The 60,338-nt window shown below is 48.3% G+C and overlaps 3 protein-coding genes and 1 pseudogene across 3 annotated transcripts; 3 read left to right on the forward strand and 1 right to left on the reverse strand.

Moving 5' to 3' along the window:
• Positions 1–3,229: 3,229 nt before the first annotated feature.
• LOC145537542 (testis-specific Y-encoded protein 3-like) lies at positions 3,230–6,768 on the forward strand. Its single transcript, XM_081568243.1, has 6 exons — positions 3,230–3,924; positions 4,507–4,584; positions 4,738–4,849; positions 4,944–5,089; positions 5,209–5,295; positions 6,613–6,768. Exons 1-6 carry the CDS (start codon positions 3,409–3,411, stop codon positions 6,751–6,753), a joined length of 1,080 nt encoding a protein of 359 aa, XP_081424369.1. The 5' UTR covers positions 3,230–3,408; the 3' UTR covers positions 6,754–6,768.
• A 621-nt stretch (positions 6,769–7,389) lies between these two features.
• LOC145537543 (zinc finger imprinted 2-like) lies at positions 7,390–25,053 on the reverse strand. Its single transcript, XM_081568244.1, has 6 exons — positions 24,989–25,053; positions 22,209–22,423; positions 20,301–20,404; positions 19,643–19,690; positions 15,864–15,990; positions 7,390–9,716 (listed from the first exon to the last, which is right to left on the reverse strand). The coding sequence occupies exons 3-6, from the start codon at positions 20,331–20,333 to the stop codon at positions 9,700–9,702; spliced, it is 225 nt and encodes a 74-aa protein (XP_081424370.1). The 5' UTR covers positions 20,334–20,404; positions 22,209–22,423; positions 24,989–25,053; the 3' UTR covers positions 7,390–9,699.
• A 14,735-nt stretch (positions 25,054–39,788) lies between these two features.
• Positions 39,789–50,324, forward strand: LOC145537544 (uncharacterized). Its single transcript, XM_081568245.1, has 4 exons — positions 39,789–40,078; positions 41,705–41,815; positions 44,263–44,352; positions 49,312–50,324. The coding sequence occupies exons 1-4, from the start codon at positions 40,002–40,004 to the stop codon at positions 49,379–49,381; spliced, it is 348 nt and encodes a 115-aa protein (XP_081424371.1). The 5' UTR covers positions 39,789–40,001; the 3' UTR covers positions 49,382–50,324.
• A 6,882-nt stretch (positions 50,325–57,206) lies between these two features.
• Positions 57,207–59,350, forward strand: LOC145537540 (testis-specific Y-encoded protein 1-like; annotated as a pseudogene).
• The last annotated feature ends 988 nt before the right edge of the window (positions 59,351–60,338 follow it).

Consider the following 60,338-nt stretch of genomic DNA (forward strand, 5'->3'; position numbering starts at 1 on the left):
AAAAAGAGGTAAAAAATAAAAAGAAAGCTTAGAAAATATTTTAAGAGAGTGATAATAAAAACACAGCATATCAGAATTCATGAGATGCATGTCTAGAAGTGCTCATAAATTTAAATGCTTGTATGAAAAAAGAATAAAAGCCTAAGCCAATGGAAAAAAGAAAAAAAAAAAACACTCCCTCAAAGTGTTCAGCAAAGGCTACGTATAAGAAAGGTGAGGGAGGGGTGTGATTAGCTGTTGCAAACTTCTTGCTGTCAGATCGTGTGCTCTTGAAGCGAGGTGGTGGTCAGCTAACTGTGTTCCTGTAATCCTCGAGGGAAGCAAATATTATTCCCTATTCCCTGTTTCCCGAAAGGAAAGGTCCCAAGCTTGACTTTCACCCTCCACGGTCCTGGTTGGGAGGGGGAGGGGTCCCTGTGCAGGCCGGTTATCCTAGTTGTGGAGCATTCGTCTAGCACCCACTCTTGTTACTTCCAGCAGTGCTCAGTCCCAGCCGGAAGAGGCATTTCTCAGTTCTCTGTGCCTTCCTCTTACCAAGGCCCCCATACACTGCCCAGCCACCTTCAATGAGCGAGCCAGGTACCCAGCATGTAGCTGGCCCTCAGCCTCCTCAGTCCACCCAGATGGAAAGCTGGGTCCTGTAGACTGTGACCCATGGAGATTGCCACAACCATTCGGTCATGGAGGTGGGGATGGAACACGTTGGCCATTGCTTTGAAACCTGGGCCAGGCCAGTCAGTGGCTCCAGCAAGGGCTCTGGGACTCTACAAGACACAGCCTGTCCCCAAGCTCCACAGTTCATTCCCCAGCCCAAGGCCCGAGGGCCTAGAGGGCTCTGTGGGAAGGCTGTAATATATCTCTCACTACACTCTGCTGAGAGGCTTTTTGTTGGTGGTGTTGGGGTTTCTAACTGCACTAAAGGTCTTGGGCTGAGGCCTGCAGCTCAGTTTTCCATCCTGCCTCTATTACAGTATCTTCCTTGATGAGCTTATTTAACCTGTGACTAAAAGTTGATAACCTGGACCATCACGGGCCATTTCCAGTAGCCCGAGGACCACAGTCTACTCTGTTTCTATAATGCAGGGATTTCAACTTCACAATGTCATGTGATGAAAAAGGTTTCGTCTTCCTCTAACTGAAATATTTAACTTAGAATAATGTCCCCTTGGACATACATTGCAAATGAGGCTACCATTTATTTATTCACTGCTAGAATTATACTTGACATGAATATGATTGAAACAATTATTATTGGGCTATAGTCGCATTACAATGTTGCTTTAGTTTCTGCTGTACGTATGTCCAAGTGAATCCATTTTAGCTGTACATATATCCCGTCATTTTTGGATTTCCTTCACAGTTAGGTCACTACAGAGCCGAGTCGAGTCCCCTTGTACTTTCACTTTTCTCAAACTGTAACTTTTTCTTAAATTTTAACTGGGGGTTAATTACCATACAATATCGTGATGGCTTCTTCCATGGGTCAACATTAATAAGCCATAAGTATACAGACGTCCCGCCCATCCTGGAGCCTCTCCCATCCCTTCCTACGCTATTTTTCTGGGTTCTTCCAGAGCACTTGCTTTGCATGCCCTGCTTCGTGAAGATGAAAACCTGAAAGATGATTTTTCTGTATAAAATATGTAATTTTCTCTATCTCACACGTGAGAACATGGGGGCACATTTTTCTATGTGAAATAGGAGATATGTACTTCATGTTTGAAAATCTATTTGTATAAGTTTCTTCATCATATTTGGAATCTTGTCTGTTTTACCTATGGATATCTGTGCATTTTTCCTACATGAATGGGGAATTCTACATATTTCAGATATGAAAAGTTGAGCACATCCTTTCTTGCATCAGAACTCTGAAATTGTACACATTTCCTATGTGAAAATCTCAATGAAATTTTACTGACATGAAGCATGTAATTAAGATATGGGGAACCAACATGGAATTGGACTTCTCTCTATTTCATAAATGAAATTCTGGGCACCACTGTTTCTTCGTGAAATACTTCATTCCTTGTATTTCTCATATATAAAACAATGACTGTCCACCATGGAATATGGAGTTCTCTATATTACCTGCACCAAAATCTAGGCATTAATTCTCCTTCATGAAAGTTGGGCTTCTCTATATTTCACATCTGATGATCAGAACGAACATTTTCCTATGAGAAATAAGGAAATCTCTGCATTTCATGTGAACCACTGGTTCTTCAGTCTCTGAAACACCTGTTTGCATTTGTGTCCCTGTGCATCAAACGTGTGTGTGTACACGTGTGTGCTTGTGGCACCTGTTTGTGTGTGTGTGTGTGTGTGTGGCCTAAGATAGGTGCTCAGTGTGAAACACCAGACATCCTAGGAGGCAGAGTGTGAGTGTTGCATCTATCCAGGCACTTAACGTGAGTGTGCCCATGTTAGCTATGCAGCCGAGAGGAAGGGAGTAAGCAATGGTCAGGAGGAGCACTTTGGTCCCCTTGAAACACTTCCAGGAGGAGCTCTGCTGCTCTGGGAAGTGCATCCGCAGGAGCACATCCTTAGCCACCGGGGTGCCTGCTCTAAGCCGTGGGCCGGGGGAAAGGCCAAGAGCTGACAGACCGCAAGCCAGGGGCTCCAGGGTGGTTTGGCTTGGGGCTGCGTTGTGGGGCCCGAACAGCGAGCTGAGGAAAGTGCGCTGCTTCATCCTCTGAGGAGAGGATGACTGCATTCCTGACACTGCTCAAGCCTAAGGCACAAGTTTAGGGATGGACTCTGCAGGCGGTGAACTTCAGTGAGGTCAGCGGTAAGCCCGCCTCCCACACCCTGCCCGTGGCTTGCAGTTCAGATCTAAGGTGAGCACCTGTGTCCCTGAGGTACCCAGGAACCCCGTCTCACCTGTGTGGATCCCTGAGCACACGGAGTCGCCCGCTGCCCCAGAGGCAATTTCAAGCTTGAGGATGGTTGCAGCGTCAGGTTCAAGTTCCTTGCCTTCGCCTCCAGCTGGCCTGGCTCGCCCAGTCGCTGGGCTGGCACATGTGCACTGTTGGTCAGGCAAACGGCTTGCCTGGACCGGCGCACTGTGCGCTGAGCCAAGTTGGGCCCCTGGGTCACGTGCTGAGAGAGTGCCCAGAATTCCAAGGGGCGTGTCCCGTGAGCCAAGCCCTTTCGACTCCATTTGATTGGTTCTGTGATGAGGTCTAGAGGTCAGGGGGTAGAGTTCAGCCCCTTCCCGCCGCCATATTGTGCGTGCGTGGTGGCACACGTCTCTGCGCATGACTGTCTCCCTTTCCCTGCTCATTGGCTGTGGGCAAGTAGCCAGTTGGTTGTGCCACGTAGACTGCAGCCGGTGGGCGGGCTGTGCCGGCCGCCCGCTGTGCCCTCACGTGCAGCTTCTTCGCGGCTCTGGGCTACGGCCAGAACACCATGGAGAGTGAGACGGGGCCAGAGGAAGGCGGCAGCACCCCGGGATCCGGGGTCTTAGTTGTGAGTCCGGGTCTTCAGGAGGGAGGGACCCTGGGGCCTACCAGCCCGGTGGGGGCGGCAGAGGCGATGCAGGCCGCAGGCGAGGAGGCCGCACTCTTCTGGGTGGAGGCGGCGGAGGAAGGTGCGGCCCTGGAGGAGGGCGAGGTGGCGGGAATCGGGCAGGAGTTCCAGCTGCTGGCGTTAGACGTCATGGAGGAGGTGGAGCTGGTGGCCTACGAGGAGCAAGAGCAGGTGTCCTCGGAGAAGCAGGGCCAGGAATATATAAGCCCCGGAGCCCCGAGTGACCGGCCCGCACTGGAGGCGCTCAAGGCCCTGCAAGCCGAGCTGGAACCCGTGAATAAGCAAGCCCAAAGGGCCCACGCTCGCCTGAAACACAAGAACTGCCAGAGGCGGAAGCTGCATCTAGAGCACAGAAGTGCCATCATCCAGGGAATTTGTGGCTTCTGGGTCAAAGTTGTATCCTTGGTGTGGTGCTTGTGGATTTTTTTTTTTTTTAACCTGGGCTATTGCAGAAGCGGTTTACAGATCGTGGATATTGGTTACCGTTCTATGTATCTGTTCCTGATATTAGGTGGGCTGTCCTTGCTGTTCTGGTTAGCACAAATTGCTACTTGGGCTTTACTTGCAGAGGTCCCAATCAGAATTGTCATTAGCACCAGGGACTCCTCAGAGAAAAGGCTTGTCTGGGATCCAGGTCTTCTCTGAAAAGCTGAGTGAATTTGGGGGGGAGGTTGGGATGTGTAAATGCTCATGCTGCTTGTACCTCGGAGTGCTTGTTTTCCAGAAGTAAGCTAACTTTTAGGAGGCTGAGATGGAGCTTAGGGCCTTTCCTGTTAGGAACAGACCCTCTTATGGTAGTGCGTTCATAGGCACAGCCTTGGGGCTTGTCATGCCTTCATACAGTCTGCGTCAACAGAAATGTGACGAGTTAACTCGTAGCAAGTTGAAGTCAGGCAGTGCCATTCTACTCTTTAGGCTAGATTTGTCCTTCCAGCACTTTTTTCCTCTAGCATCTGGAGGCTCCTTGACCTACAGCAGTTTATGAACCATCCCCAGATGTCAGCTATGATGGCTGACCAAGATGAAGACATGCTTCACTTCATGACCAACTTGAAGGTCAGGCAGGGGACACTGATAATTGTGGAGGAATAGTGACTGGGGAGGGGAGAGGACATGATTTACCCCTGAAAACAGGAAAGGACAGCTCTTCTGTAAAGAGGTTTCACACCCACCCACCCCTACCCCACTCCCCACACTTTGTCCTGGCAGGTGGAGGAACTCAGGCATCCCACTCATCACTGCAAGATCACATTGTTCTTCCGGAAGAATAGGTATTTCCAGAATGAAGTGATTGTTAAGGAATATCTCATTAATGTCACCGGTAAGAGGCAGCTCCTTGGATGGGGGGGGCAGAAAAGTGTAGGTTGAATTGGAAAATGACTTAGGTCTTTCTCCCATACTCCCTTTTCCTGCAGGATACCGCGCATCTCATTCCACCCCAATTCACTGGAACCAGGGATTTGAACGTAAGGCATACAGCCGCAGGCACCACAACAGCAGCGTTAACTTCTTCAACTGGTTCTTTGACCACAATTTCACAGGATCTGACCAGATTGCTGAGGTAGGGTCCCACGTGGCCACTGGGCCAGAATTGGTGATGTATGTTGGAGTTCTTGGCGGTGCACGGGAGGGCTCAGGGTCTGGCCAGCCCTGTGCTGACCTTGCTCATTGCCCTGGCAGATCATCATAAAGGATCTGTGGCCCAATCCCGTGTGGTACTATATGAGGAGGAAGGCTCCCCCACGAGAGGTACTGGGAGGACGAGAGGTGAGGAGCCCAGGGGCTGGGCACTGGCATTAAATGTTTTCCAGAAACGTGGGTCATTTATTTCACTTGTGGAGAAAGTGAGACTCCGTGGAATGCAGAGTACCACCAGGGAATGAGGGAATCAGCAAGAGACAGCAGGAGTAGAGAACTGTAGTGAAAAATGGGTTCTAAGTAGAGAAGCTTGAGGTAGATGAAGTGGCCTGGTCAGGGCAAACTCACTCCAATTTATATCTGACTCAGCTGCACATCTCTGAACTGCCATTCCATGGCCAACAAGTGTACCCTCAGGCTTCTCTTAAGTTGGGGGCCACCTACTATTGAAGTCCCCTTTCCACAAAGGTCTGTGAGTCTCCTTTCTGCTAGGCTGTTCCCCACTGACCATCATTTGATTCCATTTTGACCATCGCACTTGTTTTTGTTTTCTTTTGCATCTTTTTCACCTGCCACCCTCATTCTGAGAATACTGACCACTGTGCAGGATTCTGGAGAATAGTCTTTTAACTTACTTATTTCAACTGGAGGATGATTACTTTACAAAACCATGGCGGTTTCCGCCATACATTGGCCAACACGAATCACCCGTATACACGTGTATACACGTGTCCCCCCAAATGCTGAACCCACCACCCACCGCCCTCCCCTACCCGTCTTTCTTGGTTGTCCCACAACATGACTTTGCCTTGCTTCATGCATCAAATTTGTGCTGGTCATCTATTTTGCCTAAGGTAATGTAAAGGTTTCAGGGCTATTTTCTCAAATTAACCCAGCCTCACGTTCTACCACTGAGCCCAAAGTCTGTTCTTTATATGTCTGTGTCTTATTTGCTGTCCTGCATGTTGGATGTTCAGTACCACCTACATGGTCCTAAACTCCGTATATTTGTGTTAACATGCAGTATTTGTTTTTTCTCTTTCTGACTTAACTTCACTCTGTATAATAGGCTCCATGTTCATTCCAACTCATAAGAATTGAGTTCGATGTATTCCTTTTTAGAGCTGAGTAACATCCCATTGTGTATATGTACCCCAACTTCCTTATCCCTTCATCTGCCGATGGACATACAGGTTGCTTCCATGTCCTAGCTCTTGTAAATAGTTCTACGGTGAAGACTGGGGTACGTGGTTTTTAGTATGTGCTTAGAGAGGAAATGTAAAAGTTCACAGACTCTCCCTCCTGGGAACTGACTTGAAAGATTAAAGCTGTCTTTAGTGTAGTTCAGAGAGGATAGGTTTACATATCTGTGTCTGTGTCTGTTTTGAAAGGACCCCCCCGATCTTGAGAAACTTATAAAGGAGTGCCCCCCTTTACCTAAAATAGGAAACCTATGAAGGTGCTTCACATGAAGATCAATGGCCAGCTAGTTCTCTCGGACAGGAAAGTAATGCAGAGCGGTCTGGTGGTGAAACGGATCGAGAGGGAGACACGAGTAAACCTGAAATAATTCTGAAGGATAAATAAAAAGCATCAACTGTATGTGTCTGTGCATTGTTTGGACAGGTCCTCAGGATAAATACTTCAGCTCCGTGTAGGATTCTCAGTTTACCGCATGGGAATTACCAGACCATGGAGAGTTGTAGAGGGGGTTAAGTCATATGTTGGGGTTGTGTCAGGGGACACAGTTCTTCCTGTGGGGTGGGGGTTGGGGAGGAAGCGGAGGGGCCATTAACTGTGGGTCTGTCAATTTTTCAAGGGAGATGTGGATGTTCATGGAAAGGGTCTGGTGAACAAGGGCCAGAGATCAAAATAGTGGGACGCAATTTTGTTGGAAGGTGGTGCCCCAGGTATCGTCCCTGTTGGATATCATCAGATACTTGAAGAGTACAGGACAAGGAAAAAACCTTAACATTCAGCTCACTATGAACCACATAGCCTCCTTGTGTGTATGACTGCACAGTTCAGCTTTGCTCAAAGTCAGCTTCCCAGAGCTAGGGTTCCAGGTAACATCTTAGGGGATGGGGGCGTAACGTATATGGAGGGGCTGTGGCCTAGGGAGAAAGTGAGGGGGTGGGAAGGCAGTAAGGATATTAGTTTCTGGCAAAAGTGACCAGGGGAAAAGATCAATTGCCAGGAAACAGAGAGACAAACAAAAACAGATCCCATCATATCTGTTTGAGCTCATGTGAACTCTGTTCTTTTTTTCCCAGGAACTCAGTTTAGGTACAAAGTCTGCAGGGGCAGAAGTCAGGGGAGTGGGGATGTTAAACAGGCAAGGTCCAGCCTACCCAGCCATGCGCTCTGTGTCCCATGATGGCTCGGTGGTTAATATCCCTTTTCTCAGGAAGGCTTAAGCTCTGTGCCCAAGGCTCTCTATCAGGCCTAGGTGTACAAATAACCGTTTTCTCATGAACCCTCTGGTAATAGTGTCCCTTCCTTGCTGAATGGCTCAGCACAGACTGTTTTCAACCACAAGGGACCTTCTTCTGGGGCTTTGTCGCTACTCTGTGGGCCAAGGGCCAATGGGAACACCTGGGGCATACGGAGCTCACCGAGGGACTGGTCAGCACTTAGGGTGGCCCTTTCCAAGTAGATGGCTGCTTTCCGGAATCACGTCCACCTCTGGATCGGGCAAAGGACAGACTGGCACAGAGGGAGTAGGGAGAGTTCAGCGTTTGTCCTCCCGTGTTGTCCTCTTGCCCCAGATACAATGGCTCCAACGTGGGCATGCCTGAGGGTGATGGATCTGTCCCACATGGAGTTCTCACTCCACAGCTTGTCTCCCTACAGCAGCATCTCTTTTGAGGGCAAAGGGTAAAGGATGAACGTCAACGTTCATGGGTTTATGGATGTCCCCTTCAAGGTGCACTGAACGAGATCTCCTGCTCAGGGCCAACTTTTGCATTTGAATATCTGCACCCTCGCTTTGCCCCTTCTGCAGAGGAGCATCTACAGTTCCAGAAGGCAAGGCTTGGCCTTCTCTGGGTGCTTTCTGTACAAGCAGCCCAGCAAACACCGGAAACATGTCTTCTTACTTTCTTATTCTGTAAACTTCAAAGAACCCTTGGGGCTCTGGCAGGCTGGTACCTGTCTTTCTCAGCGCCAGTTCAAAACAAAGCAAAGGAGAAATTACGCTGTAATAACTCTGCAGTGGGTGTGGGATGGCATATTGGTGCATGGTTTGGGGGACCTTAGACTGGCCTCATTCTAGGGGCTGCGTGGTATTTATCCACATTCAGAAGTTTTAGTAAGGCATTGCAAAGAACTTAAAGACAAGACAAGTTAAGGACAGGGTCCCCCAATGCCTAATACTTCCTGCCTTCAGTACCAGTGCTTCAGTACCAGGGATGGCTTTAGCTCTAACCTGTCCTGGAGTGAAGACTGCAGAGATAGTCATGGATCGGTTAGTGAAACTGAACTGTGTGTGGTTGACTTGATGGTCATTCTCTGGAAACTTGCCATGACTTGTGTCCCAGTGTCTTTCGGGCTTTCACTTGGGCCCTAAGGTCTAGGTGCTATTAGATTTGACTGCGCACTTGGACGTGTTGTGTAAGGTTTTCTTCCACTGAATATCAATGCGTGGGAAACTTGGCGGATTACTGATGATTTCAAGAGCATTCTGGCTCAATCACCCTGAGCTGCATTTGTTTCCTGTTCCCTGGATGTGTTCATGTTTTCCTCTGTTTAGAATGAAGATTGGGTGTCTCCGTTGTGTTTGCCCATGAAGGTGAGCTGATGTTTCTTCCTGTGGGTCTGCCTATGCCTCCTGTCTTCTTTGATGTGGCACCCATGCCTGTGCCATTATGCACAGCTCTGCTGCCGTAGCTGTGTCAGTTCTTGCATGGCCCTATTCAACATACATGAATTGTGTTGCTTGTATTCCCTTTTTTCTTTTAAATTTGTGTGTCTTTGTTAGACTGTGTGTGAATTTGACCCTTTCTTTCATTCCTGGATCAAATGCTTCCAACACCTTGAATAGTGACTTTTTAAAAGAGTTACGCGATATTTGTGAACAGCAAGAAATGCTTTATCGCAGGAATACTTAACAGTGACCCACGTTTGGAAACAACAATACCCACACACTTACAGAAATGCCCGTGGGGCAAGATTATCACTCGTTGAAGTGAGAATATTAATTAGGATCACAAAGGGCAAAGATGTTGCAGGAATGCATCTGTCAGAAAATTTTTCATCTGTCAGAAAAGATTTGGGGTTGACTTGTTAAGTGTTCTATAAACGCTGCTGCAGAAATGAAGGACGTTGACTTTTACCACTTCTTGCTTTGATCGTTAAACTGACATTACCCATGCAGTATTTCTTCATGATTTTAAGTGAAGCATCACCCAGGCAGTAGGAGTTGGGGCTTGCCTTTCTGCAAATAGGAAGTTGTTAAAGAATTCTTCTCCTCAGTGACCTTCTATAGCCCGGGGAAAGGGGGTGCATGATCAATTTCAAGTTCAAAGCCCCTTGCTATTTCTTTGTTGTTTCTGGAAGGAAAGCCCAGGGAATATTATCTTGCCAATGTGATTGGTGCTGTGAACTAGTCCGATGCGATGGGAGTAGAGAACACAGGCACACATCACTCAACCGTCCACAGTGAGGACTTCCAACCCTGCCAACCTCTTTGCATGTCAGTCCCCCTCATGAGCAAATCCCATTCACCTTCTAGGATGTATCATAGAAGTAGAAGAGGACGCTGAGTTGATCAACTAGTGAGTGGAAAAAAAAAAATAACTGGGCCAAAAAAAGAGGGGTGCTTACCAAAGTCCATTAGACTGGACAAGTAAACAAATAGTTGTGCATGTGTGAAGTTTCTTTTCAGGACTGTTTGTGTGTGGGGGTGTGTGTGCATGCACACACATATGTGCTGACACACATGTGTGTGTGAGCTGTCTGAACTGGTCTGGCTGGGGGATGGAAGAATGGACACTGAAAACGTGAAAGAGCTTGTGTAAGGTATAAAGATCACAGGGCAGCAGAAGCACTGACGCCATGGAAAAAAGCCCAGGGATCTCAGCGACAGAGCAAGCTGGAAGTGTAAACAGGCTTGTAAGTGTAAACATGGATCCCTGAGCAGAAAGGAGAGGCAGGAAAAAAGCACCTGGGGGCAGTCAGGGAGGATGCGAAGGAGCAGAGAAATAAGAGTGGGCCAGATCCCCAGGCACAGAAGAGGGGCTATGCACAGCCCCTAGGACACCCAGCCACAAAGGGTTTTCTGTCTCTCTCAAGTGCAGAACCATTCTATCCTCAACATGACCAGGCACATGAGCACAGCTTGCCCTTTTCTGTAAGGTTTGGGAGACTGATGGCACTGTAGCATAAGCACCTGCTACATCCAGTGTATGCCAGTTTGAAACATCACTCCTTAAAAGGGTGTCTTGGGTTGATCCTCTCGCCCTTCCCAGTCCCACAGGCCTGGGCTGATGGGGTAGGCTGGGGTGTGTTCTCACCTGGAGGCTGGATGAGAACAGAACCACTTTTACTTTTTTTTTTCCCCAGTGACTCGTAAGTTTTTAAACTTTATTTTAACGAAGTTGACCTTGCTAGGCTGCTGTTCTTAATAATAGATTATGATTATAGAGTATGATTCTGTGGAGAGATGTATAAGAAAACAAGAATGGGAGAGAGATTCTGTTTCTCTCTATAGAAAAGAGACGTGGTCTTTGTTTTCTGTAGATCACTTTACCACAGATAGTGAATGAAGCTGAGTAATATTTGGCCAGTATTCTGTGTATTCACTAGCTGAACTGTTAGCTGTAAATAAAACACAGGACACAAAAGAGTGTTGATGAAATGTGGCTCCTTCAGTCACCGTACATACAGTGTTTCACTGGGTCTCTTGGCTTTCCTGAGAAACAATTCATTCATGTTTTAAAGGATTGCCCTGGACGCTGAGGGTGTTTCTGTTCACTGGAACTAGGCAGTTCAGTATGGTTGAACACTTAGGGTCAATTATGTTGTTAAATGGACAATCTATGAAATAATCATCTTGGCTTTCAGTTTTACTCTAAAACACACTTACTAAATACACAATAATTTTGCAGAACCATCTGGCATTATCCAAGGTCATGTGGGTAATACCATGCATTTTCTACTCAGGATATAGTTGAATAGGAAAAAAAAAAGTAGTCAATGGCTATGCTGGATAATTTTAAATGTGATACAGTTTTTTGTTAGTTTTTTGAGGTATAGCTTATGTTCTTAATTCCTAACTGTATTCATTTTTATAAGGAGAGACATGATATACTGCAGACTACCTAGAAAGTAAATATTTAGAGATAAACTCCTGAGGTATTTTATTTCCCTTACAATTTATGTTCTGTGCTCATGGAAGAAGCTAGGGTGATGCAAGTAACAGGTAAAGGTATTAGTACCTAATGATTTGTCATCAGGTCAGATTTAAACATGTATAAAGCACATATTAGCTGGTGATTCTTACTTGTTTGCAAGAGAACGTTCACTCCGTATAAGTTTTATTTCTAAGAACTAACCATTACAGTTCCCATGAAATGTATGTCATCATTACATGACAACCCAGATTTTTAAGTAAATGATTTTGTCTTTGAGATTCAAATTACTGTTAAATGAAATAGACTTTCATTCCATAACTTCTAAGAACTGGCCAATATATTTAAAATTTTATAAATGCCTTTGTTTTATACTTTAGATGGAAGAGTTTTGAAGTATGTGAAATCATTTTTGAATTTTTAAACCTAAAAGCATACAAGAAGTAGTACTTTCTCCATATATTTTAAAATTCGGTATTTTTTAACTTTATTTTTAACAATTTTAGACTTACAAGAAAAAGCTATAAAAATAGTATTCATTTTTTAAAAACAAAGTCCTCAGACTAAACAATGCAGGACTCAGCCAAGTGAAGATCTTAGTTAATCCCTGTCCACAGAAGGGCAACACACAGAAGTAACACCAGAGTGGCAGAGGTAATTTGAGTATGTGTTCCACCCAGATTCTCCATAGTTCAAATCAGTGTTTTGTGTTTATAAAAAATAATTTTTCTAAGTTATAAAAAGAGCTTCCCTTGTTGAATAATGCCAGATTTTTCTAAATTTCACTTTCTTGAGAAGTCTACACTTTAAAGATGTATTTGTTTGATGCTGCTGCAGTAGAAAATGTAAGTTATTCACTGCTCCTGCTTTCTGATACATTCATAGATTTAATAGATAGATTTCCTTGCCTCCTTCATGGCTGTTCATGTTTCTGTGGAGGCCTGGTTAGGAAAATCTTTTTGTTTTTTTCATGGAAGTCTCAGATGGAGGGGACAAGCTGCACTCAGCACTTGAATTTTAACCATAGCTCTTCAGAAAGAGACTATATTTGGCAGATGCAGCTGCACTTGCTTGAATAGACAGTGCACGATTTAATGTTTTAACCAGTTGGGTACATAATCTCAGTCTCGCTCACAATAAGAAATTATTTGTCTTCCATTTTCTAAGAGGAGATAAGGATATTAACAAAGAAATCCTTACACCAAGTTCTTCAACAATTGCCAGAGCAGACTAAATGCATAAAATGAGGTTAGGCCATGAAGCATTTTTACATCTAAAACTAAATTCTCATCTCTAAACATTCCTATTAACATAGCAGATTTGAGTTGCAACCATCCTCCTAATAAAATTATGAAATCTTTAAAACTGGGAAGCATTTGTAGATAATGGGTCCTTTAAATATCCCTGAACTTTATTCTAAAGCTTTTCTTTTTTTCTGGTTCTTTTTTTTTTTAAATAAATTTATTTATTTTAGTTGGGGGCTAATTACTTTACAGTATTGTAGTAGTTTTTGCCATACATTGACATGAATCAGCCATGGGTTTCCATGTGTTCCCCATCCTGAACCCCCCTCCCACCTCCCTCCCCATCCCATCCCTCTGGGTCATCCCATTGCCCCAGCCCCGAGCATTTGTCTCATGCGTTGAACCTGGAATGGTGTTCTGTTTAACATATGATAATAGACATGTTTCAATGCTATTCTCCCAGAACGTCCCAACCTCACCTTCTCCCTCAGAGTCCATAAGACTGTTCTATGCATCTGTGTCTCTTATTCTGTCTCGCATATAGGGTTATCATTACCATCTTTCAAATTCCATATATATGCATTAGTATACTGTATTGGTGTTTTTCTTTCTGGCTTACTTCACTCTGTATAATGGGCTCCAGAAACTGGAGAACAGAATCACTTTGAAAGGGCCTCTGTACAATAAATGGGCAGACTTCAATTCCTCTGGCAATGGAGAGCCGTGGCCCTTGGCGGGATGCTGGCCTTAGCATCTCTGTATAAATCTCTCTCTACAGAGAGAATTCCATGTCTGTATCACATTTTGACATGAGGGCAAAAGTGTTCTACGTGAAGCATGGTACTCGGTATTTCACATCTGAATACACGCATGTAGATTTCCTGAATGAAATACGGAATTTTCTGCATTTCACTTGTGAATATCTCACCACAAACTTTCCAAATCAAGAATGGAATTCCCTATATTTTATAGTATGAAAATGTATGCACATATTAAACCATAATGTGACACACATGAGAAGCAAACTACTAAACGATGGAAAAGATAAAGTAATTAGCCCCCAACTAAAATAGATAAATTTAAAAAATAAATAAATAAAATAAAATAAAAAACAAAAACAAAAAACAAAACTCAATCTACCTAAAGAGACAAAAGACCTACATATAGAAAACTATAAAGCACTGATGAAAGAAATCAAACACACAAATAGATGGACAAATATACCGTGATCATGGATCAGAACAATCAATATAGTGAAAACGAGCACATTACCCTAAGGAAGCTATAGATTCAATGCAATTCCTATCAAGCTACCAGCGGTATTTTTCAGACAAGTAGAACAAATAATTTCACAATTTGGATGGAAATACAAAAATCCTCGAAGAGCCAATCTTGAGAAAGAAGAATGGAATAGGAGGAATCAACCTGCCTGACTTCAGGCTATACTACAAAGCAACAGTCATCAAGACAGTATGGGACTGGCACAGAGAGAGACACATAGATCCATGGAACAGAATAGCAATCCCAGAGATAAATCCATGCACTTATGGACAGAGAAAGAGGGGGGACTGGGTTTTGGCTGCAAGTTCCAGACCATGCTTGATAGAAAAGACCATCTAGGAGGACTGAACATTGACAAAGATGCCAGAGGCACCGACAAGAGAATGAGAAGGAAACCAGAGAAAGAGGGGGGACTGGGGTTTGGCTGCAACTTCCAGACCATGCTTGGTACATCACTGCGGTGTGGAGGAACTAATATAACTGTGGCCATAAAGGGATTCTATTGTCAGGTCAATCCGGGAGATACCGTACGATGCAAGTCAGCTTTCACTCTTGTAGGCCTCTTCAGATCCCTTAACCAGCATCTCAGATCTCAAAGAGGGGAGATGTAAGACGTAGCATTTCTCGAACTGATCTTGTTAGGCAACACTTTTTTTTTTTTTTCTGGTAAAGAACCCCTATTATAATTCTGTAGGACTATTGGGGAAACACTGGAGTACCCTGGTCAACACCTTCTCACTCAGAACAAAGCAAGAGAATTTCAACTCTTTTCTTGGCTCCCAATCTCTCGTTTTACCCATTCAATTCAACATTTACTAAATGCTGATTCTGAGCAAAGCGTTATCCACCTGGATGTTCATAAGTCTGTATAGAGACTCTAATCAGGCTATAAATGTACAAAAGGAGAGTTTGGGGAATTTCATCTGGGAACAGAAAAAGATCAGGCAGGGGAAGGCATTAGGGCTCAGCAAGCAGTCAAATGGGCGGCAGGCTTATTCTGAGCAGACACTGACTATGAAACTACACAGTCCTGGGGAGCAGCGATACAGGGTTCTACTAGGAATATCTATGAGAGATGAAGCTGGATGTGACTTTTGGGCCAGACTGGGACGGATTTAAATGTTTTGCTAGAAGTCTGGATTTTCTTTTGGGAGTGGTAAGAACCTGATGTGGGCTTTATAAAGTCAACTCCCTGAGGGCTGGAAAGAGCAGTGGTATCACACCAAGGTTTTCACTTGTCTCAGTGACAGAGGAAAGACCTCTGATTTCTAGCTGTCAGGGGAAAGGCACAAATGAATGCAGGGGCTTGAACATTAGAGGATAGGAAAACTGGCCTCCCTGGAGCTGAGCAGGAGAGGAAGAGATGAGCTTCAGAGAGGAGACAAAAGAAGTACTGAGTGAGCATGATGTGGCGTGGCCACACGAGCCCCTAAGGTGAAAGCACCTACCAGCCCTCTCCCTAAGCTGAGTGGGCTCTGAGGACCAGCTCCCAGCCCCTGCTCACTGAGCAGGGTTTTCTCCCCAAGATCCCATTCTCACTGGGACATGTCACTGTGCTCCCGTCTTCGTCCCTAGCATGTGACTCCTCCTCTTCCAGCTGTGAGATAATGTCAGGTTTAGGGTACCAGTTCCCTAAGAAGGAGACTTATAACTTGGGGATTCTGTCCTGTACCCTCAGGAACCCCCAGCCTGGTTTCTAAAGGCTCTGAGATAACAGGCAAGTGCAAATTTACACACAAGAAAAATAAAGCCTATTTCCAAAGATTCTGCCACTAGGGACATATGCCAGTGTCTGGAAACAATTTTGGTCATCACGGCTTACCGAGGGAGACCAGGTTCCTGTAATTTTCCAGCATCACCTCCCAGTAGAGCTTCCTCTGAGAAGCACTGAGGTAGGGTAATTCCTCTGGACTAAAGTCCAGAGTCACATCCTCGAAAGTCACCAATTCCTGAAATACCAGATATACTCCTAAATGATTGAAATCCGGAATTATCCCAAAGAGGGGGAAAGGTGCCTGATAAGAGGGGACTGACCATGAAGCACACATTCAGACAAGTAGAAAGACTCTAATCCAAAGGTTTCAGGGACCTACCAGGGTTTCTTTCCTTTAAGTCTTTCTCATTAAAATGTTTTCTTCTCTGCAATCACCCTCTTGTTTCTTTCAGTCTTCTAACTTTATAGAGGCTTTCGATGGCTAAGTCAAAGATCTCTCTTGGGAAACGTCACACTGCACTTGAAAATATGTGGGTTATTTTCCAACATCTTTTGGTGTAATTTCTAACATAATTCCACAGTGATAAGAGAACAGACTGTATATGATTTCAATACCTTCAGGCCATGACATTTTTGCACTTTTTGTCCCAGGATATGTTCCAGGGTCTCCTAGTTTATAGTCTATGGGAACTTGAACACAATTTGGCGTCTCTTGTTGTGTGAAAACTATATAAATCTGAAGTTATGTTCAACTGGTTCATACTGCTTTTCAGATCTACTATAGACTTCTACCTTTATTCATTCCATTAATTTTTTGAGTTTGATATTGAAAGTCCACCTAAAAATTGTAATTTATCTACTAAAAAATAATTCTAATTTATAGTAGAACTTCCCCTATAGCTCCCTCATATCTCAGCTGGTAAAGAATCTTGCTACAATGCAGGGGACTTGGGTTTGATTCCTGGGTCGGGAAGACCCCTGGAGAAGGAAATGGCAACCCACTCCAGTATACTTGCCTGGAGAATCCCATGGACAGAGGAACCGGGCAGGCTACAGTCCATGCAGTCACAAGAACTCGACATGACTTAGCGACTAAACCACCAACCACCACACAGTGGAACTATATGTGACTTTGTTGTGAACTCTCCAAGCCTCCTGTAAATGTGTTATCATAGTTTCATAATTTAAAACATAGAAAAGAAAGTGAAAAAATAAGTATATCTTTCTTTTGTCTTGAAGTCTGAGAGAAGTGGGAATATTTCTAAGACAGCTCCTGCTGCGAATTTCTAGAGATCTGTGGGAGGAGAAAGATCCTTTTAAGTTCCTTAATAAAGAGAGAAAAATGCAAATAAAAGCTGAGCAGTATACCCGAATCCCAGGAAAAAGAGACAGTTGGGTTTACGTTCTGGTTCTCTCTTACAAGCTCTGTGAGTGTGGATAGGTTAAGCCTCAGTGACTCATCCACAAAACACAAACAGCTCATAAATATGCAGAGATGGGCGATCTTACTATAATAAGAAAATGCATTTCAAAATGACAAAGTATGACTTTATACCCATTCAACTGACAAAAATTAAGACGTTGGACAATACCAAATACTGTCGAGAAGGGGGACTCCTGGTGGTGGTGGTGGTGTAGTTGCTCAGTCGTGCCTGACTCAAAATTTTGAGACCCATCCACTGTAGCCAAGCTCTTTTGTCCATGGGATTTCCAAGGCAAGAATACTACACAGCGGATTCCCATTTCTTTTCCAGGGGATCTTTCTGACCAAGGATTGAACCTCCATCTCCTGCACTGCAGGCAGATTCTTTACTGACTGAGCCACCAAGGAAAATCTTAGAATGTGGACTTTTGCTGCTGCTGCTGCTAAGTCGCTTCAGTCGTGTCCGACTCTGTGCGACCCCATAGACGGCAGCCCACCAGGCTCCGCCGTCCCTGGGATTCTCCAGGCAAGAATACTGGAGTGGGTTGCCATTTCCTTCTCCAGTGCATGAAAGGGAAAAGTGAAAGTGAAGTCGCTCAGTCGTGTCCGACTCTTAGCGACCCCATGGACTGTAGCCTATCAGGCTCCTCCATTCATGGGATTTTCCAGGCAAGAGTACTGGAGTGGGGTTCCATTGCCTTCTCCGGTGGACTTTTGAGACCTCTTAAAAGATGCTAAAAGTGAAATTGCTCAGTTGTGTGTGAGCTCAGTTGTGTGTGACTCTTTGTGATCCCGTGGACTGCAGCCTACCAAGCTCCCCCGTCCATAGAATTTGCCAGACAAGAGTACTGGAATGGGTCACCATTTCCTTCTCCAGGGGATCTTCTCGATCCAAGGATTGAACCCAGGTCTCCCGCGTTGCAGGCAGATGCTTCATCGTCTGAGCCACCAGGGAAATGTAAATTGGTAAACCACTTTTGGGTCCAGAAATATACCTATTCCTAGGTATATCTGCTCATGTGTACTGTCTTATAACCTCAAAAATCTAGGCAAGACCCAAACACTCATTTATGGTAGAAGAGATAAATGTATGATGATATTGGGGCTCCCCTGGTGGCTCAGATGGTAAAGAATCTGCCTGCAATGCAGGAGACCCAGGTTCAATCCCTCAGTCAAGAAGATCCCATGGTATAATGAATGGCAACCCATTCTAGTATTCTCGACTAGAGAATTCCATGGACATAGGAGACTGTCAGGCTACAGTCCCTGCGGTTGCAAAGAATCAGACACAACTGAGTCACTCAGTTCAGTTCACTTCAGATCACTCAGTCGTGTCCGACTCTGTGCGACCCCATGAACTGCAGCACACCAGGCCTCCCTGTCCATCACCAGCTCCCGGAGTTTACCCAAACTCATGTCCATGGAGTTGGTGGTGCCACTCAAACATCTCATCCTCTGTCGTCCCCTTCTCCTCCTGCCCTCAATCTTCCCCAGAAACAGGGTCTTTTCCAGTGTGTCAGCTCTTTGCATCAGGTGGCCAAAGGACTGGGGTTTCAGCCTCAACACCAGTCCTCCCAGTGAACACCCAGGACTGATGATCTTTAGGATGGACTGGATGGATCTCCCTGCAGTCCAAAGGACTCTCACGAGTCTTCTCCAACACCACAGTTCAAAAACATCCATTCTTCGGCACTTGGCTTTCTTTACAGTCAACTCTCACATCCATACATGACTACTGGAGAAACTATAGCCTTGACTAGATGGACCTTTGTTGACAAAGGAACATCTCTGCTTTTCAATACGCTGTCTAGGTTGGTCATAACCTTCCTTCCAAAGACTAAATGTATTTTAATTTCATGGCTGCAATCACCATCTGCCATGAATTGGGAGCCCCAAAGAATAAAGTCAGCCACTGTTTCCACTCTTTCCCCATCTATTTGCCATGACGTGATGGCACCAGATGCCATGATCACTGGGCGACTAACACACACATAATCACACCTCAGAAAAATCCAGTAATACAAACTAATTAATTACAATTACATGCAACATTCTTGGTAACAGAAAGCTGGATGTAAAAAGCAGGTATTGGAAGACTACCGAAGACCATGATACCCATTTTACTAATATACATCTTTTGTGTTTTCACGGAAACATTATGCAGATCAATGAACTAGAGAGCATGTACTGACTGCCCAGCTTTTATAGAGGGGTTTATTTGGCCCACATGTGTTCTTTATTCTTTCTTCAAAATTTGTTAGTTGCCAACACCAAAATATTAGTATAATTCATATTATTAGCTGGATTTTTTGACTTCTCTTTAAAAAATCAGAAGATCTAGAGATCTGGGTCCACATTCTCACATGGCGCCATCAGCTGAAGCTGAGTCATAGCTGCCCCTTAGATGGGGCAGATGCCCCCCAGTTTGTCACAATATACCCACTTACAAATTCTCTTTTATTACCTCAGTAGTCTCTGTGGGCATCTTCACTTGAGATCGTAGACACGGACACTGTAGGGACAGAGGGCTATTCTCAGGAACAGATCATCTAGAACAACGTTTCTCAACCCTTTTCCCCTTAGCTCTTCCTCAAGGAGCATTTTTAAACACTTTCTTTTCCTAATTGTCAAACGCCTTCACCCCATCTGTGAATTTTTTTCTAAAGGAAGTGCAGCACGTTAGCTTCTTCTAGGTTTCAAAACATGATTTAACAAGAACATGAAGGAGCAAATTTTTAAAAATTCACAACAGTTATTTCGTATATAAAAAGGAGCATAATAGTAGTACAAATCACATGAGGGTTGCTTTGACTAAGTCAAAAGTGGAGAGATAATGGAACAATAAACAATGAAAAGTTAATTCAAGAGATAGGAAAAGAGAGAAAATATTAAAGATGTCATATGTGGTGCTGGCAGTAAGTGAGAGAAAAAGCAGGAAAGCAAAAACAAAGAGTCAGAAGAAAACTCTGATACAGCAGCCAGGGTAAAAAAGGCTCAGTTAGGCAAAGTTTATATAAAGACTTTAAGGAAATGAGGAGGTTTAATTAGATAGAGGAGGTCTAGAAATCAGAAAGGGGAGCTCCTCACACTGCAGAACTAAGTCAGAAGAAAACGTGACTCACCTGAGATCTAACAAATGGCTTCCTGTCAGACATCTTTGTGTCCTTCTTTTGGTAGTGTTTTGTGTTTCTCTCTTCTGCAAGGACAGAGTTCTAAGCAGAGAAATCTAGAAGGGAGAAGGAATGACCACAGAGTTGAGTCCAGTCTGGCAGCACCCACAGACACAGAGAGCAGCCTGCCAACCCCTCACCTGCCATGGGCAGAAGCAGCACTTCCTATGACAAGAGAAAGACCAAAAAAATCATTTCTCAGCTCAGTGTGGCAATTCCAGAAAAGAGGTTTGGTTATCTCCCACCTCTAAATGCTTCCATGGATTTTCAGTGCCTTCCAAATAAAGCAAAAGTTCCCTCTTTATTTCTATCAATGGTCCTAGCTTCACCATCCATTTAGTCACCAGAGAACTTCAGTTTCTCAACTGTAACATGAAAATTACAATGATCTCTCTAATTCTATGGGCGCCTGTAAGGGTTAACCATTACATATGTGGAGCACAAAGCAGGTATTAAAAAAAAAAAAAAAAAGACGACAACTCTTATTACTACATCTTTTTCACTCAGGGATCTAGAAGAGAACCACCACCTTCCCTTAGGAAACCTGAAGTCCTTCCTTGTTTGTGGTCTCTTTCCAAGAGTAACTTTCACTATTCTATAGATTCTTTCTCATACCCTAGCAAGCTCTTTCCCTTCTCTTGAATTTCAGCTCCATCAAAGGCTGTGTCTTTGACCAAGTTTAAAAATTCTGTGGGACCATATGCCCTATGTCCACTGGAGGTGCTATTAACGGCCACAATTACTAAGATGACAGACTCTGGAGCCAGCCACGGAAGTCTAAATCCTGACTGCCAATTACTATTAATAACTGTGGACCACAGGCAAGTTGGGCTTCCCTGGTGGCTCAGACGTAATCCCTCAGGGAAAGAAATGACAACACACTCCGGTCTTTTTTGCATGGAGACTTCGACTGGCAAGGAGCCTGGCAGGCTACAGTCCATGGGGTAAAAAAGTCAGACACGACTGACGACTAACACGTTCACAGGTTAAGCTATTCAACCTCCCTGTGCCTCTGTCTTCTCATCTGTGGAAGGAGAGTAATACCTATCTGAAGTACTACTAAGAGAGGTAAAGCACTATTATAAAATATGTACAATGTAGTACATTTTAAGTGTCCAACATGTTTACTATTAGCATCTTCAAAATCCTTTTAATGAATGCAGGTGCACAAAACTGGACTGATCATAATCCTTGCTATATCACCATTCAGCCATACATGACACTCATGTTTATTTCAAATTTACTTCTTTATATTTTTCAATGTAATCAACCCATCCCACTGGTCCACATCCCCATCTTGTACCCTTGCCTTTCTCTCCTTGTCTATATACACACACACACACACACACACACACACACACACACACACACACACACACACACACACACACACACACACACACACAGCTTTGATTTAGTATCAGTTTCATTCAAAGGGCTATCAGGAGAGAATGGCTTTCTTCTATCACCAGTGAGATGCCCTTAGTTCCAATCAAGTAACTTTTAGTTTCTAAGAGACCAGTCAAATTTTGACAGAATTTAAATTTCAGTCCTCCTATCTCTCACACTGCATGCCCTCTTTTTTTTTTTTTTGACTGTGTGTTGTTTTGTGTTGACACTAAGGTTTAGGCTAAAAATGAAACGTGGAAGGGTGGGGAACAAAGCAGAGAGAGGGCATACTCTCCGAAAATAGCATGAAAAGCAAAAGCCAAATCTCAAGTTTCTTTCATTTCACATAGGATTAGGCAGATTAGACTGGAGATTATAAAATTCATTCATTCATTCATTGAACAAGTTTTTATTTAGCTCCCTCTTACATGCCAGGCATACAGCAAATGTTCAAAAAGTCCCTTCTCTCACCTTCCTCCTCACATGCTTGGATCAAGTCTGCCACCAGGTCACCTTCCTTGCTGCTCTTGGGCTGCTTTGAATCACCTATGTCTGAACCTCCCCTGGCAACGTGTTCAGAAACTGCTCCAGCACCAGCTGCTCCATCATCTGCTCCGTGGTGTGGCTCTTTGGCTGCAGCCACTGCCAGCAGAGCTCCTGGATTTGGCTCACAACTTGGTGAGGTCCTGTCACCGACAAGGATTGAAGATAGCTAAAGTTTTGATGAGAAACTCTTGGAGCCTCTGGGTTTCTCATGGGGGTGGTTTCTGTATTTTTTTCTTGATCACGTGGATGAACGTGCTGGGGATTCCTCGAGATATCCAAAACCTCTTTCACGTGGAGAATTTTTACAGCTAGACCCTTCAAAGGATGGGGATACTCTAAAAGGCAGGCTGCTTCAAAGCACACTGTTGTGGAAGATGGTGGGCTGAGTTTTATCAGATGAAGAAGAGAGTCAGAAACCTTAGGATCTGCAGAAATTACAGACTCACAAATGGCTTGCACAGTTTAACTCGATAATAGAGGTTATGTGAGTCAAAGGAAGTTAGCTCATTTCACACAAATGCCTAAATGAATATTCACACAGATTTGCACATCTACAGACTGGTTGTTGCCTCAGTCACACTGTCAGGTCTAGAAGATCCACAGACACAGGCTACAAAAATCTCAGAAAGGGCACTGAAGGGAAGAGACTTGAACCCCAAACCATAACGAACTGAACAAATTCATGAACCACCTAAGAAGATCCTTTAAAAAATGAGTTAATACAAAATGAGGAAAGATCATTACAATACATTCATCCTACAAAGGACTGCATCCCTATGCAAAACATATAAAGAAATCATACAAATCTGTAATAGAAAGACAGAGATCACTTAAATATTCAAATATATTTTCTTATATCTTTATTTAAACATTTTATCTCTTTACTTAGAAGTTAGTCTTGGATACCATAGGAGAAGACTAATTTTTTCTTAATACATTTCTGCCTACCATCATTTAAAATTTGCTATTACTTCCTTTTTTTGGGCGTATGATACCACCACTGAATTTCTATCACTATAGGCTGCAGTGTAAGATTCTGAGAAAGGAGTAGCAGAAATGACTGTGAAATCCTGGCAATCTGCTTCTCTACGCTAGCCAGGTCCCAAGCTAGAGCAGAGTCATAATCCCTTCTCCTCGCCCAGAGAGGGAAAAGTAGGCATAAAAGCAGCTAATGTTAAATAGTTGAAAAGAAAAAAAAAGCCAAAGAGTCCCTAAAACCATGAGTGGTGGTAGGTTCCTTGATTTCAGAGTAGGGAAGAAAGTTCAGAGAAATGGGAATAAGTGCTGGGAGAAGGGAGTGGAGGCCAACAGATCCCAGGTGAGCTGAGGCTGTCGGAGGAGGGAGCAGGGACTGAAGGGAGCCACCAAAAGAGAAGTGCTGAGGAATGGGGAAAGGAGGAAAGCAAGGCCAGGCAGAATGCAGAGCTGGACCAGAGGAGGAGGAGGGGGGCAAGGTAAAGAGGAAGAACCAGTCTGGGCTAGGAGAGGTGTCCAGGGAGTAGGCGCCCAGAGAGAAGGGGTGGGACTGAGGCAGAGGAGCAGAAAGGAGAGGCAGAACTAAGGAGAGGAAGGGGGCCAGGACTGAGCGAAAGGATATAGAGAGGAGAGGTGTGATGGAGGGAGGAGGTCTGAGGCAAGAGGGGCAGGAAGGAGGGACCAGGGCCAGGGCAGAAGTGGGGGACCGCAGGAAGGCTGAGGGAGGGTAAGGGCTGGGAGAGGAGAGGTGGGCCAGAGCCAGGGGGAAAACACAGAGGAAGGTGGGACAGGAGGTAAAGGGGGAGCTGAAGGAAGGAGCGCCTCTGACATAAAGGGGGTGGAGCTCGGAGAGAGGCAGGAGCAGGACAGAGGGGAGGGATAATGGCAGGGCCAAGGCTGAGGGCACTGTGTTGAGGGGAGAGGAGGGGTCCTAAGGAAAAAGGGGAGTTTGAATGTGGGGGAGGCTGGGGGGAGGGGCCAGGGGGTCTGGAGAGGAACGGGGGTCTTCAAAGGCGAAGAAGGGTGGTTCTGGTGGGGGAGAGCGAGAGTGGGGTCCTAGAAGAAGAGGGCTGAGGGGCATCGTCGAAGGGGAGGGTGGAGGTCCTCATGGAGGAAGGAAGCTGTTCTGAGGGGAAGGCAGGACGTCTCTGAGGGGGTAAACTGGGGGGATCCTCCAAACGGGGGGGGGGGACGGGAAGGGAAGGGAGGTCCTCAGAGGGGGAAGGAGGCTTTTCTAGGGCCGGAGTCCTTGAGGAGGCCAACAGGTGTGTCTGAAGAAGGCCCGTGGGGTCCTCAACGGAGAGGGCAGGGATCCGAGAGGAGGACGGAAAGGGTCCTCAGGGACCAAGGAACGCGATCTTGGGGGTGAGAGCGGAGAGGCCCTAAAAAGGGAGGGTCTGTGGGGTCCTGGGGCGGGGAGGAAGGTGCGACGCGGGAGGAGGAGGGCGGGTGGAAGGCCTTCCGGCCAGGGAAGCATTGGCAGGAATCCAGGGCGTGAGCAACAGGGAGGCCACCACGTCCTCTTCAGAGCAGACTTGGCCCGCGCGGCCTCCCGCACCCCTTCCCCTCAGGGCCGCTACTTCGCGCCTCCCTTTCCGTCGACTTCCCCGCGAAGAGGAGCCTCTGCTCCGGCGTCCCTGAGAGGACGCCCGCGCCTCCTTGCCCGCGAGCCGGGCCCTCACCCCCAGGGCCCCTCCCTCGCGTCCGGGCCCTGGCCGCCGCGCGCTCACCTCGCAGACGGACACCCTCGCCTGACCGAACCTCTGCACCTCGGTCTTGCAGCGCAAACCCGCCAGGCAGGCGCTACAAGCGGTCTGCGCATGCGCCCTGTGGGACGGCCGGTGCAGAAAGCGCCGCGCAGAAAACACAGGCCGCTTCTGGCCGGCTCCGCCGGGCGGGCCCGCGAGGACCACGCGGCCTAGAGAGGGCTGGGAGGGGCCGGAGGACTACTTCCTTTAGATGCTTTACGAGTTTTGGCAGTAGTTAGCACGTGGTTTAAAACGGTTTCAAAATAAACAGTATGCAGTGAAAAGCCTTCTCACTTTGTGTGTGCCACCGACCAAATTCTAATGCTATAAAACCACGGAACACTCAGGTGACCGGTGCAATTACTTGAATATGTATGAATAATTATACTGAATAAGTATGAAAGCGTGAACATGATTTCAGTGTCCTTCCACAGTGTCTTTATGTATATGTAAATAGAGATATGTGCGTATATACATGTGTGCATTATACACACATACATGTCGTTATCATTGATAAGTATTATAAATATCTACAGTATAAATTCGGTAGATATTTATCTGTAATAGATATAAATATTTTAAAATATAAAATATATTTTCTAAATAAGAAGTGTGACGATGTAAGACAACCTATAATGTGACGCAATGTGGTATATACTGTAGCTTAAAATGTGTAGCTAAGTAATATATATACTTCCTTGATAGTGATGTAAGGCTTCCCTGGAAGCTCAGTTGGTAAAGAATCCGCCTGCAGTGCCAGAGACGCGGGTTCGATTCCTGGGTCAGGAAGATCCACTGCAGGAGGGATAGGCTACCCACTCCAATGTTCTTGGGATTCCCTTGTGGCTCAGCTGGTAAAATACCCACCTGCAATGCAGGCAGACCTGGGTTCGATCCCTGGGTAGGCAAGCTCCCCTGGAGACAGGAACGGCTATCCACTCCAGTATTTGTACCTGGAGAATTTCATGGACTGTCGAGTCCATGGGGTCTCAAAGAGTCAGACAGGACTGATCAACTATAACACGTATATCATGATGACACACCGATTCATATTATATGTAACTATAAGTTTGTACAAATAGAGTAGAAATATTTTTAGTTTGCAAAAATACTCATAGTCTCATTGCCTACCTTTTTTATACAAAAGGTGGCAGACTGTACCCACTGTTCTATGCCTTCATTTTTTCCTATCTGAGAGACCTTTTCATATCAGTACAAAGACAATTTGTCTACTGTTTCTGAACAGCTATTTGAATTCTGTTGTACTGTTGTTGTGACTTGATTTATTTACCCCATTCCTGACTACTGGGTGGTTGAGTTGTTTTCAGCCCTTTGCTACCAGTATTCTGTGCAAAACTATGAACTTCAGCAGTTCTGCTGCTGTGTAAAACCTTCTGGGAAGAAAAACCCCTGCAGTGGAATTGTTGAGCCACAGTGCACATGTGTGTGTCATTTTGACAGAGATTTCTAAGCTGCCTTCCATAGACGCTTGCCTATCAGACCCCCACCAGCCTGTGTGAGCAAACCTGCATTCGCAGTGTTATAGGATGCTTTTTCAGGTTTTCCAAAACTAGGGTTGAGAAAGTTTTCAGGAGCAGGGTAGAATATGTTTTCCTGTGTTGAGGAGCCATTTGTATTTAACTAAAGAACATTTATCAGGGCCTCAAGATATGTAGGGAAAGTATAGTGAAAGGTGCAATAAGTATTTTAGGCATGGTGATGTGGATTATGATTATGATGACATAATGGTTAATATTCTTGACACTGGCCTTATACCTGTGACAAAAATTAACTCAAAGTGGATCAGACACCCAAATGCAACACCAAAACTAGAAAACTCCAGGAAGAGAACTTAAGAGGAAACCTATGACCTGAGATTAGGTGATGACATTTTAGGTATACACATGCATCTCACAAACCCCTGGTGTGGGCGAGTCCCCAGAAGGGCCCTTCTATGTATTGTATCTGAAAACCTGCAATTTGGAGGTCATTCAAGCTCCCTGAGCCGCAGTCTGTCCTTCTAGACTAAAAGGACAGCAAGTTACTAAATATAAGGATTATAACATGTAGAGGTGGATAATCTTTTCTTCTATGTGCTGAGGGTCACTGGGTGGGTCTGAAAATGAATCAACAAAGACAGATTAACTGGAGACAAGCTTACAACTTATTTTAATATGTTTTAAGTGACACAGGAGCCTTCCTAAGGAAATGAAGACCTAAAGAAACAGACCTGAGTATTTCAAACTAGGTTTGATGAGGTGTGGACACTCGTGGAAGAATATGATCGGTTAAGGAATAAGTGGTGAGTGTAATAAGCTGGCAGAAACTTAGCAAGGCCTGTGTGTTAGGCTTCCTCTTGGAAGTGTTCCTCACCCTTTGGAGATAAGAATGCTCCTTTCCTCCTGCTATAGGCAGGGTACCTCTCCCATGATGGGATTATGGCTTGTTTCATGGAAGAAGGGGGAAGGGGAAGAGAATGAACCTCTTCCTTCTGCTGTTTTCTCAAACTGCTTCACCTTCAGTATGCCAGGTGCCATATTTTGGGGTGAGGTATCCTGAACCCCGTTACATGTCAAATGATTAAAGTGGTGTCTGAGATCTATACAGGTAGTTTATATATGTTGGCTACAATTTTATTAGAAGACTCTTGAGAGTCTCTTAGACTGCAAGGAGATCAAAGCAGTCAATCCTAAAGGAAATCAACTCTGAATATTGATTGAAAGGACTGACATTGCACTGAAGCTCCAATACTTTGGCCACCTGATGTGAAGCGTGGACTCCTTGGGAAAGACCAGAGGCTGGGAAAGACTGAAGGCAAGTGAAGAAGGAGGCGGCAGAGGATGAGATGTTTGGATGGCATCACTGACTCAATGGACTTGGGTTTGAGCTAACTTCGGGAGATGGCGAAGTTGAGGGAAGCCTGGCGTGCTGCAGTCCGTGGGATAGCAAAGAAGTGGACATGACTTGATGACGAACAACCACAGCAACCTAAAAGGTAAGAAATAACAGTGGTTGAGGGAGGAATGGAGATAAGGGGGAAGCAACAAGGGTTTTCCCAACAGGGATCGCTGATTCCAGATTAGAAGTCAGTGAGGAGTTAACACAGCTTGGGGTCCAGAGGAAAAGTAGGTCAACAACCCAACTTGGAATGTCTCAGGGAGTCATGCACTAAATGTCAGCCTTGATGCAACACTCTCTGTTGTGTACATTTCCGTTTAATTAAAGAAGCAGACATTTTTCTCAAAATCCACATGAAACATCCAGAGGTCAGGAGACTCCCACCTCTAAGTCACACACATACCTTAAGTGCACGTCAACTTCTTGGAAATTCATATATTGTTCTGGATCTGTTTTTCTCCCTTGTTCTTATTTTCTAGGCTGAAGGTAACTCACAAATATTTTCTTATGTGTGAGTGTCTTGTCTAGGGTGCCTGCCAGGGGAACGACACGAAGTCAAGTGTGAAAAAGCTGTATGTTCAACTTATGGTTGCTGAGGGGAAGGATGCAGGGAAGGGATGGTTAGGGGGTGTGGGACAGACACGTACACCCGGCTGTATTTAAAATGGAGAACCAACAAGGACCTGCTGTAGAGCACAGGGAACTCTGCTCAGTGTTCAGTGGCAGCCTGGATGTGAGGGGAGTTTGGGGGAGAATGGATACATGTGTATCTGTGGCTGAGTCCCTTTGCTGTCCGTCTGAAACTATCACAGCATTGTTAATTGGCTGTACTGCAATATACAATAAAAAGTTAAAAACTTCCAGTTGGATTTATTAGCAGCACCTCTTAAGAGACCATAAGTAGGAGGTTACATTGTCTTAAAAGGTTTTCTAACTCCTTATGTTAAAATCAGAGCAGCAAGAGTAGATAAAGGGATTATATATTCATACATATTTAAGATGTCACAATATGTAATCATATAAAAGCAATTTATGCACATTTGAATCTTGATTTTTATTTGCTGAAAGAAAATATTATTAAGACAAAAAGGAAAATCATCCCCCTGAACATGGTATTACCCCTGTGGTTCTTACTCCCATGCAAATATTTTACTCAGTCATCATACGTTTATACAACTTAAAAAAAATACTTTTTATTTTGTATTGAGGTATAGACAGTTAACAATGTTGTGATAGTTTCAGGTAAACAGCAAAGGGACTCAGCCGTATGTATATCTTTATCCATTCTCCCCCAAATTCCCTTCCCATCCAGCCTGCCACGTAACATTGAGCAAAGTTTCCTGTGGTATACAGTAGGACTTTGTTGGTTATCCGTAAGTTTATCCATAAGAACAAACCATAAGTTTGTTCTGTGAGAGTCTTTCTGTGTTGTAACTTCATTTATATAATTTATTTTTAGGTTCCACATATGAGGGATGCCATATGAAATTTCTCCTTCTCTGTCTGATTTACTTCACTCGTTATGACAATCTCTAGGTCCATCCATGTTTTTTAAGCCACATTAAAAAAAAAAAAAAAAAAAAAACGCCAACCCGGTTCACACCAAAATTCCAGGCCTTCCTACCTGGAACTTCCGCCTAGGTCCTTTGCCTAGAAAAAAGGATCATCTCTCTCTTCAGTGGACCATCACTTAATATAAGGAGATCCAGATATTGCAGGAGGAGAAGGAGGTGACAGCGGATGAGGGGTTGAATGTCATCATCGACTGAACAGATATGAGATTGAGCAAACTCTGGGAGATAGTGAAGGACAGGGAAGCCTGGCGTGCTGCAGTCCATGGGGTCGCAAAGAGTCAGACACGACTTAACGACTGAACGACAGATACAAGGGAAAACTCACAGAGTCACCTGAGGGTGCTGTGATGGCGAAGGGGCTCAAAGGGCCCGTGCTTGGTACTGAGCGCTGGTCCAAAGTAGACTCCAGGTGAACTCAGGTGTCCTTTTCGGATATCCTGCTGTGTATCCAAGCAGCACCAATGAAAATAATAGTAGTTTATAATAAGACAGAATGTGGTCCACTGGAGAAAGGCATGGCAAACCACTAAAGCATTCTTGCCTTGAGAACCCCATGAACAGTATGAAAAGGCAAAAAGATAGGACACTGAAAGATGAACTCCCCAGGTCAGTAAGTGCGCAATATGGTACTGGAGACCAGTGGAGAAATAACTCCAGAATGAATGATAGGATGGAGCCAAAGCAAAAACGATACCCAGCTGTGGATGTGACTGGTGATAGACGCAAAGTCCAATGCTGTAAAGAGCAATATTGCATAGGAACCTGGAATGGTAGGTCCATGAATCAAGGCAAATTGGAAGTGGTCAAACAGGAGATGGCAAGAGTGAACGTTGACATTCTAGGAATCAGCGAACTAAGATGGACTGGAATGGGTGAATTTAACTCAGATGACCATTATATCTACTAGTGTGGGCAAGAATCCCTTAGAAGAAATGGAATAGCCATCATGGTCAACAAAAGAGTCTGAAAGGCAGTACTTGGATGCAGTCTCAAAAACTATAGAATGATCTCTGTTCGTATCCAAGAAAAACCACTCAATATCAAAGTAATCCAAGTCTATACCCCGACCAGTAATACCAAAGAAGGTGAAGTTGAACAATTCTATGAAGACCAACAAGACCTTCTAGAACAAACACCCAAAAAAGATGTCCTTTTCATTATAGGGGACTGGAATGCAAAAGTAGGAAGTCAAGAAACACCTGGCATAACAGGCAAATTTGGCTGTGGAAAACAGAATGAAGAAGGACAAAGGATAATAGAGTTTTGCCATGAGAACGCACTGGTCATAGCAAACACCCTCATCCAACAACACAGGAGAAGACTCTGCACGTGGACGTCACCAGATGATCAACACCGAAATCAGATTGATTATATTCTTTGCAGCCAAAGGTGGAGAAGCTCTGTACAGTCAGCAAAAACAAGACCGGGAGCAGACTGTGGCTCACGTCATGAACTGCTTATTGCCAAATTCAGACTTAAATTGAAGAAAGTAGGGAAAACCACTAGTCCATTCAGGTATGACCTAGATCAAATCCCTTATGAGTATACAGTAGAAGTGACAAATAGATTTAAGGGACTAGATCTGATAGACACAGTGCCTGATGAACTATGGACAGAGGTTCGTGACATTGTACAGGAGACAGGGATCAAGACCATCCCCATGCAAAAGAAATGCTAAAAAGCAAAATGGCTGTCTGAGGAAGCCTAACAGATAGCTGGGAAGAGAAGAGAAGTGAAAAGCAAAGGAGAAAAGGAAAGGTATTCCCATCTGAATGCAGAGTTCCAAAGAATAGCAAGGAGAGATAAGAAAGCCTCCTCAGTGAACAATGCAAAGAAATAGAGGAAAACAACAGATTGGAAAGACCAGAGATCTCTCCAAGAAAATTAGAGATACCAAAGGAACACTTCATGCAAAGATAGGCTCGATAAAGACAGAAAAGTTATGGACCTAACAGAAGCAGAAGGTATTAAGAAGAGATGGCAAGAATACACAGAAGAACTGTACAAAACAGATCTTCACGACCCAGGTAATCATGATGGTGTGATCACTCACCTAGAGCCAGACATCCTGGAATGTGAAGTCAAGTGAGTCTTAGAAAGCATCACGACGAACAAAGCCAGTGGAGGTGATGGAATTCCAGTGGAGCTATTTCAAATCCTGAAAGATGATGCTGTGAACGTGCTGCACTCGATATGCCAGTGAATCTGGAAACCTCAGCAGTGGTCACAGGACTGGAAAAGATCAGTTTTCGTTCCAATTCCAAAGAAAGGCAATGCCAACAATGATCAACCTACCACACAATTGCACTCATCTCACATGCTAGTAAAGTAATGCTCAAAATTCTCCAAGCCAGGCTTCAGCAATAGGTGAACCGTGAACTTCCAGATGTTGAAGGTGGTGTTAGAAAAGGCAGAGGAACCAGAGATCAAATTGCCAACATCTGCTGGATCATCGAAAAAACAAGAGAGTACCAAAAAACATCTGTTTCTGCTTTATTGAGTATGCCAAAGCCTTTGACTGTGTGGATCACAATAAACTGTGGAAAATTCTGAAAGAGATGGGAATATCAGACCATCTGACCTGTCTCTTGAAAAACCTGTATGCAGGTCAGGAAGCAACACTTAGGACTGGACATGGAGCAACAGGCTGCTTCCAAATAGGAAAAGGAGTATGTCAAGGCTGTATATTGTCACCCTGCTCATTTAACTTCCATGCAGAGTCTATCATGAGAAATGTTGGGCTGGAAGAAACACAAGCTGGAATCAAGTTTGCCAGGAGAAATATCAGTCACCTCAGATATGCAGATGGCACCACCCTTATGGCAGAAAGTGAAGAAGAACTAACGAGCCTCTTGATGAAAGTGAAAGAGGAGAGTGAAAAAGGTGGCCTAAAGCTCAACATTCAGAAAAGTAAGATCATGGCATCTGGTCCCATTACGTCATGGGAAATAGATGGAGAAACAATGGAAACAGTGTCAGACTTCATTTTTTTGGGCTCCAAGATCACCACTGATGGTGATTGCAGCCATGAAATTAAAAGACGCTTACTGCTTGGAAGAAAGGTTATGGCCAACCTAGATAGCATTTTTAAAAGAAGAGACATTACTTTGCCAACAAAAGTCCATCTAATCAAGGCTATGGTTTTTCCAGTGGTCATGTATGGATGTGAGAGTTGGACGGTGAAGAAAGCTGAGCACCGCAGACTTGATGCTTTTGAACTGTGGTGTTGGAGAAGACTCTTGAGAGTCCCTTTGGCTGCAAGGAGATCCAATCAATCCATCCTAAAGGAGATCAATCCTGATTGTTCACTGGAAGGACTGATGTTGAAGCTGAAACTCCAATACTTTGGCCAGCTCATGCGAAGGGTTGACTCATTGGAAAAGACCCTAATGCTGGGTAGCATTGGGGCCAGGAGGAGAAGGGGATGACAGAGGATGAGATGGTTGGATATCATCACTGACTCAATGGACATGGGTTTGGGTAGACTCCGGAAGTTGGTGATGGACAGAGAGGCCTGGCGTGCTGCAATTCACAGGATCGCAAAGAGTTGGACATGCCTGAGTGACTGAACTGAACTGATAATAAGAAGAGAGAAGAGTTGTGTTTACTTATGATAGAAAAAATTCTTGATTTCTATAAGCCAAACATGGCCAACCTGAAAGTCATCTTCCCAGATTATTCTGAGAAGCTGCTCCAAGTTTTCAGCACGGTTTTATATATTGTCAGAACAAAGGCTGTCAGAAGGCTGAGTACTGAGGAATTGATATTTTGAACTGTGTTGCTGGAGAAAACTCATGAGAGTCCCTTGGACCGCAAGAAGATCAAACTAGTCAATCCTAAAGGAAATCAACCCTCAGTTCATTGGAATGAATGAAGCTGAAACTCCAATACTTTTGCCACCTGATGTGAACAACTGACTCTCTGGAAAAGACCCTAATGCTGGGAAAGATGGAAGGTGGGAGGAGAAGGGGTTGACAGAGGAAGAGATGGTTGGATGGCATCACCAACTCGATGGACGTGAGTTTAGGCAAACTCGGGAAGATGGTGGACAGAGAAGCCTAGTGTGCTGTGGTCCATGATGTCACAGTGAGTCAGACATAACTCAGCCACTGCAAAACAACAGAACAAAAACATTAAACGAGTCAGGGGGGTTATATTTCTTCAGTGTTAAAAGAGAGACCAGCACATACATATCGAGTCAGTGTGGACCAGGCACCTGGGAAGGGAGTCTTCCTATCAAAGAAGAACAAACACTGGTGACCCAGAAGGAGGGTCCTTAATCTTTATTTTTAACATGGACACTATTTCTGGTCAAGGTGCCCTTTTCCTAAATAATTGAAGTAGATGTACAATGCATATAAGGGAGACCAAAAAGATTGTATTTTAGTTAGTTCGAGTTTGCTCAGACTCATGTCCATTGAGTCGGTGATGCCATGCAACCATCTCATCCTCTGTTTTCCCCTTCTCCTCCTGCCCTTAATCTTTCCCAGCATCAGGGTCTTTTCCAGCGAGTCAGTTCTTCGCATCAGGTGGCCAAAGTATTGGAGCATCGGCTTCAGCATCAGTCCTTCTAATGAATATTCAGGGTTGATTTCCTTTAGGAGGGACTGGTTTGGTCTCCTTGCTGTTCAGGGGACTCTCAGGAGTCGTCTTCAGCACCATGTATGAGACCTCAGCAAATTGTTTAACCTCTGTGTCTCATTTTTCTATCTGTGAAAGGGGGAATGATAAAATGGGTCCTGCCTCCTGGGGTGGTTGGGAGAATTAAGTGTCTCATATACAAAAGCACTCACTCAGGTTGGTATCTGACTCTCAGGAAGCAATATTTATTTATTTTTTGAAGATTTTTTTAAATGTGGACCATTTTTATTGCATTTTTTTCAATATTGGTTCTGTTTTATGGGGTTTATTTGGTCACAAGGCATGTGGGATTTTATCTCCCCGACCAGGCCTCAAACCTGCACCCCCTACATTGGAAGGGGAATTCTTAGGAAAGAACATCTAAATCCTTGTTGTCACTCTGCTGATGCAGTATCAGGGATTCAAGACTGAGGGGTCAAAGCGGCCAGCTTGGTGCTTCTGTTGCATGGGAGTCGGATCCGTCTTTGCTGTGGGGGTGGTCCTGTGCACTGCAGGAGGTTGACCAACATCCCCTGTCTCTACCCAAAAATGTCCGCAGTTGGTGCCACAGATCCCTTTTAGGGGGGCATGGCCATCCTTGTCTGAATAACCACTGTTCTACGTGAGATCCCCGTGAGTGGAGGCATGTCAGCCAGAGCTGTGAGACGGCAGGATGGAAATACTGCGGGCAGTGCTCGTGGAGATGCAGTTCCTAAAATCTCATCCTACCCCCGAAGCGATGCTTCCATGCCACTCAGCAGCCAAGCTGACGTCTCGCGTTGGCCGAGGCTCAAACCCAGGGTGTCTGCTCCCCTCCACTGCTTCAGATTATGATGCTTCTTAAGTTATGTATTTGCTTTTGGCTGCACGGGGTCTTCGTTGCTGCAAAAGGGCCTTCTTGAGTTGCAGCGAATGGGGGCTATCCTGGGGTTGCGATATGTGGCGTTCTCATGGCAGCGGCTTCTCTGTTGCATAGCATGGGCTCCAGGGTCCACAGGCTTCAGTAGTTAGAGCACACGGGCTCAGCAGTCGTGGCTGGCGCACGGGCTCAGCTGCCCTGCAGCATGTGGAATCTTCCCAGACCAGGGATCGAACCTGGGCCCCCGTCATTGGCAGGTGGATTCTTCACCACTGGACCCCCAGGGAAGTCCCCAGTCGTGATGTTTGCAGTATTGTTATTTATATTCATGAAGAGTCCATCCCACACAGTTTTGAGAAACACAGACTCACCCATTTGGAGACAGCAGTAGAGACACAGGGTTTTACATACCAGGCACGGTTCTCACAGTTACACCTGTACTAACTTTACTTACTCCTCATGATGATTCTCAGAGAAGGCAATGGCACCCCACTCCAGTACTCTTGCCTGGAAAATCCCATGGATGGAGGAGCCTGGCCGGCTGCAATCCACAGGGTCTCGAAGAGTCGGGCTGGACTGAGGGACTTCACTTTCACTTTTCACTTTCATGCGTTGGAGAAGGGAACGGCAACCCGCTCCAGTGTTCTTGCATGGAGAATCCCAGGGACAGGGGATACTGGTAGGCTGTGGTCCATAAGTTGGACACGAGTGAGCGACTTAGCAGCAGCAGCAGGATGACAATTCTATGGTGGGTGAGGGGACATTGTTATTCCTACATGTTGCAGATAAAGAAACCAAAGCACAGAGAGGTTAAGCAACTTGCCTAACATCACACAGCTGGTACGTGGCTGGGCTAGGATTGAGCCTTGGAGGCGGGTATTTTACATGCACAGTGCCACTTCCTTTTCTTCTTCCCTCTGCTTGGTTAGGATCTTCCCAACCCAGGGAATGGACCCGAGTCTCTTGTCTTCCCGCGTTGGTGGGCAGGTTCTTTACCACCACCTGAGAAGCCCTTGATAGTTGAGTTAACTGCCAAGTCAAGAAGTTTAAATAACAACCTGGAATTTGGGTTCTCTTGAAAAGTATCAGAGAATCTGGCAGTGCTTGGTCCACCACCACCAGCTGGCAGAAGCTTGGAGCGGCCGCCTCATTGCAACAGATTCCGTTTCTCCAGAGCCCGCATCACTCCCTATTCTATCAATTGGCTGGATTCACTAATTCACTAATAATTCACTGGATGTCTTTGCCCAGCCTCTGCAGATATTAGATTTTCAGACTTCCAGCGAAGACAAATCACGCATGTGTGGTTTTGTATGTCTGTTTCTTTTTGTTTGTTTTTTTAAGTGCCTAGCCTTACTAATCTTTAATTCAGTCCTGTCTATGTTACAGAGGATGGCTGATTTCAGTTTCCTTCCTGTGTGTGTGTGTGGGCATGCTCAGCAGCCTCCGACTTTTTGAGACCTTGGGGACTGTAGCCACCAGGCTCCCCTGTCCAGGGGATTCTCCAGGTGAGAATACTGGAGTGGGTTGCCATTTCCTCCTCCAGGATTCTTCCCGACCCAGCGAACAAACCTGTATCTCCTGCACTGGCAGGCAGATGCTTTACCACTGGGCCACATGTGTAGCCCCAGGACAGGGGAGGGATCCAGAAAGTCAGCCTCACAGGCTGAAGTTCCCTCACAGGCCTCACATTTTCCTTGTGGCTTTTGGAAATAAAGAAGTTTTCACTTATTGAGATCCGGGGAAGCCATTCCGGCTCATGCATGGGTTAACCTGATACTACATCAGCAGAATGATAACAAGGATTTAAATATCGTTTCTTAAGACTGCCCCTTCCAATGCAGGGGTGCAGGTTCAATCACTGTTCGGGGAGATAAAATCCCACATGCCTTGTTCAAAAAAAAGAAAACATAAAAGAGAACCAATATTGTATAAAAATTTCAATAAAAAATTTTAAAAATACTGGGAAAGATTGAAAGTGGGAGGAGAACGGGATGACAGAGGATGAGATGGTTGGATGGCATCATCAACCTGATGGACATGACTTTGAGTCAACTCTGGGAGTTGGTGGTGGACTGGGAGGCCTGGTGTGCTACAGTCTGTGTGGTCGTGAACAGTTGGACACGAATGAGCAACTGGACTCAACTGAACGGATATATATGTGAGTTAACCTATAGTTTTGCAGGCAGATTCTTTGTTGTCTGAGACATGAGGGAAGCCTATATATACTGGCAAGCTGCAGTCCATAGGGTCACAAAGGGCAGACAACTACCGAAGCGGCAGCACATATATATATATAAGCGTTCATTTTTGTTTTTGTTTTAAAAAGTATAGTGGATTTACGATGTTGTATTAGTTTTGGGGGCACAGCAAAGTGATTCGGTTAGAAATAGGTAGGATTTTTCAGATTGGTTTTCATTACAGGATATTAGATAGAGCTCCCTGGGCTATGCAGCAGGACCTTATGTATTTTTGTATATAGCAGTTTGTATCTGCTAATCCCAAAGCCTAATTTATCCCTTCCCCAACCCCTTTCCCTTTTGGTAATTTTAAGTGTGTTTCCTATGTCTGCGAGTCTGTTTCTGTTTCCTAAGTCCATTTGTATGAGTTTCCATCTATAAGTTATATCATAAGGTAATTGTCTTTCTCTGCCTGACTTCTCTCAGTATGATAATCTCTAGGTCTATCCATGTTGCTGCAAATGGAATAATTTCATTCTTTTTGATGCCTTAGTGATACTCCATTGTGTATATGTACCACATCTTCTTTGTCCGTTCGTCTGCTGATGGACCCTGAGGTTTCTTCCATGTCTTGGCTGTTGTAAACAGTGCTGCTCTGAACATAGGGATGCGTGGAACTTTTCCAAGTAGAGTTTTCTTCAGAAACATGCCTGGGAGTGGGATTGCTGGCTCATACGATAGCTTTATTTTTAGTTTGTAAGGAACCTCCGCACTGTTCTCTAGAGTGACGGCACCAGTTTATATTCCCACCAACAGTGTGAGAGGTGTCATGAAACATCTTCGTACACACCCTCTGTTAGCTTAATACGCATTTCTACTGAGAATATACCCAAGAACAGGGTTGTTGGGGTTCGACATGCATATGTGCAGTTATGCCAGCCACCAATTTTCTCTTCTGAAGAGCAGCACCAATTCACACTTCCATAACAATGCACAAGAGTTCCAGGGGTTTCACCGCCTCACTGACTCTCCTGCTTTTCCTTTAATCAGTTGGAAGGATATGTGCTTGTACCCTTGGAGTCTGGTTTTTGAAGGCAAAACTTTTGAAATAAATTTCTCAAGATGAATAGATTATAAATATCCCCAAAATTGAAACTTCAAAAGTAGAAGGTAGAGAGAGAGAGGCTTTTTGTTTGTTTGTTTTAACGAATACACCTTGTTATGACTTGGGATTCTTGTGAAATGCATGTATTATCTTAAAGAGAAAACTCGCTCTATAATCTTCTAAACTGTTGAAGTGCTGAAGCTCATGGGTGATCATTTGACTTCTCAGAAACGAGTGGGTGCTTTCCTAAGTAACAGAGGGCTGGAAACTGGTGATAATCTTAAAGTCAGCCAGCACCAAAGAACTGTCATAAATATCTCATAAACGGTGAAGTCAACAATACCTGCATGCAAGGAAGAACTGGAAAAGATGCTGATTGAATCAACAACAGAAAAACCCTGGGGGAAGGGCACTGCAGGGGGAGGAAACAGCCAGTGCAAAGGCCCTGAATCAGGGTTTCTGTTGCTTGCCACCAAAGGAGTCTGATACAGAGGCTTGTTGTTGTTGTTTAACTGCTAAGTCCTGTTGGCACAGTCTCTGGAGTCAGCCTCCTTGGATTGGAATCCTGGCTTGGCTCCTTATGATCTGTGTGACCTGAAGCAAGCGACAGGAACTCTGTGCCTCTGTTCTCTTATCTCAGAAAGAGACAGAATAACAGAATTGGCCACGTGGTCGTGAGCATTAAGGGGATCAACATGTGTAAAGACACTGGGTTGGTGCCTACTGCATGGTCAATACCCAAGAAAACGTCCTCATTCTAATTATCTGCATAACAAAAAAAGAGGGGAGGAGATTCTGGTCCATGGAGGAGAACTACATCTTGGGGCTTTGAGAGTAGGCCACTGTGAGCAGCAGTGAGTGTGTGGGCGGGCGTGCCTTGGGGTTCACTGTGTATCTGAAGATGGCACAGGGCGGGCCCCCAGGGCCCAGACATCAGTGCCACCCCCCCACCCCCGGGCATCCAGGCCCTTGGGTCTCCGCGGCTCGGCAGTATAACACGGTTCTTGGTTCTTCCCCGTCAACCCCACCTGCCTCCTGGAAGACCTGGGCCCGGGCCGGGTCGAGGTCGGAGAGGGGAAGGGGCGCTGGGGGCGGGGGGCCCAGGTGGAACCCCCGCCAGGGAGACAATATTCCAGGGACGCTGGGCTCACACAGCAGGTATGAGAACAACATTTCCAACCCTCCAACCCTGGTAATAAAACCACAGCCAGCACTAGCACTTGCTCTCTGTTTTGGGCACTGTTGTAACCACCGATCCGATCTGAGTCCCTGTGGGCCGGGGCGGGGTCGGTGGTCTGGAGCCGCTCCTTCCGTGCTTTTGTCCAGGGTGCCCCAGGCGGGTTTTCCGGGAACCCATCGCCCACACCGTCCCCGCGGGACGCCAGGAAGTGGCGCGGGACAAGCCCGCCCCGACTCGGTGCCTCTGGGCAGCCCAGAGCCAAGTCGCTGCCGGGGCTCCGAAGGGTCTGCGCCATCCGGGCGAGTGTGCAGTGCGGGGCGGCGGGCGAAGGGCCGCGGGCTGGCGCTGCGGGGTCGCCGCGGGGAGGGCGGAGGCGGCCCGCCCGGAGGTGCGGGTGCGTTCCGGCGGCGGGGCGCGGGCGCGCGCGCCGAGGAGCCCCCCGAGGAGCCCGCGGCTCCCCGAGGGCGGCCGCAGTCCTCAGACCCTTCTGAGGCGCGAGGCGGGCGATTCGTGGTCCGAGGGCTCCTCGGGCCGCCGGGAAGAGAGCAGGCTGGAGGGCAGCGAGGAGGACTGGGCCGTATGGGTGAGGGCCTGGCTGGGCCTCCTCCCTGGGCAGGTGCAGGAGGAGCAGGCGCCCGGCCCGAAGACGCCAGGAGGTAGGAGCGCGGGTCTGCGGGCCGCGCGGCTCCCGTGGGGGACGAGGCGCTCTGGGGAGGCGGCAGGGCCGGGGCCTCCTTACGGGACGGCCGGAGGCAGCTCAGGAGGCTGACTCGGGGGAGCCTAGACGGGGGCCTGGGGGAGTAAGGAGGGGCGTGCAACCCCTCCGGAGCCTTTCGGGGGCACCAGAGCAAGCTGGCGAGAAGCGTGCTTGCCGGAGCGTTATGGAGCCTCGTGTGTCTCCGCGCCCGCGCCTGCGGCCGGCGGGTGCCTGGAGCGCGCCGGGGACGCGCATCTGAGGGGGGCGACCTCTGGGGGAGACCGGGCGTCGGCCCCCGGGTCCAGCCCTAGGCGATCCTGTGTCTGGAGGCCTATTCCGGCTTTGCAAACGTGTCTGCCAAGGCGTCTGTGTCTTTACGTCCCGGTGTCCAAAGTGTCTGTTTGAAAATAGGTGTTTCTGCAAGTCCGTACATGCGTGTGTCTGTGTGTGTATCTGCCCGGATTGTCTGCTCTTTCAAGCTCCACGAACCTAAACCTGAACGTTTGTGTGTGTGGATCTGTGAGCGGGTCTTAGCGTTTCCAAAAGGCCCGCGAGCTGAAGGGGTGACTCTGATTTTCCAGGAATGTCTGTGACTGCGGTGTGGGTGTGGGTATGTGTGTGTCTGTGTGCACGGCTGGGTGTCTCCGAGGGTGTCTGAGAGAGACACGCCAGGGTTTCTCTCTGCTTATCTGTGTGATTTGATTTCCTAGTAGGTTTCACTGTTTACCAAGCCTGTAAGTCCAAAGGAGTGATTGTGAGGTTTAAAAACACCATCTGGAGAGAGTGTAAAGGCGAGTGAACCTGTGGGCAGGGGTGGGGGTGGTCTGAGAGGGGAGGCCTCTGGGGGATGGGTCCCCAGGTGAGACTGGGGGTTGAGCCTGGGGTGTCAGACAGAGGTGGTCTGGGTGTCCCATAGAGTGTCCTTTCAGATTGAATTGTGCAAATATGTGTGTCCTGAGTGTGTGTGCCTGGAAGTGCCCAGTATTTGAAGCTGTGTGTATCTGCATGTCTGTGTGTGTGTGTGTGCGCGCACGCGTGCCTGAGCGTTCCTGAACCTCACAATGTGTTACTGCCCATTTGCGTGTGTTTCAGGATCTACAAGTGCAAAGTGTGTCTTTATTTGCACACGTGGGACTCTGGGGCCAGGGGTGTGGCTGGGAGTTGTTGAGAGTGTCCCCCTGTGAGTCCCGAGCAGGGGGTCAGCTCGCGGGAGGGAGTCACTGTGTGTCTGTAATCCTGCAGGACCCCCACCCCTGGGTCTCTGAAGCTTGAGCCTCTGTGCCTTTCCCAGGAAGGCCTGGCCCCACAGTGGGGGAGGGGCGCTGGGCGAGGGGCCAGGCACTGAGGTCCAGTAGGGACAGCTCATAGGAGGGACAGTGATGCTGGCAGGCTGGGGGTCTTCCTGGAGGAAGAGGCCCGGGACCCTCCCCACGAATAATGGAATTGCGGTGAACATTCCGACGCCTGTGCGGGTGTCAGAGACCCTGTTAACCTCTTGACTTAATATCTGGGGGTTGGGGCGGGGACGGGGGCCTTGTGTGACTGGGCTATCCAGCCGCATTCATTCTCTCGCGTTTGTCCACAGGCTCCGCGGGCATCCCCAGAGCCAGCCCTGTCCGGGCGTCAAGCAAAGGCACTGGGACCCATCCCGTCTACGCCCAGGGTGGAAGACCCAGGTCGCAATGATAGTCTCGAGGTCAGTTCCTTGGCCACGGTCCTGAAGGGTCTCCAACTTTCATGTTCAGGCAGGATGGTGCTGCGGGGTCTCCGCGGGGAGCGTGGGGTAGGGGCACCCGGGGAGGATGTGCGGGGGCCTCCTGGGGAGTGGGGTGCAGGGGCGGGACCTGGGGGCCACTGAGACCCAATGGGGAGGGCGGTGGCGCCCCTTGAGGAACCAGGCCTCCCTGAGGGCCATCTCACCTTCTGAGCCTCCCGGCCCCTCCCAAGTCTGAGTGTTTCTGGGGTCACCAGGAGGAGCCACGACTGCAGTGGTCAGAGGAGGCTGGGGTATCTGCAAGAGGGGATGGCGGTGACCACCCACAGGACAGCGGAGGGGGAGCTGGGTCCTGGTCCCCAGGTTTTAGGGAGCGCAAGGGACAGACCTGTGGACTTGTTAGTTTGGGGGAGGAGGCGGGACTTTGTGCAGGACACAGGAGAGATCAGGTGGGAATCACGGGTCCAGGCACAGCCCTGACCAAAGAGAAGATTGAGAAATTGTCTCTGGGGGGAGCCTGTTGGGACAAATAGGGACAGAGAAACTTCTGGAGGCATATGGAGGTCCTCGGAGGATGGCTGTGATGATGTGCTGCTAACTACAGCCGTCGGAAATGGGCTTGGCGACCTCCAGGGACTTTGGGGGTCGTGTCTGGTTTTGGGGGTCAGGGTGCCTCTCTGAGGGGCAGCCTCTGGGGCAGGGGCCAGGCCCGGGTGGGCCGGGGTCAGTGGGCGGGGACGGTGGGCACAGGGCAGCTTGTGTCAGAGGGGCGGCCTCCGGGGGAGGCGCCGGGGCTGGGGGGCCAGGCTCAGCCGGAGGGGACGGTGGGCACACAGCTCTTATGTCTTCCCCTCTGGGGCTGCAGGGCAGTGTGTCTGCCTGCGGCTCTCGGTTCTTTCCAATAAACTTCTGGGTGCACCTGGTGCCCCAGATGCTTGGAGCACGTCATGGAGAGCCAGAGTGCGTGAGAGGACCCGAGGGGGTCTCCCCGTTCCTGGGGGGTTGTCCCAGCTCTGAGGGTCCTGGAGGGCTGCCCCAGTTCTGAAGCCCACATGCCCTACTGACCAGCACCTTGTCCCTGTGCCTCAGCTGCTTGGTGACCCAGGGGCCTTTTCCCTCCCGCAGGGTTTCTCTCCCCCAGACAACCTGGCCCAGAACAAGGCCCTGGACTGATGAGGGAGAGATCAGAGGTCAGAGGTCAGGCTGGAGGGTCCCAGGGTTAGAGACAGTGATCCAGGGAAGGTGCGTGGGAGACGGTGGGGGGGAGGCCTCCTGACCCACCCCTGCCACCAACAGCGATAGAGTTGGATCCGACACGGGACTGCCTGAGTCTGGGTCAGACTGTGTTCTCAACACTTGACATGCATTTAATTCTATGTAATCCTCACGTTTCATCATTCTGCTCATTTTGTGGATGGGAAAGCTGACAGCACAAGAGGTTAAATACCCCCAAACTGGGGCATCCCAGGTAAAACACATGATAAATACTTAAATTGAAATTTCAGGTGAAGAATGAATTACCTTTTAGTACAAGTACATCGAACGTAGTCCATGGGACATGCCAATACTGAAACACAGTTTAGCAGAATAAACACAAAATGAATTTTTATGTCATGAAGGACACGACCCATGCAGTGTTTGGAGATAGTTATTCTAAAAAACGATCTGTGTGTCTGAAACTCAAATCTCAGTGTGCTGTGCTTTCTTGTGCTGTTGGTAAACCTTGAGCTCTCTCAGCTAGTGACTGGCCGGCTGGAATCCCCCCAGTTCTCACCCCCAGACACGCTGGCCCAAGTCCTGCCCAGGGCAATGCTGGCCGGAGGTGAGGACCCCACACTGAGCCTGTGCAGAGAAGCCTCCCTGCAGGGCCGGCCCCTCCCCCGGGCTGTGCTGGGGGGTCTGGGGCTCGGCCCCTCCCGTTGACCACAGTACTGATGTGGACCTGGATGGCCCCGAGGACAGGGAGGGGAGGGCCTGTCTGAACCCCTCGGTCAGACTGCCTGGTAGCCCTGGGAAGGAGCTGAAAGACAGCCCTGGGAATGCCCCAGGAGTGCAATTACTGAGTGCCTGCTGTATGCCAGACTCCTGAGGCCCTTTTGATTCCCACTTAGCCAAGCTGCAGCTTCCTGTCCCCAGCACTTTATGTCACAGGTTTTCTAGTTTTAGAGGGGGTAAGTCCCAGGTACCACGAGCCCTGCCCCTGTCCTTGCCAGGCTCCATGACAACCGGTCTCCCCAGATCACATGCTGGGCTTTGGACAGAACCAGGAGGGAGGCATTGTCAACACGTCCCCTTGGTTCCTTGGATGTTGGGGACCTGGAGACATGCGGAGGGGATGGAGCTGTCTGAGTGCACCTGACCTCTGGGTTCACACCCGGGCCCCCTGGCTCTGCCACCCAGGCACTGACTGCTGTCTCTCCTGTTCACAGGGAGCAGCAGTGGAGTCACCATGCTGCCTCTGAACACCAGCAGGGGCCAGGAAAGGGAGGAGGTGCAGACCAGGCCTCCACAGAGACGAGGTGAGACACACGTGGGGCGGAAACTGTGGGCAGGCAGGAGTGGGGAGGGCCTCAGGGAAAGGCTGATGGGGAAGGGATGACCCTGAAGACTGCCCCCAACCCCAAGTATCTCCCACTGGCTCCTCTTAAGGAGGGGGGGCCTGGGGACACCCAGTCATTGTAGCTGACGTGATGATGGTACGCCAGATATTGCCGGAATCCACCATGTCTTTCCCCCCGTATTTTATCAAATCTGTCGGAGCCTATGACCATCACACAAAACGACAGGCCTGCCTCTCCGTCGCTCAGCTTTGTAGTTCCTTCCCCAGACATAGCTACTTTCTAGCTCCTTGTCCAGCTTTCTAGAATGTTCTATGCTCACTCATGGAGAAAAGGATGTGTATGTATCTGTTACTGTGTATTTATGTCTGATATACGGGTGCATACTACACATGCAACTTTCATTCATACTGGGTCTTGTTTCATTTAGTTCTGATCTGACACTGAGAATCTTCCAGTCACAGTCCCAAGTCTTTCCACACATCCAGTCACACATGCTTCACAGTGAGGGAGGGACAGAAATTACCGCCTTTTCAGTTGGGAAATCTGAAGGGTGACAAGTGTGAATCATCAGCTCACAGTGGGATCGGAACCCTGGCCATCTGGCCTGGGGGTCTTTGACCTTAAGCACTGTGTCCCCTGTCCATCTCGAGGGCTCTCCCCCTCAGGATGCCTGGTTTGTGTTCCAGCTGCCTGGGATTCCACAGTCTCTCTGTGCTATGTGTGTGTGCTCAGTTGCTTCGGTCATGTCCGACTCTTTGCTGCCCTTCAGACTGTAACCCTGCCAAGGTCCTCTGTCCATGGAATCCTCCAGGCAAGAATACTGGGGTGGGTTCCCATTTCCTTCTCCCAGGGATCTTCCTGGATCCAGGGATTGAACCCAGGTCTCCTGTGTCTCCTGCACTGGCAGGCAGATTCTTTACCACTGAGCCATCAGGGAAGCTTAACCAGGTTCGTGCAGGTGGCCATTTGGGTTATTCCCAGTGTTTGATGATGACAATATATGCAAGTAGAAACAGGACTCTACTTGGGTCACATTACACAGGGGAGTGGATCCAGGACCATATGTTTAGAAAGGGAGATGGCAGTGTCCGAGGGGACGTTTGCACAGGTGGCCTGGATGCTCCTCCAGAGAGAGGCCAGGAGTGGAGGAGTGTGTAAGGAAATAGATGGATTTGTGCGCAGCTTTGAAATAGCAGGAACTTTGACTCCAAATTGACATGTCTGTCTTCTTCGAGGAAACTCTAGTGTTTTCTGGAGAGATGTGCCCCACTGGCACCTGCATATCAGCTGTGCCTTCCTCCTGGGCACGGGCGCCCCAGGGCGTCACTATCTCCAGAGCTCCTGTTGTCTAACTCTAGCCTCTCCACTCACTGACAAGCCCTGTCTGTTCCCTGGGGACCTTCAGGATGCAACTTCATGCATCTCTGCAGGCACTGCTGTGCAAACTCCCACAAGGGTCCTAAGCTCTCTGTTTCCTTATTGCTAAGTTGGGGTTATATAGTGCCCATCTCAGAGAGTTATTATGAACAGCCAAACAAGCTAATGCCTGCAAAACACTTAAAAGCACACCTGACACATAACAGGTACTCCACAGGTATTAGCCGTCTTCACTGGTTTCCTGATGAGCATCTTATTATTATCGAGTTTCTCAAGCCTCAGCGGGTGAGATAGCCTCATGCCTCTTTCTTCTTCGCTCAGCCCTGCCTTTTGAGAGCACTACCAGTCGGCAAAGGGGGCCCACCGGAAAGAACGCAAGAGTGTCAGCCAAACGGGCGCCGACGTGTGGCATGGTGGGTCTAGTTGTTTTCTCCTTTGCCCAGAGAACCCTGGGCCTGAGAGGTCAGGCTTATCGGCCAGCCTCTCCGCCCAGCAGAGACCCTTGGGTGCCTGGGTGCCCTGTGCCCCTCCGCCGTCCCAGATGGGACCCCTTCCTGTGGAGGGGATGGTTTTCCTTGAGGGTGCTGCCCTCTTTCCTGCCTCCTTCTCTTTGCTGATTCCAACCTCTGCTCCTGTGTCACCTCCTTCATGAAGCCGCCCTTGACACTGCCTCCCCGATGCCTTGCCTTGCTGAGTTTCTTCAGCACTATTACTGCTACTTGAGATTACACTGTGTATCTATTTGCTCCTAATCTGTCTCCCTTAGGAGAGTAGTTCAGGGGGAGGATGCCAGCAGGAACCCCCATGTTGTTCAGTGACACATCCCCTGTCTAGATCAGGTGTAACCGGTGTCAGGCTCTGTATACACACGGGCTGATTAAATGAAGGAATGAATTCGGGAACGGTCCCTCCTGTGGAGGCAAGCATGGCCTTGTCTACCTGGGTACCATTCTTCTTTTTCCTACTAACCACTTTGACTTTTCCGGGGAGACCACGTGTCTCCATGCTCTTTGGATGGATCTGATCCCATCCTCAGACCAGCTCCTGGTCCGCCCCGACCAATCAGAGCCGGCGGTGCCAAGGTTCCCTGTGATTGTACCTGGGCTGGGCACGTGACTCACCCTTGGCCAACGAGGTATCTGCTCTGTCTCTGGGCTTCTTAACAGGCCAGAAGGGAGCCTGGAGGGACCCTGGTGAGAACCAGGGGCAGCCGTGAGGAGGAGTGAGGGGAGGCCCTGTGTCAGATGCCTGCGAGAATGTCTTTCCTATTAGTGCCTGTAGCACTCCTGGGAAGGACTCCTTAGAAATCACATTGGAAAAGAACGTGAGAGTCACAGACGGTGTAAAGATCACCCAAATTCGCCAATTGCTAACATTTTCTCTGTTTGTGTATTTTCTTTAACAAAATGTAATATATATGTATATTTATTGCAGTATATCTACACATAATATACCTAAGTGTGTATCGCCTGAGAAATGCAATATTCTGTTATTTAAGGGTGGGGCTATGGTCACCTTCCTGCATTCAGCCCTGACACACACTTCATCTTATCCCTGTATCGGTTTTGATATTAATAATATGCTCCATACTGTCCATTTGGCATTCTTTTCCCTCCAACACTAGGTCTAGTTGTGTATGCAGGGGTTGTATTTAGTAACGTATCTGTAGTTTTGTTTATGCTAGACCGTCTCCTAAGCCTTGTTTGCCTTTTATGAAGGCATTTTGAAGTCCAGAGTCACCCCCATCCCATATTGTGGTTTATTGGTTGCATTTTTGGCCATCTCCCTATGAATGAAATTCAGGATAAGCTCTGATCTCTGGAGCACCACCTAAGTGATGCCGTGTCCTTCTCAGAACATCACATTTTGATGCACATGAGGTCTGTGCGCCATCACTGGTGATGTGAATTTTGAGCCATTGGGCCAAGATGCTTGTCCCCGTTCTTTGCTGAATAAGATCTGACTTTCCCCTTTCTAATAGGGACTCATTGGAGAGACACTTGTAGATGCACTAAATAACCTAGAAGCAGAGAGAATTCTGACTGTGCCTTCCAGGCCCTTGCTCACCTGTGTCCTCCACAGAACCAGTCATGAACTGAGGTGATGCAGGACCCTAATGGCCCCAGGCCAAGTCAGCTGACCATGGGAATGCAATGGGAAGGCGATCCCTCCCTTTCCCCAAACCTGGAGAACACAAGGAAGGGATGAGGTGGTGATTCTCCTCCAGAGGCGGTTTGCCCCTCAGGGGACGCCTTCAATGTCTGGAAACATTTTTGTTTGTGACAATTGAAGGGGTCGTGCTAATGGCATCCAGTGACCAGGAATGCTGCTTAGCATTTCTGCAATGCTCAGGACACCCCTGCCCCACCCATCGCAAGAAGGATCTGGACCCCAAATGTCCCAAGTGGGAAGGGCTGATAACCTGGGAACAGGAGAAGGACAGTTCTGCAGAGGTGAGGGCACCGTGTGGAGGGAACACTGTCCTGCCCACCCCAAGCCTCCCAGCTGGCATCCCAGCCCTCTGAGGCTAAGGGCCCCAACTCCAGGGTCTCAGCGCTGGGTTCAAACCCAGCTTCAGCCACTACCAGCTGTGGGACCCGGGACCAGTTCCTGAACTCCTCTGTGGCTCAGTTTCCTCATTTGTGAAACAGGGCAGTAGGAACCCCACATGGGATTACTAGGACAATGAAACGAGTTCACATCTGTGCCACGCTTACCTGGAAAAATGGGCTTCCCAGGTGGTGCCAGTGGTAAAGAACCCATCTGCCAGTACAGGAGACACAGGTTTGATCCCTGGGTTGGGAGGATCCCCTGGAGGAGGGCATGGCAACCCACTCCCGTATCCTTGCCTGGAGAATCAAGAAGGTTATGTACTCACTTCTAATCCTGAGTGCCGCATGCTCCCAACCTATTCGTCTGATCAAATGTCAGAGTGGGAACGCTTACCAGGGCCTCCCTACCCCTATTTCCTCATCTGCAGGATGGAGAAATAGGATCAGAGGCCACCTCGTGAGGATTAAATGGGACCTGACATGTCATTCAGGCTGAAGCGTCCTAAACGCTCAAAAACCGCGGGATGGAAATAGTAGTCCTCCCAGAAATTACTACAGCTTCAATACTGCCAGCACTGTGGGTGAAGCTTTCTGTTGGGAAGAAGTGTTTAATTTTTTAGGAAAGCAGATGGTTTTAAGAAAATCAGCAAAGCAAACATTGTCACAGCTGAGGGCTTTCCAGCTCTCACAAAGCGGCAAACTTTGTTACATTTAATGATCCATTTTTGGATTACTTTGTTCAGTCCTTATGCACCTCTGTGAGGGATCGGTTACTTATCGTCCATTATACAGAAATGCAAACTGCGGCCAGGGAAGGTCAGGTTATCTGCCTCAGGATCCCCAGGTGTACTGGGCGAAGAAGGAATTCAACCCCAGGTGGGTCGCCCCTGAAGTCCATGCTCAGCTCCTCAAACTAAGGGGGGGGGGCCCTCACCCCTGGGCACTAAAGTTCTTCTCTCTCCTCTCTGTGGTCTTTCTTTCCTTCCAGCTGGGTTTTTGCTTCACCTTCTACATGGATTCGAGCGACTCCGAGTTTGACTCGCAACCTTCTCCTGTAAGTTTGAGAGCTGGCCCGAAGTACACCTCCCCTTCGAAGCCTTGTGCAAAGTATCAGGAGATCCAAGCCTGGGAGTGTCCCCTGTGCGGTCTCAACGTCCTCTACATCTCCTGAAACCTGAGGTCCCCCCGGCCTCCCACTCCAGGCCACCCGCATGCCCCCCTATCATGCATGCTGGGCTACTGTCATGTGAAACCCCCAATATGGCGGCTTCAATGAACCCAACTTGCTGTCTCTCCCAAGGCTGTGGTCTGTGTGTGAAACTCCCAGGGCTGGGGCGGTGCAGCTCTGTGGAGTTGGGCAGCCAAGGTCCTTTGACCTTGGTGCTCTGTGCCACGTGTCTGGAGGGGGCTCACCCCCTACACTCAGTCCAGTTTCTGGTTCCAGGGAAAGTAGGGGGATGAGAAGAGGGGAAGACATGCTTCAGTCCTTCAAAGGGCGACTCCTACAAGAAACCCAGATCACTGTTCCTCACCTCTCGTTGGCCAGAGCGGGTCACATGGCGACATGCAGTTGTAACGGATGCTGGGAAGTGTAGTCCCTAGCTCGGCAATCCTGTGTCACCTAATAGCTGCCATCACTAGAGGAAAGTTGTGTCTGTACTTAGTGCAACTCCGCGACCCCGTGGACTGTAGCCCACCAGGCTCCTCTGTCCATGGGTTTTTCCAGGCAACAATAGTAGAGTGGGCTGCCATCCCCTTCTCCAGGGGATCTTCCCGACCCAGGGATTGGACCTGCATCTCTTGTGTCTCCTGCATTGCAGGCAGATTCTTTACCCACTGAGCCATCAGGGAAGCCCTTTTATAGCAAAGGAGAATGGCTATGGTTTCCACCACTGACGAGATCTGTTATGTTTCATGTTTATGTTGATCTGTTATGATTTATCCCCAGCCACCAGGCTGTGCTGAATCCAGGAGTGAATAAAGTTATTCTTTAGTTCTGTATCTCTCTCCCACTGACTAGGATCTCCTCCCGTTTTACACAGATATTTAGAATATCCTTGTGGCTTTTGGAAATAAAGAAGTTTTCACATATTGAGATGTAGGAAAGCCATTCCGGCTCATACATGGGTTAACCTGATACTGCATCGGCAGAATGATAACGAGGATTTAAATATCGTTTCCTAAGACTTCGCCTTCCAGTGCAGGGGTGCAGGTTCAACCTCTGGTCAGGGAGATAAAATCCCACATGCCTTGTGATAAAAAAAAAAAAAACAACAAAAAAACCCCACCATAAAACATAACCAATATTGTAAAACAAATTCAATAAAAAAATTAAAAGATGGTCCACACTGTAAAAAATCTTTAAAAGATAAACAATTGGTTCTTGAAAGCCAGATACCAACCCGAGTGAGTTATTTTGCATATGACACACTTAATTCTCCCAATTGCCCCAGGAGGCAGGACCCATTTTATCATTCCCCCTTTCACAGATAGAAAAACTGAGGCACAGAGGTTAAACAATTTGCCAAGGTCCCATACATGGTGCTGAAGAAGACTCCTGAGAGTCCCCTGAACAGCAAGGAGACCAAACCAGTCCCTCCTAAAGGAAATCAACCCTGAATATTCATTGGAAGGACTGATGCTCCAATCCTTTGGTCACCTGATGCGAAGAACTGACTCATTTCAAAAGACCCTGTTGCTGGGAAAGATTGAGGGCAGGAGGAAAAGGGGAGAACAGAGGATGAGATGGTTGGATGGCATCCCCGACTCAATGAACATGAATCTGAGAAAACTCGAACTAACTCAAATAGCATCTTTTTGGCCTCCTTTCTATGCATTGTACATCTGCTTCAATTATTTAGGAAAAGGGCACCTTTTAGGAAAAGGTACCTTTTTCCTCAAAGGTGCCTGGGGACCACCAGGACAAAAGCGGGGAAGGAGCGGCTCACAACCCCTTCACACCCCCGTTCTACACGGGTGCTCAGATCGAGCAGTTAAAACTGCCTGAAACAAGTTTGTGGTTATCAGGGTTGGAGGACTGGAAATTCTGGCCTCACACCCCCTCTGTGAGCTTAACATCCTGGCATCACTGTCTCCCTGGCGGGGGGTTCCACCTGGGCCCCGACCCTCACCCCTCCCCTCCCCTACCTAGTCCCCGCCCGGGCCCAGGTCTTTCAGGAGACCGGACATGAGGTTGACAGGGGAAAACCATGTTATACTGCTGAGCTGTGGAGACACAAGGGCCTGGATGCCCGGGGGTGTGGGTAGGGAGGGCCGGGGGCTGGGGTCCCACACTGCAGAATCACCAAATGCACAGTGACCCCCAGGCACGCGGTCACCCCTCTCCCAAACACCCACACACTCATTGCTGCTCACAATGGCCTACTCACAAAACCCCTAGATGGTGGCAACTGACACTCTTTTGGAATGGACACACACTTGCCGAAACACACCCCATCTGGCCTGTCTATTAAGGATGGTCCTTACCCTTAAGGATGGACTCTCGTCAGACCTTAATCAAATGGACTCCCAGCACAAAAGCTGAGAAATGCTGTAGGCATTTGGGTAGCTGGCATTTTGGGCCTATTATGAATGGACCTGTTAGGAACATTCTTTAGACATATGCAGGTATATATGTAAGGTTTACATATATATGTAAGGTTTACATACACACACACACACACACACACACACACATATATATATATATGTATGATTCATTGGAAACACTGATGATGAAGCTGAAACTCCAATACTTTGGCCACCTGATGTGAAGAACTGACGCATTTGAAAAGACCCTGATGCTGGGAAAGATTAAAGGTGGGATGAGAACGGGATGACAGAGGATGAGATGGTTGGATGGCATCACCAACTGGATGGACGTGACTTGGAGTCAACTCTGGGAGTTGGTGGTGGACAGGGAGGCCTGGTGTGCTGCAGTCCATGGGGTCGCAAAGAGTGAGACACGACTGAGCAACTGGAGTGAACTGATATATATATGTTAACCTATAGTTTTGCAGGCAGATTCTTTGTTGTCTGAGACATGAGGGAAGCCTGTATATACTGGAAGGATGCAGTCCATAGGGTCACAAAGAGCAGACACTACTGAAGCAACAGCACATATATATATGAGTTCATTTTTGTTTTTGTTTTATAGAATTATAGTGGATTTATGATGTTGTATTAGTTTCTGGTGCACAGCAAAGTGATTCGGATAGAAAGATGTATGAATGTTCAGATTGGTTTTCATTACAGGATATCAGATAGAGCTCCCTGGACTATGCAGCAGGACCTTATGTATTTTTGTATATAGCAGTTTGTATCTGCTAATCCCAAAGGCCTAATTTATCCCTTCCCCAACCCCTTTCCCTTTCAGTAAGTATAAGTGTGTTTCCTATGTCTGCGAGTCTGTTTCTGTTTCCTAAGTCCATTTGCATGAGATTCCATGTATAAGTTATACCATAAGGTAATTGTCTTTCTCTGCCTGACTTCACTCAGTATGATAATCTCTAGGTCTATCCATGTTGCTGCAAATGGCATCATTTCATTCTTTTTGATGGCTTAGTGATACTCCGTTGTGTATATGTACCACATCTTCTTTGTCCGTTTGTCTGCTGATGGACACTGTGGTTGCTTCCATGTCTTGGCTGTTGTAAACAGTGCTGCTCTGAACACAGGGATGCATGGATCTTTTCCAAGTAGAGTTTTCTTCAGATATATGCCTGGGTGTGGGATTGCTGGCTCATATGATAGCTTTATTGTAGTTTCTAAGGAACCTCCACACTATTCTCTACTGTGACTGCACCAGTTTATATTCCCACCAACAGTGTAAGAGATGTCATGAAACATCTTTTTGCATGCCCTCTGTTAGCTTAATACACAGTTCTACCGGGAATATACCCAAGAACGTGGTTGTTGGGGTTGGACATGCATATGTGCAGTTATGCCAGCCACCACTTTTCTCTTCTAAAGAGCAGCACTGATTCATACTTCCGTAGCAATGCACAAGAGTTCCAGGGGTTTCACTGCCTCACCAACTCTCCTGCTTTTCCTTTAATCAGTCTGAATGTATATGCTTGTACCCCTGGAATCTGGTTTTTGAAAGCAAAATTTTTGAAAGAAATTTCTCAAGCTGAACAGATTATAAATATCAGCAAAATTAAAACTTCAAAAGTAGAAGGTAGAGAGAGAGGCTTTTTTGTTTGTTTGTTTTAATGAACAGACCATGTCACAACTTGGGATTCTTGTGAAATGCATGTATTATCTTAAAGAGAAAACTCGCTCATTGGTCTTCGAAATTGTTGAAGTGCTGAAGCTCATGGGTGATCATTTGACTTCTCAGAAATGAGTGGGTGCTTTCCTAAGTAACAGGGGGCTGGAAACCAGTGATAATCTTAAAATCAGCCAGCACCAAAGAACAGTCATAAATACCTCATAAGCGGTGAAGTCAACAACTATCTTCTAAACATACAGGCTTTACCTTTGAAAAGCTTCAGAACTTTTGTCATGACATTTTTTGTTGCTGTAAAGCCGACAGCATATACTCTAGAGACATTAGCACCTGCCTGCAGTTGCTCTGTTTTGACACTGGGAGGGACAAGGGAGGAAGCAAGAGTGGTGGGTTGGCTGCATGTTGCAAGGAACCTTGGGACAGTGGGAGACAGGGATGCCCCGGGGGGCGGTTCGGAGCCTGCTGGTTTTCAGGTTCCAGGGGCTAGGCCATAGCGATCCGGCCAAAAATACCCCATTGCTCATGCTGAAAGTCCTGACGAGAATTCCTTCCTTTCTCTGGGGACTCGTCCCTGGCTGTGGAGGCCACAGGAGCAAAGGTGTGGGTCTTCCCCTGAGGGAAGATTCTGACAGTCTCGCTGGAGCAGAAACTCTGATGTTGTCGTAGCGAATCGGCAATAGGCGACACTCAGAGGGATCCTGGATTCCAAGTGAGCATCTTGGCTGTCTCTGGGCCCAATCGGGGCCTGGCTTCCTTGGCGCATGGGCTGTGTAGGCTAGCAGGGATGCCCGACTATAATGAATCCTACCTCAGCCTACTGAGTGCAACTGAAAGAGAGCCTTGGCATTTAGCAAATCATTGAGGCCTGGGGTGGAATCAAGCCGTCGTGGTACATGTGGGGAGAAATGCTGCTTTCTGCACAAGGGAGGCATGAGCTAAGGCACCAGAGAGGGCCGGTTTCCCAGGGCACCATCCATGTGGGGGCTCCGTGGGTCTGGGTAGTAGTAAACGGAAGGGCTGAAGGGTAAGGATGCCTCCTTTCCTTTTGGGCCTCAGGTTCCATGCCTTGTATCGGCAGAGGTCCTGTAGATCCAAGTGCGCCTTCTCCACAACATTGTATCAGATCCAGGCCTGTCACATTCTCCTGGGGCCCTTGGAGGCTCGGGTGTCTCTTTGGCCTTTTTCTGCTACAGGGAGATAGCGCTTGGGGGCAGAGGTAGACAGGTGCACACAGAAAGCTACAGTTAGGAAGAGCAGTGGCCCCTCACTCAGTAGCTCGTGGGCCCTAAGGGGTGGTAGGCTTACAACAGGGCTGCAACATTAACAAGGAATGACCGAGACAGGTGCACACCGAGAAAGGGGTGCTGCAACTCAGCTGAGCCCAAAGGCCCTTGGTTTTCTGGTTCCTGGAAGCAAAGCACAGGCAATGGAATCAAGCCAACATGACTGGAAGTGTGAACCTGTCCAAGGCGATGGGAGAATGCAGAACACATATGCATGTCACTCAGGTGTCCACGGCGAGCGCTTCTAACCCTGGCTGCTGCTCTGCAGCTCGGTCCCCGTCACGAGCAAATGCCAACATTTTGTAACCTTGGAGGCAAAGGCACAGAATTAGAAGTGCAACCTGACGTGATTGATGAGCGAGTGAAAGAAAATAACCAGGACAAAGAAAGACGGGTGCTTACCAAAATTTATTTTCCTGGAGAAGAAAGCCTGTACTTCTGCATATCTGCAGGTTTCGTTTCAGTGATGTGTGTACGTGCTCGTGCGCTTGTGTGCATGTGTGTGTGGGGGGGTGAGCACACATGTGTGTGTAAGCTCCTGCCAGGACACTTGAGTGTGACCTGTCAGTACAGGCCTAGCCGGGGGATGGAAGGATGGACAGCAAAAACGTGAAGGAGCTAGTGAAAGGTGCATAGACCCTGGGCCAGGGAAACAAGCCCCGTGATCTCACTGAGAGAGCAAGCTCTAAGTGGAAACACGGTGCTGCACCCAGGATCCCCGGCAGAAAAGAGAGGCAGGAGGAAAGCACCTGGGGGCGATCAGTGAGGATGCAAAGGAGCCGAGACACAGAACAGGCTGCATTCCCTGGCACAGAAGACGGGGTGGGTGGCCCCACAGACCATTGGACACCCAGCTGCGAGGACCTTTACATCCTTCTCAGGCACAGGGGCATTCTTTCCATGACCTTGCCAGGAGCATGAGCACCCCTTGCCTCTCTTGGAAGCTTTCAGAGATGGACCAGCACTGTTGCATAAGCACCCGCTACCTGCAGAGCCTGCCAGTTTGAAATATCTCTCTGTACTCTGCAGAACGCGTATATCGGCTATCGGGACTATGGGAAGGATGGCATAGGTTGATCTCCTCGCTGCTCCCGGCCCCTAGGATAGGGCGACAGGGTAGGCTGGGATGTGTCCTCACCTGGAGAACAGAACCACTTTGAAAGGGGCTCGGTAGGGTAAATGGGCAGACGTCCATGCCTCCTGCACCGGTGAGTCGTGGAACGTAACGGGGAGGTGTCCTTAGCATCTCCCTGGCTGGCATTCGAACAAGGTTCAGGGAGTTCCCTCATGCCAGCAACAGCATGTCCCGATTCTCCCTCTGTCCAAAGTGGGGCCAACCCACCTTACTCCTGTGCAGCGTTCACGTCTGCCCAGCGAGGGAGGGAGGGTCGGCCGTCCCCTTCTGCGGTTCAGCAGAGACCACCCGCTGTTGGCTCTCAAGTTTGAGAAAGCACTCTCCGACCGTGTGGACTGACCAAGTCTGATCTCCCGTGGGTGCGACTTACTCAGGAGGAAAAGGGCTTGGCTTCACGCTGAGGTTAAGCGTCTCTTCTGAGCGCTGGTGTCCAGAGCATGGCAGAGGTCAACAGCACCACTTAGAGAGAGGGAGACACACAGACACCAGCCCCTAGCACACACACAGAAAGATGGCCAGAGAAAACAGTGCTGTGCCAGAAGCAAAGACAAAGAGACACGGAGAGAGCTCTGTATCCTACGTCTCTGGTGCCCCTGAACGGTGGGGCTCGACTATAGCAAACGCTAGGCTTTGAACCCACTCCCCTACCATCCGGACAGCAACAGGCTCTCTGTCCCACGGAGAAAACTATCCAGCCACTTTGCGTCCCTGCCTTTCCTTGGACACTCCGGGAGAGCTCCCAGGGATGAAGGTCCCGTGGGACACCGGAGTGTGCTGTTCGGATTGTGCAGCGGAAAGATGTGGATAGAAATTCCAGAGGCCAAGTCAACGTCAGAGGCCCGGGGAAGCGCAAGATGCAAAACCCGCCGCCGCCCGGGAGCAGAGTTGGGCCACGTGGGGGCGCTGGAGCCCAGGAGCCTGGGACGATGCCTCTGGCCTAGGGGCGTGTCCATCGAGGGTGCCGCCCACTACCCTCTCTGCCATTGGACTAGATATGGGTCCAGCCTGGCTCACAGCCGGGGTATCCTGCGTGCTGGGCCCATCTCCCAGGGCCAGGGCGCCTTGCCCCAGGACATCCGGCACCCCGTTCTTCAGCCTCAGGCCCCACCCCACCCCCGCACACAGCAGCCCCCGCCCTGCGACCATCTCCCCCACTCCCCGCCCCCAAAGAGCCAGTGGTCGCGGCAGGGTGACTGCAGCCTGGGCCGCCGGTGCCCACCACTTGCTCTGCTATCATGTCCGGCCCCTTCGCATCGGCCCCAGCTCGGGGTCATGGTCAGGGCTGAGAGGAGCGTCAGAGGCGGCCCGAAGAAGGCGGGAGAGTCCCGGGACTCTGGACCTTCTTAGTTGGGAGCCCGGGTGCTCAGGGCGTGGGGTCCACGCAGCCTGCCGTCGCGATGCTGTGCGCGGCTGGGAACTTGCAGGCACCAGGTGGCACGCCAGGGGGAGAGGCCACCCTCTTCAGGCTGGAGGCGGTGGAGGGAGGCGTGGCCTGGGGAAAGGAGAGGTTTCCGGGGTTGGACGGGAGTTCCCTCTGCTGGCGGACGACCTCATGGAGGAGGTGGAGGTTGTGGCGGACGAGGAGCAGATCCAGGGGTCCACCCAGGAGCGAGAGGGGAAGATGGAGGAGGAGCAGGGCCAGGAAAGGCCCGGAGGCCCGAGTGAGCGGCCGGAAGTAAACGCCCTGCAGGTGGAACTGAGCTCTGATAATGAGAAAAACCGCTGGGCCTACTGCACAGGAACCGTCGGAGGAGGAAGTGTCACTTGGCTCAGAGAAGCGCCATCATCCCGGGCATCCCTGGCTTCTAGGCCAAAGCATATCCTTACTGCTGCATCTTCGTCCGCGGCCAAGGAGGAGGAGGAGGCCCTAGGGGCAGGAGCAGGTGCAGGAGGGGTGAGGCGGCAAGGGCAGGGGGAGGATGACGGAGGCCCCTGAAGGAACTGGGGGCCGGGGAGTGGTGAGCTCCCAAGGCACAGTGCCACACCTGTAAGTGTCCCAGCCAGGACTTTGGGTGTCTCCATTAGGCCTACGTCTGAGCAGGAGTAGTAGTCGAAACCTCGTGGTCAGGAATGACTAGAGACAGGAGAAGAGAGCAGCAACCCCAAAGAGTTATTGTTGCAAATGTGGATGAACACAGCAAATAGCTGAGACAGTGGGAGACACACACACACACACAAACATAACACCCCTTGTAACACACACACACACACACACTGCCCCCCACATAGCTTTCAGATGCTGTTTGCACAGGAACTGCAAATCTGGACCATGTTAGCAGTGACATGCCGCTACCCAGCACACACAGGCCAGGAGGACAGGAGCAGTCAGAAAGAGACCCTGCTTGGGGGATGCAGACCACCTCGGATGCAGAACACTGCAGGGAACCCAGAGCCATGAGCCTGTCTGGTGGTATTGCAGGGCCTGAGGAGTCAGTGGTGGCTGGGCAAGCGGAAGTGCCCAGAATCCTCACAGATGCCTGTCGTAGTGTCATCCTTCTGCCCCAGACTAGGGCTGTTGCTCGTGGTTCTTCTTGGCCCAGCATGTGGTCTGACTGGCTCCTTGACCTAAAGCAGATTATGAACCACCCCCAGGTGTCCGTCATGATCGGTGACCAAGATGAAGACTTTCTTAGCTACATGATGGACTTGAAGGTCAGTGAGGCTGACGACGGGTGGGTGGGGGCCCTGGGCAGGGAGTTGATGGATCGTGTTATCCGTGTGCCTGTGCTGTGAGTCCTTGGAGAGGCATCACAGAAGCATTTAATGCCCGCCTGGGAGGCAAGCTGAGGCCCCAAGAAGCTTGCACCTTTTTCCTCCTCCCTGTCCTGGCAGGTGCAGGTGCTGAGCCATCCACGGTCCCACTGCAAGCTGATATTTTCCTTTCAGGACAACCCCTACTTCGGGGACATGGCGATCATTAAGGAGTATTAACTTGACATCGCTGGTACGGCGAGGCTCCTGGGCTGGTGTGGGTGGGTGTGCAAGTGTGTGGATTCTCCACCCGCGGGACCCTCCCCTGTCTCCCCTGTCTTCCTCCAGGGTATAGGGCGCATCATTCCACTCCAGTCCAGTGGTTCTGGGATTTTGAACGGGGAGCACCCAGCCGCAGGCTGGATGCCAGGAGTCTTAACTTTCTCGACTGGTTGTCAGACCACAACTGCCCAGAATTGAACAGGATTGCTGAGGTGGGGTTGCTTTGGGCCCGCGCACAGGTGGCGATTGATGTTGGAGTTCTTGGCTGCTCACGGGAGGGTACAGGGACTGGTCAGCCCTGGGCTGACCTTGCTCATGTTGCCAGCAGATCATTGGCAAAGACATGTGGGAGGATCCCCTGCAGTCCTACCCCAGGGAGGAAGGTCCTGCCATGAGAGGTAACTGACAGAAACACGGGTTGTGAGGGGGTCAGGTGGTGGGCCCTGATGGGTCAGCCGTGTAGAGGCTGGGACACTCTCCTTTCCCAAATGCCTTCATGCAAGCTGGCTGCGGAGCCTAGATTCGGGTCATACGTTTGGCAGGTGACCTGCTGAGACTGGAGGCTTGGGGAGTCGATGTGTGTGTGAGGGAAGCAAGTCTCCCTCAAAGCAGCTGTGGTTGCAGCGCGAGAGTCCTAGGTGATTCTGCTAGAGGCAGGATGAATTAACGATCTTTGTCAGAATCATCCTCCCCCGGGTCCTGCCAAACCCCGGCCTCCTGCTGCTCACTGAGTTTGAGATTGCCTGGTCCCTTCCTTCCTGCGCCTCCTCCTTTGAAGGCCTATCATTGGAAGGGTGTCCTCTCCAGGTTCGCAGTGCACTTGTGTGCTGACTTTGGGGTCTTCTGTGAATTTCCACATCCACCACTCGGCCTCTCACCACCACCACACAGGCAGCACTGGAAACAGCTTCAGGCTCGCTGGGGAAAATACGGAAGAGCTGGGAGAGGAGGTGGACAAGGAGCCCCAAGGGAAGGACATGGTGCCTACTGACGCCATCTCCTACATTGCTGGACACAGGTGTCTTCAGCTAGTGACACACCTGCGTTCCCTCTTTGGGTTTGTGGCCCCATGCCGTGCATGTGTGTGTATATACACGTGTGCTTGTCTGACCTGTGTTTGTGTGGGTCTGTGCGTGTGTGTCTGGCCCAGGGCAGACTCAGAGATGAAGGTGACAGGAGAGGAGGCGTGGAGCAACCAGAAGAGGAGGCATGAGGCGTCTGACGGTGGTTGGTCGACGGTGGTTGGTCGACTGACGGTGGTTGGTCGACGTATCTCCGCAGTGACCCTGTCCAGGACGGGAACAAGGAAAGGATGGTGAGTGATAACTCAGGACCGTGACTCCAGAAATATGCAATTAGACCAAAAGGCAAAAACACGCTCAGCATTTCTGCCG

The sequence above is a fragment of the Giraffa tippelskirchi genome, chromosome Y (genome assembly GCF_054371585.1).
Source record: "Giraffa tippelskirchi isolate mGirTip1 chromosome Y, T2T-mGirTip1v1.2.pri, whole genome shotgun sequence".
Classification (NCBI taxonomy): domain Eukaryota; kingdom Metazoa; phylum Chordata; class Mammalia; order Artiodactyla; family Giraffidae; genus Giraffa; species Giraffa tippelskirchi.

Bases quoted from the DNA above. Each gene is read 5' to 3' on its own strand.
- LOC145537542 (XM_081568243.1), top strand. From the start codon at position 3,409: ATGGAGAGTGAGACGGGGCCAGAGGAAGGCGGCAGCACCCCGGGATCC. The intron at 3,925-4,506 runs GTATCCTTGGTG...GACCTACAGCAG, and splicing joins GTGGCTTCTGGGTCAAAGTT to TTTATGAACCATCCCCAGAT. The intron at 5,296-6,612 runs GTGAGGAGCCCA...TACCTAAAATAG, and splicing joins AGGTACTGGGAGGACGAGAG to GAAACCTATGAAGGTGCTTC.
- LOC145537543 (XM_081568244.1), bottom strand. From the start codon at position 20,333: ATGTCTGACAGGAAGCCATTTGTTAGATCTCAG. The intron at 19,691-20,300 runs GTGAGTCACGTT...CTGTCCCTACAG, and splicing joins AGCCATTTGTTAGATCTCAG to TGTCCGTGTCTACGATCTCA. The intron at 15,991-19,642 runs GTAATAAAAGAG...CTGGTATTTCAG, and splicing joins TGCCCACAGAGACTACTGAG to GAATTGGTGACTTTCGAGGA.
- LOC145537544 (XM_081568245.1), top strand. From the start codon at position 40,002: ATGGGTGAGGGCCTGGCTGGGCCTCCTCCCTGGGCAGGTGCAGGAGGA. The intron at 40,079-41,704 runs GTAGGAGCGCGG...GTTTGTCCACAG, and splicing joins CGGCCCGAAGACGCCAGGAG to GCTCCGCGGGCATCCCCAGA. The intron at 44,353-49,311 runs GTGAGACACACG...CTTTCCTTCCAG, and splicing joins CAGGCCTCCACAGAGACGAG to CTGGGTTTTTGCTTCACCTT.